Source organism: Carcharodon carcharias, chromosome 34 (assembly GCF_017639515.1).
Source record: "Carcharodon carcharias isolate sCarCar2 chromosome 34, sCarCar2.pri, whole genome shotgun sequence".
NCBI classification, from domain to species: Eukaryota; Metazoa; Chordata; class Chondrichthyes; order Lamniformes; family Lamnidae; genus Carcharodon; species Carcharodon carcharias.
Window position 1 is genome coordinate 3044883 of NC_054500.1, and position 72089 is coordinate 3116971.

The window sequence follows — 72089 nt, forward strand, 5'->3', positions numbered from 1 at the left end:
AGTCAGTAAGTAACTGAGCTGAGAACATGAGCTAAATCATGAGAATTTGGAGAGTTTGAAGAATCATTCACCTGAGATAGAATAATTTGCGGGATCACAAATGACTCTTTGAGAGAACAGCTTTTGAGGGAAGTTAATCTCATGCTGGAGAAAGTAATAAATATCTGCAGAGCGGCAGAGATAATGAAATGCCAGATTAAACAGATGACAGAAGATGATAAGCTGCACATGGTCAAACAATTAGATGCAGTTAAACAGAAACAGCCTCAGGAAAGAACAAATAGACAGCCTGAAGGTAAAAAGAACAAAACTGCTATTAAAACATTTAAATGCAGCCGATGCAGAACAAAGCATTTACCATGTAGTTGTCCAGCCTATGTAAAGCAGTGTAAGAACTGTGATAAACTAAATCACTTTGCTAAGATGTGTAAGTCGAAGGAAGTGCACACGATTGCAGATGTTGACACCGACACTGAAATTGAACTTCTCGTTGGTGCAGTAACAACAAATTCCAAAGAAGATGAATGGAAGGTTGATTTAAAAATTGCCAACATGATGGTGAATTTCAAGCTTGACACAGGTGCACAAGGGAATGTTATTCCCATAAGCCTGGATCGTAAAATAAGCAAAGAAGAACAGCTAACTAAAACAAAAGTGAAGCTGTCAACTTATACAGGTGAAAACATTACTGTAGAAAGCAAGTTCACACTTAAAGTGAACTACAAAAAACAGTCTTAAGCGCTTCCATCCATAGTGGTGAAAACTGATGCAAACCCCATTCTTGGAATCAAAGCTTGTGCAAATCTGAAGCTAATCAAGAGAATAATGATCGTCACCACTGATAACATCCTGAGTGAGTATAAAGATGTGTTCCAGGACAGTCTAAAAGGAGAACATACCAACACCATCAAGATTGACAAAAACAGAAAATGCTGGAGAAACTCAGAATGTCTAGCAGCACCTGTGGAGAGAGAAACAGAGTTAACATTTTGAGTCCATAATAACCCTTCTTCAGAGGTCTGAGGAAGCTGCCGGACCTGCTGAGTTTTTCCAACATTTTCTGTTTTTGTTTCAGATTTCCAGCATGTGCAATATTTTGCTTTTATCAAGATTGAAGAAACTGTGACACCCAAAATACACCCGCCAGGAAAATACCAGTAATGCTGAGAAAGTGACTGAAAGCAGAGTTGGACAGAATGGAGAAACTTCACATCATCAAGAAAATTGAAGAACCGACAAAGTGGGTTAATCCAATTGTAATTGTAGAAAATTCAGATGGGAATCTGCAAGATTGTCTGGATCCCAGAGATCTAAGCCAGGCAGTACAAAGAGAGCATTACCAACAGCCCACAGTAGAAGAGATCACAGGTAAACTAGCTGATGCTAAATACCATTCAATATTGGATGTGAGTTCAGTCTTCTGGCAGGTCAAGCTGGATGAATGCAGCTCCTATCTCTGTACCTTCAACATACCATACAGGCGATACAGGTTTTTACGCTTACCTTTTGGTGTTAATTCAGCTCTGGAGGTGTTCCACAGACAGTAAAGCAGCTGTTTGAAGGGTTAGAGGGCATGGAAACCTACATCGATGATGTGCTGGTCTGGGGAGCCTCACAAGAAGAACAAGACCACAGACTGAGGCAGGTACTGGCCAGAAAGGAACCTCAAGTTGATGAATGAAAAGTGAAAAATAGGTCTTCATGAAATCAAGTACATGGGACGTGAGCTATCAAGCGAGGGACTGAAGTCAGACCCGAGTAAAATCGAATCAGTCGTGAACATGCCTCACCCAGAATGTAAGAAAGACCTGGAGAGGTTTTTGGGAATGGTGACCTTCATTCCAAACATGTCAGAGCTGACAGCATCTCTCAGAGAACTTCTACAAAATGATGTGGAATGGCACTGGGAACAAAGTCACCAGGAAGCTTTGACTAGTCTGAAGAGAACATTGACCCAGGAACCAGTGTTAAAGTATTACAATATCAGTCAGCCGGTCAAGATCTCAGTGGACACCTCAAAGACTGGCCTGGGAGAAAGAGGATAAAGAAACAGAAGCACAGGTTCACACACTGACAAAGAACTTACCTGTGGCTGTAACCAAACTGGGTAAGATCAGGGATGTGACCAAGAACGACCCCACCCTGAGAAAACTGCAGGAGACTGTGCAAACTGACTGACCCACACACCGGAGCGGAGCCCCTACTGCTGTACAAGAGGACTGGAACCTTTATGAGGAACTTCATGTAGCAGGAGGAACACTTTCCAAGGGAGAAAAGATTGTAATTCCTGCAACACTGAGGAAAGCAATACTGCAGCACATACATGAAAATCACCTCGGCACAGAGACATGCAGGAGAGGAGCTCGAGATGTAATGTATTGGCCTGGAATGGGAGCACAAATCAGCGAAATGGTGGATGCCTGTGCAGTGTGCCAAAAGTACAGTAAATCATAACAAAAAGAACTTCAACCATACAGTGTTCCAGAGAGGCCCTGGCAGAAAATTGGAGTGGACTTATTCACATTTGACAACAGTGAGCACCGACTAGCAGGAGATTATTACTCAATGTTTTCTTGAGTCTGTGCTGCTGAGAAATGATCGTAAGAGCATCACTGTAATAAATCATTGAAATCAATGTTTGCTGCCACGACATATCTGAAGATAACGGTCCACAATGCTCAGGTATTGAGTTTCACAAAGTTGCACAGGACTGGGAATTTTGCCACATCACGTCAAGTTCCAAATATCCACAATCCAATGGAATGGTGGATCGCACTGTGCAGACCCTGAAACACCTGTTGAAGAAGGCAAAGGCAGATGGAAGAGACCCCCACCTAGCTCTGCGGATTTCAGGAATACTCCATTACAGGGCATTGGATCATCTCCAGCACAGCTCCTGAGGGGGAGAAGACTAAGAACTCGGCTTCCAACTGCACCCCTACTGTTACTTCCACAGCCAGTGAGCTACAGCATGTAGGACCTGCTCAAACTGAGACAGCAAAAACAGAAACAGGACTTCGATTGAGGTGCCCGACCTCTGCCTGACCTGAACATGGGAGAGACAGTGAGGATTCAGCATGAAGGGATCTGGAATCCTGCTGTTGTCACAGGAATCACAGGAGAACCAAGGTCTTACATAGTGCAGACTCCAAACGGACAACAGCACAGGAGAAGCTGGAAATTCTTACAGAAAACAAATGAACCACAACCCTGCTCTGAACCAGGAAGTGTAGCTGAAGATCAAAATCCAGAATACACCAGTGAAGCAACAGATAACCAGACAAAGCCTGAGAGTCCTGAAAACTTTCCAAGGGCTGATAGTGACACAGAGCTGGAGAAGGCCCCTTGTCCTTCAAAATCACTTCTGTCACCGTTCAGAACATCCAGTGGAGGAATTGTGAAAAAAAGCCACAGAGGTACAGAGATGAGTAAAAGACAAAACACAGAGTGAGAAAGAATAGATAAGAGAGTTTGTGTACTTGAGTTGTATAAAAGTTTTTTTAAAAAGGAAATGTCATGATAATAGCTAACTGTGCTTGTGAACTCCAGTATTAGATAATGTACAGTACTCTGTGCTGCACACTGGGTCACCTGACCTGGGGGTTGAAGGTCAGATAGCTCATGTTGGAACCTGTCTAGATAGAGTTCAGACACTGCAGATATGAGTTTATGTTAGGAAAATGTGTTATCAATAAAGTTAGCTCAGCTACAATGTCAATGGCCTGTATGCATCATTAAAAAAAGAAACCAGAAACAAGACAATGGATAAGAGCAAAAAGTTGCAAAGGGCCATTGATAGATTCAATGAATAGTTGAAACTGTGGCAGGGGTTCAGTGTGGTCATTCACATTAGATCTAAGTAAGATGGTTCAGAGTATTTTTCATATGGCTAAAAGTTAGGAACTGTGGAGGGACAGAGATTTTGGGGTCCATGTACAGGAATCGCTAAAAACTAGTGAAAAGAGGGAAAAAAGAGTTAAAATATTACTGGAATGTTGGCCTTTATCTGATGAGGGATGGAATATAAAAGGGTGAAAATAATGATACAGTTGGATAAAGCCCTGGGGACACATCATCTGGAGTAACTGTGTTCAAATCTGAGCACCATGCCTCAGGGAGGCTGTGGAGGGAGTGCAGTACACATTCACCTGAATGATACGTGGGCTAAAAAAGTTAAATTGTGGGGACACATCTCATTGATTATGCTTGTACCCCAGTGAGTATAGAACATTAAGGGGTGATCTAATTGAAATATTTATTGTATCCCAGTGACTATCGAACGTTAAGGGGTGATCTAATTAAAATATTTAAGATTAAAGGATTTAATGGGGTTGATAAAGAAAAGTCATTCCCCCTATTGGGGGGAGTCCAGAGCAAAGTAGCACTACATTATAATTAGAGCTCAGCTGTTCAGGAAGTATGACTTCACTAAAAGGGTAATGGAAATCTGGAACTCATGTCCCCCAAAACACTGTTCAGTCTGGGTGTAAACTGAAAATGGCAAAATTTAAGATTAATATATTTTTGTTGGTAAGGAATTACCAAAACTCAGTAAATGTAGTTGAGACATGGATCATTCCCGAAGTAACTAAATGGTGGAACAGGCTGGAAGCTCTTGAATGGCCTCCTCACACTTGTGTTCCCTCTATTTTACAGGATCACAGAGACTGATGCTCCAAGATTGTTCTCACAAAACCAGCACCTTCTGTTCCTGATAGTTACGGAGCACGGGTATTCAGGATGGTACAGACAGAGCAACAACATCCGCTTCAAAGACACAGGACCCCGACTGTGAGGTGATATTAGCCCAGTAGAACAACGGGTGGCCACAGTATGTGTTGTCATTTGAACGATAATCTTAGCCTCAAAACTGTGAGGCGATGGTGTCAGGCTATCTAGGGTCATAGAATCACAGAAGCACTCAGTGCAGAAGAGGCCCTTCGGCCCATCGAGTCTGCACCTGACCTACCCACCTAATCCCATTTACCAGCACTTGGCCCATAGCCTTGAATGTTATGACGTGCCAAGTGCTCATCCAGGTACTTTTTCCTCCAGTATATTCAGTAGTGACTTATTAGGATAAGTGCTGAATTAGAAAATGTGTCTGTTTGAATACTGCTACCCTGTAAACCCAAGAATATCTAGACACATGTACATGTTTTATTTTACCTTTCTCTCACCTAAGAGACTTTACTACCTTGTAGGTGTGGATAACATTAGGGAAGTAGGATAACTGGGACAATCAAAATCGAGGTGATGGGTATCATAGCCAATTAACTTCAAAGATTAACAATTAAAAATAGGACAGAGAGTAGAAACTGCTCTGTTCACATGGAACATACACTAGACACGTTAATTAAAATGTAATAAGGAGTAAGGAGACTGATCATAAGATAACAGCATAAGAAATAGGAGCAGGAGTAGGCCATTTGGCCCCTTGAGCCTGCTGCCCCATTCAATAAGATAATAGCTGATCTGATTGTAGCCTTGTCTCCACTTTCCTGCCTGTCCCCATAACTCTTCAATCCTCCGTCGATCAGAATTCGTCTAAATCAGCCTTGAATACATTCAAAGCCTCAGTTTCCACTGCTCTCTGTGGAAGAGAATTCTAAATATTAACGACCTTCTGAGGGAAGAAATTTCTCCTCAGCTCTGTCTTAAATGGGAGACCCCTTATTTTTAAACTGTGCCCCCTAGTCTTACATTCCCCTGTAAGGGAAACATCCTCTGAACATTGACCCTGTCAAGCCCCCTAGAACCCTACGTGTTTCAAAAAGATCTTTAAACTCCAATGAGTAAAGGCTAAACCTCACAGTATGGCAGAATGGTTACAGCACAAGGAGGCCATTCGGCCTGTCATGTCTGTGCTGGCTCTCTTTTCCTTATAAGACAGCTACTTCATCCCAGGAATCAGCCGAGTGAATCTTCTCTAAGCTGCTTCCAAACCAAGTATATCCCTTCTTAAGTAAAGAGACCAAAACTGTACATAGTATTCCAGGTGCAGCCTTACCAATGCCTTGTACACATTGGGTGTTCTTGTACATGAATGCATGCAGGTAGAGGAAGTAATTCGTAAGGCAAATGGAATATTGGCCTTTGTTGTAAGGGGGATGGAGAATAAAAGTAGGGAAGTCTCACCACAATGAATGATACGTGGGCTAAAAGAGTTAAATTGTGGGGACACAATTCATTGATTATGCTTGTATCCCAGTGAGTATAGAACATTAAGGAGTGATCTAACTGTTCTGGACTCCCCCCAATAGAGGGAATGTTTTTTTTTTATCGACCTCATTAAATCCTTTAATCTTAAGTATTTCAATTAGATCACCCCTTAATGTTCTATACTCACTGGGATACAAGCATAGTCAATGAGATGTGTCCCCACAATTTAACTCTTTTAGCCCACGTATCATTCATTGTGGTGAGACTTCCCTACTTTTATTCTCCATCCTCCTTACAATAAAGGCCAATATTACATTTGCCTTCCTAATTACTTCCTCTACCTGCATGCATTCATGTACAAGAACACCCAGATCCCTCCGTACTGTCACATTACGCAGTCTCCCTCCATTTAAGTAAGATTATTGTCAGGACTCACTGGGGATAGTGCGCTGCAACATCAAACTCCACTGCTCCCTGAGCCGAGACAAATGTGAAAAAATTTGATCAACCCACCTAACTGTTTAATTTAGGTTAACAGAATACGAGCACCAGGTTTGTAAACTTAATTTGTTCAATAAGTTAATTACTTATTAACTTTAACCAGTGGCAAAAGAAAGAAATATGAACAGCTCATTTCTAACTCTATAACCTAAACCCTATCCCTCCTTAAATCCCTATACACACATACAAGATACATAAGACACACAAAACCATGGATTTTAAGGGTGGGATAAAACAGTTCAATAGCCCCAATTCCAGAGTACAGGATTCAATGGGTTGATTTTGATTGATGTCTTCCAAATTCCTTTCAGTTCCTTGTTGATGACACAAGGTGGTCTTCCCAGCACTTTCAGTCTTTAGTTCATTGGTTGAGCAGTTGCTTTTTAATGTCTCTAAAAATGATGTTCCTCTTTCTTCTTGACAGGGGTTTTCAAAGAGAAAGCAGGTTACAGAGATATGGGGAGAAAAATCCAGCTAGTTGTTATTGTAGACTTACTGGATTCTTACGCACACAGCTATTCTGCTGCATTGCTCTCACACAAACCCTAGTCACCTGGTCAGGAGCCCATTACAACATTGTTGTCAGGCAGTTCCCCATTAGACCGCACTCCTGTTCGGCACCATCTAGTCTTCCATGGCACATTCTGTTCCAGGACAGCAACATTGTACATATCCCTCACACTGTACCAATGGACATGTCTTTCAAACTGCAGCCATTGTAATTTTGATCCATAGTCCAAAAAAAATAAAAACATGTGTTCTTTACAACAGTCCAACAGAATTAAAAACATATGATCTTTTCATGTCTCCACCCTTAAAAGAGATGAAACGCCATTTCTAAAATGCATTTCATCACAAGGTATGTGACACATGGACAACAAAACACGTGACTTACTTCTATTCACCTTTCCTCCCCCTTATACAACCTTATACAATCATCAGGATTTCTTACCCCTTAAACTTATTTCAGTATTTTACACCCAGGACAATGCAACTGCTGTCACATTATCTTTGCCGGCAATCTTTACATTTTTAAACCCAAATGGCACGACTCAACATTGATACAATCCACTTGGTGTAACAAGGGTGGATATTTCTTTAGCCCTTGATGTTAATGGCACTTGCCAGCACCCCTTCAATAGATCAGTTTTAGAAAGAAATGAGGCACTGCCAATCCTGTCAATGCAATCTTCGAATTGAGGAATTGGGTATGAATCTGTTCTCATTACTGAATTCACTTTCCTGTAGTCTATACAAAATCGAGTTGATCCATTAGCTTAGGAGCCAGCACTACTGGTGAATTCAAGCTGCACTGGCTAGGCTCCATCAATTTGTTTTCCAGCATAAATTGGATCTCTGTTTCTACCTGAGCTTGTTTCTCTGGGCTCAGCTGATAAGCTTGTTATTTTATCAGCACTGAGTCCCCTACGTTCACATCATGTCTAGCTAATATAGTACATCCAGGTGTATCCAAACAAATTCCCTTATACTTCCTAAGTAACCTTATTAGATCTTCCTCTGATCCTTCCTCTAAATGTGAGAGCGCAGTTTCTAACTGTCCCAGTAATGTTGTATTGGCTGGTCGAATTATAGGAGGTTCGCTCTGTGCACTTTCTACTTCTCCATCTACCTTACTCTTACTGTCTCTGTCATCCCCCATTACTCCTACCACCTGGCATACTTGCTCTTTCCCATCATCTTCTCTGCGATGATATTGCTTCAACATGTTTATGTGACATAAACGTTTCTTTTTCCTATACTCAGGAGTATCTATCAGATAAGTCATTTTATTAATACTTCTAACTACCTTGTAGGGACCACTGAATTTCTCTTTCAGGGTTTCACACTGCAAAGGCAATAATACCAATACCTCATTTCCCACTTGGAACGTTCTGGTTGTAGCATGTTTGTCTGCCCATTCTTTCTTTTTGGCTTGGGAAATGTTTTAATACTCTTGTGCTACTTTACATGTTCCTGTGAGTCTTCCTAGAAACAAGGACACAAAATCCAACATGGGGGATTTCTCTTTTTGCTTTGGGAACTTTTCCTTAATCACTTTTAATGGGCCTCTCATTTCACGACCATAGATCAATTCAAATGGACTAAATCCACGTAGATTCATTTAGAGAATCTCTGGGAGCAAATAGTAAGAAGTCCCAGAACCACTGATCCAGACAACAAATCACACTCCAATTGTACTTTGTGCAATGAAACCGGGTTATACCCTCCACTTATCCCCTTTACCAATATTTGAACTTTCATTGAACTCTATGGAGGTAAAACTAGGTCCTTCTCCAGAAAAAGAGTTTGAGTAGTCCCATGTCCCTTAATATAGTTATGGGTTTAGCTGCATCATTTGATGAGAAAGGGGTTATCTTTCCTTTAGACAAAAACCCTTTATATCTCTCATCTAGCTTATTTACTTCACCTGCATTCACAGCAGTGTTTACCCCCAGACCCTTATTTGTAGTTAAAGCTACAATTTGATCCGTGGTATTTTCTTTTTCAGTTTCCTTTTCGGACTCACTCTTATGAACTCCAATAAGTCCCATGGGCTTCCCTCACAACTTCCAGCATTCTGAACGCAATGTGTCCCACTTTATTACAATAGAAACACTTAGGCCTTCGAGTTTCACCTCCATCCTCAGTACCTACCTTCCTGATCTGAGGAGGAGATCTCAAGGTATTCCCAGCTATCCATTCTTTACCCTGGCTACTTGCCTTCCTTTCACTCCCCCCCCTACCTTCCTATCCTTTTTCAAATTTATGGGGACGATGGAAAAAAGATTTAATTTTATGGATCACTTCATAATTGTCAGCCATTACAGAGGGCGGTAGTGAGAAGTGACTGAGAAGCTTTCTGGGAGAAGTCAGCGCAGTCACTGCAACTCGGAAGGGGATCGAGGAGAAGGACTCTTGCACTCAACAGGAGGAAGAGTATCCAACAGATAGCGGTACTGAGGAGTGACTGAGAAGCATTCCGAAGGATGGGTCTGGCCACGCTGCCGCGGAACGCTCCAAGTAGTTGGACCATGCCATACCATCTGTCCCTCGTGGAAAAACTTATTCAGAGAAACATCTTTGACCAGAAGTCCAACAGGCAGTGATCGGCACTTAACGTTTTAGAGGCCCTGCAAGAAAAGGAGAGGGTGGATCCGGTGGGATGGTTCCCTGAGCAGACTGTGAAAGTCATTTAGCAGAATGCCTCATCGCCAGAACTTTCCAACAAGCACCAAGATGTAACTTGGCCGGTGGTGAGAAAGACCCTCCCCATCAGATCCTTCCAACACACCAGGAGTTTCACTCACTCGGCACGTTGCCCTCGAGGTGGCTGTGGTGGGGACGAGACCGTTGTTCACCTCCATGCGGATTGTTCCTTTGCAAAGAAGGTCTGGAGAGAGATGCAGTGGTTTCTGTCGAGGTTCATCCCGAGCAATTCTGTGACACAGGACTCTGTGCTCTACGGGCTGTTCCCAGGGACACTCACCAAGACAAACATCAACTACAGCTGGAGGATCATCAACTTGGTGAAAGATGCTCTTTGGTCTGCCCGAAACTTGTTGGACTTTCAGCGCAAAGAGTTGTCCCCGACCGAGTGTTGCAGACTGGCACATTCCAAGGTCCAGGACTACATGCTGAGGTACGCACTGAAGCTTGGGGCAGCCGCTGCAAAGGCGCAATGGGGAAGGATCGCTGTCTAAGACCTTTCTGCCATAGTGCACCGAGAGGCTGGGAACTGTTTAGAGCCCTCGGGCTGTACAGCTCAAAATGAATGTCTGCAAATGATTGTAATATTCATTTATTGTATTGATGCATTTTGTGATCCATGTTGTAAAAGTTGAACCTGTTTGTATTTTTGTGATGGTGACTTTGAAATGGTTTGAAATGTTGTTGAAGATATTTTATGAATAAGTATATTTTTGCAAAAAAAAAAGCATTCTGGGAGAAGTCATCATCACCCTCATCTACAAGCACAAGGGGGAAAGGGCAGAAATTAGAAATTGGCGACCCATTTCACTGTAGAATGTGGACTATAAGATTCTGTCCAAGGTCATCACCAATCGGGTCAAATCCGCTCTGGAATTGATGATCCACCCTGACCAGACCTGCACTGTGATAGGCAGGAAGATCTTTGACAGCCTCGCATTGCTCAGGAATACGATTGCCTATGTGCAGGACAGGGGTGTGGATACCTGGCTCATCAGCCTGGATCAAGAGGAGGCCTTTGACAGAATATCGCACACCTAGATGGTGGATGTGCTCTCCAAAATGGGGTTTGGGGAGGGAATTCGCAATTGGATCCAACTGCTCTACACTAACATCAGTAGCGCAGTCTCAATCAATGGGTGGGAATCAGATAGCTTGCCTATTAAATCTGGAGTCAGGCATGGCTGCCCTCTCTCCCCTGTCCTTTTTGTGTGTTGCATGGAACCCTTTGCGGAGTCCCTCAGGAAGGATCCGGGCATAAGAGGAGTGACGATCCCAGGTGGTGGAGGCACTCAGGTCAAAGCCTTCCTGTACGTGGACGATGTCGCCGTCTTCTGCTCGGATCCCCTGTCGGTGCGCAGACTGATCCACATCTGCGACCAGTTCGAACTGGCCTCGAGAGCCAAGATAAATCATGGGAAGAGCAAGGCCATGTTCTTTGGGAACTGGGCTGACCGAACCTTTTTCCCCTTCACCATCATAGCTGACGGCCTGAAGGTGCTGGGGATATGGTTCGGAGGGACCGGAGCATGTGTTAGAAACTGCAAGGAGCGAGTGTCTATGGTGAAAAGAAAACTGGACATGTGGGAGCGACACTCCCCCTCCATTGCGGCTAAAAAGCTGGTCATCAGGTGTGAGGCACTCTCACTGTTGCTGTATGTGGCGCAGGTCTGGCCCATTCTATACTCCTGTGTGGTGGCGATCACTCAAGCTATCTTTCACTTTATCTGGAGGTCGAAAATGGATCGTGTCCGCAGGGATGCGATGTACAAGCCTCTAGATAAAGGGGGAAAAAACGTGACCAACATCGCCTTCATACTGATGGCCACCTTTATGTGCAGCTGCATCAAGCTGTGTGTAGACCCTTGGTACGCAAACACCAAGTGTCACTATGTGCTGAGGTTCTACCTGTCCCCGGTGTTGCGAAGGATGGGTCTGGCCACGCTGCCGCGGAACGCTCCAAGTAGTTGGACCGTGCCGTACCACCTGTCCCTCGTGGGAAAATGTATGCAGAGAAACACCTTTGACCACAAGTCCATCAGGCAGTGGTCGGCACGTAATGTCTTAGAGGCCCTGAGGGAAAAGGAGAGGGTGGATCCTGTGGGATGGTTCCCCGAGCAGACTGTCAAAGTCATTTGGCAGAATGCCTCATCGCCAGAACTTTCCAACAAGCACCAAGACGTAGCTTGGCTGGTGGTGATAAAGGCCCCCCCTTCCAACACACCAGGAGTCTCATCCCCCTCTGCATGTTGCCCTCGAGGTGGCTGTGGTGGGGAAGAGACCGTTGTTCACCTTCTTGTGGATTGTGCCTTTGCAAAGAAGGTCTGGAGAGAGATGCAGTGGTTTCTGTCGAGGTTCATCCCGAGCAGTTCTGTGACACAGGACTCTGTGATCTACGGGCTGTTCCCAGGGACACACACCGAGACAAACAAACATCAACTGCAGCTGGAGGATCATCAACTTGGTGAAAGACGCTCTTTGGTCTGCCCGAAACTTGTTGGTCTTCCAGCGCAAAGAGTTGTCCCAGATCGAGTGTTGCAGACTGGCACATTCCAAGGTCCAGGACTACGTGCTGAGGGACACACTAAAGCTTGGGGCAGCTACCACAAAGGCGCAATGGGGAAGGGTCGCTGTCTAAGACCTTTCTGCCATAGTGCACCGAGGGGCTGGGAATTGTTTAGACCCCTTGGGCTGTACAACTCAAAATGAATGTCTGCAAATGATTATAATATTCATTTATTGTATTGATGCATTTTGTGATCCATGTTGTAAAAGTTGAACCTGTTTGTATTTTTGTGATGGTGACTTTGAAATGGTTTGAAATGTTGTTGAAGATATTTTATGAATAAGTATATTTTTGCAAAAAAAAAGCATTCTGGGAGAAGTCATCATCATCCTTATCTACAAGCACAAGGGGGAAAGGGCAGAAATTAGAAATCGATGACCCATTTCACTGTTGAATGTGGACTATAAGATTCTGTCCAAGGTCATCACCCATTGGGTCAAGTCCGCTCTGGAATTGGTGATCCACCCTGACCAGACCTGCACTGTGATAGGCAGGAAGATCTCTGACAGCCTCGCATTGCTCAGGGATACGATTGCCTATGTGCAGGACAGGGGTGTGGATACCTGGCTCATCAGCCTGGATCAGGAGAAGGCCTTTGACAGAATATCGCACACCTAGATGGTGGATGTGCTCTCCAAAATGGGGTTTGGGGAGGGAATTCGCAATTGGATCCAACTGCTCTACACTAACATCAGTAGCGCAGTCTCAATCAACGGGTGGGAATCAGATAGCTTGCCTATTAAATCTGGAGTCAGGCATGGCTGCCCTCTCTCCCCTGTCCTTTTTGTGTGTTGCATAGAACTCTTTGCTGAGTCCCTCAGGAAGGTTCCGGGCATAAGAGGAGTGATGATCCCAGGCAGTGGAGGCACTCAAGTCAAAGCCTCCCTGTACATGGACGATGTCGCCGTCTTCTGCTCGGATCCCCTGTCAGTGCACAGACTGATCTACATCTGTGACCAGTTCAAACTGGCCTCGGGAGCCAAGATAAATCGTGGGAAGACCGAGGCCATGTTCTTTGGGAACTGGGCTGACCGATCCTTTGACCCCTTCACCATCATGGCTGACGGCCTAAAGGTGCTGGGGATATGGTTCGGAGGGACCAGGGCATGTGTTAGAAACTGGAAGGAGCGAGTGTCTATGGTGAAAAGAAAACTGGGCATGTGGGAGCGATGCTCCCTCTCCATTGCGGGTAAGAAGCTGGTCATCAGGTGTGAGGCACTCTCGCTGTTGCTGTACGTGGCGCAGGTCTGGCCCATTCTATACTCCTGTGTGGTGGCGATCACTCGAGCTATCTTTCACTTTATCTGGAGGTCGAAAATGGATCGTGTCCGCAGGGATGCGATGTACAAGCCTCTAGATAAACGGGGAAAAAACATGCCCAACATCGCCCTCAAACTGATGGCCACCTTTATGTGCGGCTACATCAAGCTGTGCGTAGACCCTCGGTACGCAAACACCAAGTGTCACTATGTGCTGAGGTTCTACCTGTCCCCGGTGTTGCGAAGGATGGGTCTGGCCATGCTGCCGCGGAACGCTCCAAGTAGTTGGAATGTGCCGTACCACCTGTCCCTCGTGGGAAAATTTATGCAGAGAAACACCTTTGACCACAAGTCCAGCAGGCAGTGGTCGGCACGTAACGTCCTAGAGGCCCTGAGGGAAAAGGAGAGGGTGGATCCTGTGGGATGGTTCCCCGAGCAGACTGTCAAAGTCATTTGTCAGAATGCCTCATCGCCAGACCTTTCCAACAAGCACCAAGACGTAGCTTGGCTGGTGGTGAGAAAGGCCCTCCCTTCCAACACACCAGGAGTCTCACCCCCCTCTGCATGTTGCCCTCGAGGTGGCTGTGGTGGGGAAGAGACTGTTGTTCACCTCCTTGTGGATTGTGCCTTTGCAAAGAAGGTCTGGAGAGAGATGCAGTGGTTTCTGTCGGGGTTCATCCCGAGCAATTCTGTGACACAGGACTCTGTGCTCTACAGGCTGTTCCCAGACACTCACTGAGACAAACATCAACTGCAGCTGGAGGATCATCAACTCGGTGAAAGACACTCTTTGGTCAGCCCGAAACTTGTTGGTCTTCCAGCGCAAAGAGTTGTCCCTGACCGAGTGTTGCAGACTGGCACATTCCAAGGTCCAGGACTACGTGCTGAGGGACGCACTAAAGCTTGGGGCAGCCGCTACAAAGGCGCAATGGGGAAAGGTCACTGTCTAAGACCTTTCAGCCACAGTGCAGCAAGGGGCTGGGAATTGTTTAGACCCCTTGGGCTGTACAGCTCAAAGTGAATGTATGTAATGAATATTAAATGTATCCTAATTGTATTGAAGCACCTCAGAGTGCAACATGATGTATGTTCAATACCATTGTCTGATTGTCTGTAATGACCATATTGAAATGATTGGAATATTCATTGATTGTATTGATGCACCTTGTGATATATGTTGTAAAAGTTGAATCTGATTGTACTTCTGTTATGTGATGGTGATTTTGAAATGGTTTGGAATGTTCTTCCAGATATTTTATGAATAAAGTATAATTTTAAAAAAAAAACAAGTATTCTGGGAGAAATCAGTGCAGTCACCACAACTCAGAAGGGGATCGGCTGTCAGAGAACAGAATAAGGTGTGAGGCACTCTCGCTGTTGCTGTACGTGGCGCAGGTCTGGCCCATTCCAGACTGCAGCGCAATGGCGATCACTCGAGCTATCTTTCACTTTATCTGGAGGTCAAAAATGGATCGTGTCCGCAGGGATGCGATGTACAAGCCTCTAGATAAACGGGGAAAAAACATGCCCAACATCGCCCTCAAACTGATGGCCACCTTTATGTGCGGCTGCATCAAGCTGTGCGTAGACCCTCGGTACGCAAACACCAAGTGTCAGTACGTACTGAGGTTCTACCTGTCCCCGGTGTTGCGAAGGATGGGTATGGCCACGCTGCCGCGGAACGCTCCAAGTAGTTGGAATGTGCCGTACCACCTGTCCCTCGTGGGAAAATTTATGCAGAGAAACACCTTTGACCACAAGTCCATCAGGCAGTGGTCGGCACGTAATGTCTTAGAGGCCCTGAGGGAAAAGGAGAGGGTGGATCCTGTGGGATGGTTCCCCGAGCAGACTGTCAAAGTCATTTGGCAGAATGCCTCATCGCCAGTACTTTCCAACAAGCACCAAGACGTAGCTTTGCTGGTGGTGAGAAAGGCCCTCCCTTCCAACACACCAGGAGTCTCACCCCCCTCTGCATGTTGCCCTCGAGGTGGCTGTGGTGGGGAAGAGACTGTTGTTCACCTCCTTGTGGATTGTGCCTTTGCAAAGAAGGTCTGGAGAGAGATGCAGTGGTTTCTGTCGAGGTTCATCCCGAGCAATTCTGTGACACAGGACTCTGCTCTATGGGCTGTTCCCAGAGACACACACTGAGACAAACATCAACTGCAGCTGGAGGATCATCAACTTGGTGAAAGACGCTCTTTGGTCTGCCCGAAACTTGTTGGTCTTCCAGCGCAAAGAGTTGTCCCTGACCAAGTGTTGCAGACTGGCACATTCCAAGGTCCAGGACTACGTGCTGAGGGACGCACTAAAGCTTGGGGCAGCCGCCACAAAGGCGCAATGGGGAAAGGTTGCTGTCTAAGACCTTTCAGCCACAGTGCAGCAAGGGGCTGGGAATTGTTTAGACCCCTTGGGCTGTACAGCTCAAAGTGAATGTATGTAATGAATATTAAATGTATCCTAATTGTATTGAAGCACCTCAGAGTGCAACATGATGTATGTTCAATACCATTGTCTAATTGTCTGTAATGACCATATTGAAATGATTGGAATATTCATTGATTGTATTGATGCACCTTGTGATATATGTTGTAAAAGTTGAATCTGATTGTACTTATGTGATAGTGATTTTGAAATGGTTTGGAATGTTCTTCCAGATATTTTATGAATAAAGTATATTTAAAAAAAAACAAGTATTCTGAGTGAAGTCAGTGCAGTCACCACAACTCAGAAGGGGATCGGGGAGGACCCACTGTCAAAGAACAGAATAAGCCCCTAACACTACATTGCTGTAATGTTTCCATCCCTCCCTCCCTCCTGAAACCAAAAAAAAGAGAGGGAGAGGCAGTGCCTTCAGGAATGCACCAGATCTGCGAGGGACACTCTTCTGAAAGTGGATTTTAAAAGAAGCAGCTGATTGGTGAGTAAGTCCTGGTGAGTCTTTTTTTTCAATCTTTTAAAGTAAATCATTGCTTAATACTGAGCTAGGAGCTAAAAAAAAGTATAGAGTAGTGCTGTACAAGTATAATTAGTCAAGACAAAGGTTCCTAGCTAACATAAATAAGGCCCTGAGCTAGCGTATTTTTTAAGGGAATAACAAGCTTAAGCAAGAGGGACATCATGGCAGGAGAACTCAGACCTGTGATATGCTCCTCCTGCAGGATGTGGGGAATGAGGGATGCTGCGGAAGGTGTGTCCAAATGCAGCTTCTAGCTAACTGGATTTCGGAGCTGGAGCTGCGGGTAGACTCATTGAGGAGCATCCGTGATGCTGAGCAAGTCGTGGATAGTACGTTTAGTGAGGTGGTCACACTGCAGGTGAAGATTACACAGGCAGAAAGGGAATGGGTGACCAGCAGGAACAGTAAAAGACTCCGGAAGGTAGTGCAGGAGTCCCCTGAGGTCATCCCCCTCTCTAACAGATAAACCATTTTGGATACTGTTGGGGGGATGGCCTCTCAGGGGAAAGCAGCAACAGCCAAGTTAACGGTACCGTGGGTGGCTCTGCTGCTCAGAGGGGCAGAAGGAAAACAAGTGGCAGGGCTATAGTGATAGGGGATTCAATAGTTAGGGGTACAGACAGACACTTCTGTGGCCGCAAACTTAATCAAGGATGTTGCCTCCCTGGTGCCAGGGTCCAGGCTGTCACGGAGCGGCTGCAGGACATTCTGGGGAGGGAAGGTAAACAGCCAGTGGTCGTGGTACACATTGGTACCAACAACATGGGTAAACTAAGGGATGAGGACCTGCAAGCTCAGTACAGGGAGTTAGGAGATAAATTAAAATGCAGGACCTCAAATGTAGTAATCTCAGGATTATTCCCAGTTCCACGTGCTAGCAAGAGCAGGACTAAGAGGATAGACCAAATATACATGTGACTGGAGAGATGGTGTAGGCGGGAGGGATTCAGATTCTTGAGGCACTGGGACCAGTTCTGGGGAAAGGTGGGACCTGTACAAACCGGATGAGCTGCACCCAGGCAGAGCTGGGACCAGTATCCTTGTGGAGGCTTTTGCTAGTTCTGTTGGGGAGTATTGAAACTAGTGTGGCAGGGGGATGGGATCCTGGGAGTAGGATCAGATAGGTCAGATTCAGATCAGAAAAATGGAGGTAGAACATTAGCTAGTGACTTTGTGATAGACATGGAGTTACAGGAGAAGCAAAGTTTAAAAAGTGTCCAGCAAAGGAAATTGATGGGGTTAAACTGTTTATACTTCAATGCAAGGAGTATTACAAACAAGGTAGATGAGTTAAAGGCACAGGTAGACACATGGCACCAGGATGTCATTGCTATAACGGAGACCTGGCTAAAGAATGGACAAAACTGGCAGCTTAATATCCCTGGTTATAAATTCTTCAGATAGAGTAGGAGATAAAAAAGGAGGGGGGTAGCACTAATAGTTGAAGAATCAATTCTTGTGAGAAGGGATGATATACTAAATGGGTCAACAAACAAGGCTTTATGATTGAGCTTAGAAATAAAAAAGGGGCAGTCACACTACTGGGAATATATTACAGACCAGCAAATAGTGAAAGGGAGATAGAAGAACAAATGTGTAGGCAAATTTCTGCTTGTAAGAACAAGAGGGCAGTAATAGTAGGAGACTCCAACTATCATAATATCAACTTGGATTCAAACAATATAAGGGGCACTGAGGGAGAAAAATTCATGCAGTGTGTCCAGGAAAATTTTTTCAACCAATTTGTGACAAACCAATGAGAGGAGATGCAATTCTAGACCTAGTCTTGGGGAATGAAGAAGGGCAGGTGGGTGGAGTGACAGTCGGTGACCATATCGGGGACAGTGATCACAATTCAGTTAGATTTAGCATTACCATGGAAAAGGACAGAGATAAAAAAAACTCTTGAACTGGGGGAAGGCAAATTTTGCAGAAATGAGAAGGGACTCGGCTGAGGTGGACTGGACAGCACTGCTGGAGGGTAAAACAATGGAAAACCAGTGGGAAGCACTAAAAAGCGAGATCCTAATTATACAAAGTAGACAGGTCCCCTACAAAAATAAGAGTGGTACTGCTAAATCTAGAGCCCCCACCCCCCAGGTTGTCCAGAGGAATACAGGGGGAGATCAAACAGAAAAAGAAAGCGTACGATAGGCACAAAGAACTAAGCACTGCAGACAGCCTAGACGAACATAGGAAGTGCAGGGACGAAGTAAAAAAGGAAATAAGGAAATCAAAGAGAGGGCATGAAAAAAGATTAGCAAGTAAAGTTAAAGATAATCCAAAGATGTTTTACCAATACATTAATGCTAAAAGGTTAAGGAAAAGGTGGGGATTACCAGAGATGAAGAAGAAAACCTGTGTGTAGATGCAGAGGCTGTGGGGAGGGTTTTGAATGAATATTTTGTCTCCGTGTTTACAAAGGAAAGGGAGGATGTAGATATAGTAGTCCAGGAGGAACACTGTGAGATATTGGATGGGATATTCATAAAGAGAGAGGAAGTACTCGAAGGGTTGAAATCCTTGAAAGTTGATAAGTCGCCAGGGCCAGATGGATTGTTTCCGAGGCTGCTGAAGGAAGTTAAGGAGATAGCAGATGTTCTGAGGATGATTTGCCAATCTTCACTAGATACAGGGGAGGTACCGGAGGACTGGAGAAATGCAAACGTAGTTCCATTGTTTAAAAAGGGATCAAAGGAAATGCCAAACAATTATAGGCCAGTTAGTCTTACATCGGTGGTGAGCAAATTAGTAGAATCAATCCTGAGAGATAGGATTAACTGTCATGTGGAAAGGCATGGACTAGTCAGGGATGGTCAGCATGGATTTGTTAAAGGAAGGTCTTGCCTCACAAATTTGATTGAATTCTTTGAGGAAATGACAATAAGGGTTGATGAAGCTAGTGCAGTGGATGTTGTGTACATCGATTTTAGCAAGGCTTTTGACAAGGTCCCACATGGCAGACTGGTCAGGAAAGTAAAAGCCCATGGGATTCAGGGTAATGTGGCAAACTGGATAAAAGGTTGGCTTTGTAACAGGAAACAAAGTGTAATGGTCGATGGATGACCTTACGAATGGAAAGTTGTTTCAAGTGGTGTTCCACAGGGCTCGGTGTTGGGACCCTTGCTGCTTATGTTATATATTAACGATTTGGACGTGAACGTGGGGGGCACAATTGGGAAATTTGCAGATGGCACAAAGATTGGCCGAGTAGTGGATAGTGTAGAGGATTGCCATAATCTCCAAAATGATATGGATGGGTTGGTGGAGTGGGCGGTAAAGTGGCAGATGGATTTTAACATAGAGAAGTGTGAGGTCATACATTTAGGGAGGTCAAATAGTTACAGGGATTACACAATAAATGAGAATATATTAAGAGGGGTAGATGAAGTGAGAGATCTTGGCGTAAAAGCACACAGGTCCCTGAAGGCAGCAGTTCAAGTAGACAAGGTTGTAAAGAAGGCATATGGAATGCTCTCCTTCATTGACAGAGGTATAGAATATAAGAGTAAGGATATAATGTTGGAATTGTGTAGAACACTGGTGAGGCCACAACTGGAGTATTGTGTACAGTTCTGGTCACCACATTACAGGAAGGACATAATAGCTCTGGGGAGAGTGCAGAGGAGGTTTACAAGAATGTTACCAGGGTTAGAAAAGTGTAGCTACGAGGAGAGAATGGATAGGTTGGGGTCATTTTCCTTAGAACAAAGAAGGCTGAGAGGTGACTTGATTGAGGTGTACAAAATTATGAGGGGAATAGATAGAGTGGACAGGATAAAATTGTTTCCCTTGGTGGAGCATTCTAGAACCAGGGGACATAGATTCAAGATAAGTGGCAGAAGGTGTGGGGGGGACATGAGGAAGAACCTTTTTACGCAGAGGGTAGTGGGTGTCTGGAATTCACTGCCCGAGTTGGTAGTAGAGGCAGAAACTCTAAACTCTTTTAAAAAGTACCTGGATCTGCACCTTAAGTGCTGTAAACTGCAGGGCTATGGGCCGGGTGCAGGAAGGTGGGATTAGAAAGGGCACCTGGGTGTCCTCGGGCTGGCATGGACAATATAGGCTGGATGGCTTCTTTCTGTGCTGTAACTGTTCTATGGTTCTATTACTGCTGACTGTCTAGCAGTTGCAACCCTTCGGTTTTCAACATGGGTTCTTATTACAGAAAATAGGGAGTTTTTAAATTCTTTCAAGAGAATGGTCTCTCTGAGAACTTCATAGGTAGCTTCAGCTCCTAATGCTTGTATCTACCTGTCAAAACTACTTTGCTTAATCCTTTCAAATTCAGTGTAAGTTTGCCCAGGCTGTTTCCTTAAATTTTGAAACTTTTGTCTGTGTGCTTTAGGGACCAACTCATATGGACTCAAAATGGCCTTTTTAACCACATCATAATCCCCAGGAGCCTCCTCTGACAGTGAAGCATAAATTTCCTGTGCTGTACCTATCAATTTGTTCTGCATGGGCAATGTCCAGTTTTCCTTTGGCCAGTTTATCTGATTAGCTATCTTCTCAAATGAAATAAAGAATGCTTCAACATCCCTTTCCTCAAACCTTGGAAGAGCGTGTACAAATTTACACATCTCCCCACTGGGTTCTGATCTGGAAATAAGTCCTGCCTCACCTCCTCAGCTACTGAGGTCTCTTTATTAACTGCCAGCACTCTAAGTTGGAATTCTCTCTCTCTTTTTCTCTTTCCTGCCTGTCTAACCTCGCCATTTCTAACTCCCTTTGAAATCCTTCTGTCCTTTCTTATTCTACTGCCTCTAGTTCCATTTTTTATTTGCAACTGAATTTGAACCCATTCCAATGAACCGCCCAGAGAACTTGGTCTTTCGGGTATTCTTTCCAATTTCAAATGCTGTGCCATTCCTTCAATTATCTCTGCCTTCCTAGCTTTGGCAGGCAATCCTACTTTAGTTTACCTGCCAATTCAATTAACCAATTCAATTTTTAGGATCCCTTGTAAAATCATCAGGGACATCTCTTCCACTTGCAGGAAAACTTTAGCAATTTCCAGTGCCATCTTATTTTTGACAGTCCAAATCCTGGTGTTTCTTTTAGCTTTTATTACTTACTAAATCTACACCCAAATCATCATTCTCTTTTGTTTCAAAATATCCGGGACCCGAGCCCCCAAACTTTGTCACGACTCACTGGGGATAGTGCACTGCAACAGCGAGCCCCACTGCTCCCCAGGCCACAAATGTGGAATCAACTCACTTAATTGTTTAATTTAGGTTGTCAGAATATGAGCACCAGTTTTGTAAATTTAATAAGTAAATAACTGTTTATTGAACAAATTGTCTTTAACCAGTGGCAAAAGAAATATGAACTGCTAATTTCTAACTATATAACCTAAACACTACTAAATCCCTATACAAGACACACAAGACACACAATAACATGGATCTTAAGGGTGGGATAAAATAGTTTAATAGAACCAATTTCAGATAATAGGATTCGATGGGTCAATTTTAATCGATGTCTTTCAGTTCCTTGTTGCTGACACGAAGTGGTCTTCCTGGCACTTTCAGTCTTTAGTTCACTGGTTGAGTACTTTCCCTATGCAATGTCTCTAATGGTGATTTTCCCCTCTTCCTCTTGACAGGGGTTTTCAGAGAGAGCAGGTTATAGATATGAGGAGAAATAATAGCTAGCTATTGTAGAATTACTGGAATCATACACACACAGGAGAGAGAGGTTTTAGGTTTTAGAGAGGCTTTTTTCTTTCAGGGTAGGAGCTATTCTGCTGCACTGCTGTCACACAAACCCTGATTACTGGTCAGGAGCCAATTAAAATGTTGTTGCCAGGCAGCTCCCCATTAGACCAGACTCCTCCTCGGCACCATCCTGTCTTTCATGGCACACTCTGTTCCGGGACAGCAACATTGTACATCAAGAATGCAACAAAAGAAATCCTCCACCTTCCACTGCATACAACGGATGGAATACAATACAGCAGCAGCTGGAATGGAGGTCTAGCCATGCCGAGACTTGATGTCCAGATTCCGTCAGCCATTATCCGGAAACTAGAGGCGTTGGAGAGCTCACCGGACACAATGATAAAGGACTCGTTTGAATTCAGTGGCATCGAAAAGAAACAAACAATCGACTCCCTGAGGAACCTCAAAGTGCTCAGGGAAATCGAAGAATCCCTCAAGGATAAAGGAGGTCCAAGAGGGACGCATGAAGGAAATGGCGCGGATGAAGTTGGTATCGCTATGGGGTGGACGGCTACTACCGAAACGTACAGACCGAAACCCATCAATAGATACTTGGCTTGGAGGGAGGTTGAATATTTAAAGTGGACCGACCTCCAATGCCAAGGAACGGGCATCAAGTATTAAGGAAATGACTACTCCTCAAACTCCTGGGTCAAAACTTGTTTTAACATTAAACAGTCCAGACTCATTAACAGCTTATTACTGCGGTGTAATCTCTATCCAACGAGATCCACCTTAAACCGAGGCAGACAACACACAAACAAATCCTGCAGACGATGTGAGACCCCTTACGAATCACCGGCTCACATCTCCGGCAACTGTCCGTTCATTAAAAACGCTCGGATCAAAAGACACAAAATCCTGGACCGCTTGCAACAGTTTATCTCCAGGTACGGCTGGACATCTCGCTTGGAACTGAGACTCTTCAGGAAGGACGGGTCCCTCTGGAAGCCAGACCTGGTTCTCGTCAAGGACAGAGAAGTAGCGGTGGTAGATGTCACAGCTCACACTGTTCCAATGGACATGTCTTTCAAACTGCAGCCATTGTAATTTTAATCCACAGTCCAACAGAAATAAAAAGATATGTTCTTTACATTATGCTTTTCTATTCTTCCTGCCATAAGTAAGAAAAGTAGGCCATTCAGCCCATCAGGTCTGCTCCACCATTCAATGAGATCACAGCTGATTTGAAAATTCTCAACTCCACTTTCCTGCCTTTTCCCTACAACCCTTAATTCCCTTACTGACTAAAAATCTATCTAAGCCTTGAATATGCTTAATGACCCAGCTTCTACAGCCCTCTGCGGTAAAGAATTCCACAGATTCACTACCTTCTAAGAGAAGAAATTCCTCATCATCTCTATCTTAAATGGTTACCCCTTATTCTGAGATTATGCTCTCTGGTCCTAGACTCTCCCATAAGGGGAAACAACCTCTCAGCTTCTACCCTGTCAAGCCCCCTAAGAATCTTATATGTTTCAAAAAGGCATCTCTCATTCTTCTAAATTCCAATGAGTACAGGCCCAACCTACACAACTAAGAAAATCCCTCCATACCAGGATCAACCTAGTGAGCCTTCTCTGGACTGCCTCCAATGCCAGTATATCCTTCCTTAGAAAAGGGGACCAAAACTGTTCACAGGTGTGGTCTAACTAGTGCCTTCTATAGTTTTAGCAAGACTTCCCTATTTTTCTACTCCAGTCCCTTTGAAATAAAGGCCAACCTTCCATTTGACTTCCCTATTACCCGCTGAACTTGTATGTTAGCTTTTTGGGATTCATGCATGAGGACCCCCAAATCCCTCTGTGCTGCAGCTTTCTGCAGTCTTTCTCCATTTAAATAATATTCAGCTCCTCTATTCTTCCTGCCAAAGTGCATACCTCACATTTTCCCACATTATATTCCATCTGCCAAATTTTTGCCCACTCACTTAATCTGTCTATCTCTCTCTGCAGACTCCTTGTGTCACCCTCATCACTTGTCTTCCCATCCCTTTTTGTGTCATCCACAAACTTGGCGATAGTACATTCACTTCCCTCATCCAAGTCACTAATATATATTGTAAATAATTGTGACACCAGCACTGATCCCTGTGGCACTCCACTAGTCACAGGCTGCCATCCTGAAAATGCCCCTCTTATCCCAACTCTGTCTTCTATTAGTTAGCCAATCCTCCATACATGCTAATATACTACCCCCAACACCAGGAGCTCTTATCTTATTAAGTAACCTTATGTGTGGTATCTTATCGAAGCCTTTTGGAAATCCAAATATATTACATCTGTTGGCTCTCCTTTATCTATCCTGCTTCCTGCCTCCTCAATGAATTCTAATAAACTTGTCAGACATGACTTCCCCTTCATGAATCCATGTTGACTCTGCTTGATATTATTCATTTTTAAATGCTCTGCTATTACATCCTTTATAATAGACTCTAATATTTTCCCAATGACGGATGTTTAGCTAACTGGCCTACAGTTACCTGATTTTTGTCCCTCTCCCATTTTGAATAAGGGTGTTACATTGGCCGTTCTCCAATCCTCTGAGACTTTTGCAGAATCTAAGGATTCTTGGAAGATTACTACCAGTGCATCCACCATCTCTGTAGCTACTTCCTTTAATATCCTAGGATGCAACCCATCAGGTCCAGGGATGTATCACCCTTTAGTCCCATTAGTTTCCCTCGTACTTTTTCTCCAGTGATAGTTATTGAATTTATTTCCTCCTCTCCCCCCACTTTTTTTGCCCCTTGGTTATTTAGTATTTTTGGAATGCTATTAGTGTCTTCTACCATGAAGACTGATGCAAAGTATTTATTCAACTCCTCAGCCATTTCTTGGTTCCCTATTATTATGTCCCCAGCCTCATTCACACAGCGAGCAGTTAGAGTTTGGAATGCACTGCCTGGAAGTGTGGTAGAGGTAGGTTCGATTGGGGCATTCAAGACAGCATTGGATGATTATCTAAATAGAAACAATTTGCAAGATTATAGGAAAAAGACAGGAGATTGGCACTAAGTTAAAACGCTCAGGGAGCCAGTGCAGATACGATGGGCTGAATGGCCTCCTTCTACACTGTAACGATTCTGTGATTCTCTAAGGGGCCGATGTTCACTTTGTCCTCTCTCTTCCTTTTTATATATTGAAAGAAGTTCTTACTGTCCGTTTTTATACAACTTGCTAGTATTACAACTCACTGGGGATAGTGCGCTGTAATATCCAGACCCACTGATCCCTGAGCCGCAAATGTGAAAATTTTGACCAAACCACCAGAATGCCCCAATTCTACCTAAATGTTTACTTTAGGTTAACAGAATATGAGCACCAGGTTTGTAAACTTAATAAGTATATAACTTATGACCAATAACATAATAACTTATAACTGTTTATTGAACAAATTGTCTTCAATTAGTGTCAAAAGAAATAACTGCCAATTTCTAACACTTAAACTCTACCCCCTTCTTAAATCCCTATACACACATACAAGACACACAAAACATGGATTTTAAGGGTGGGATAAATAGCATCAATCTGGAGGACAGATTGGGTTGATTTTGATCAATGTCTTCCAAATTCCTTTCAGTTCCTTGATGACACAAGGTGGTCTTCAAGCACTTTCAGTATTTAGTTCACTGGTTGAAAACTTGCCTTTCAATGTCTCTGACAGTGCTTTTCCCCTTTTCCATTTGACAGGGGTTTTCATAGAGAGAGCAGGTTACAGAGATATGAGAAGAAAAGCCAGCCAGCTATTATTGTGGAATTACTGGAATCTTCCACAGGCAGGAGAAAGAGGTTTTAGGTATTTTCCCTCTCAGGCTAGGAGCTATACAGCTGCACTGCCTTCACACAAACCCTGATCACCTGGTTGGGAGCCAATTAAAATGCTGTTGTCAGGCAGCTCCCTTAGTCCAGAATCCTTTCTGGCACCATCCTGTCTTTCATGGTACACTCTGTTTCAGGAATGCAACATTGTATATATATCTGATCCTGGTCCACCGGACATTTCTTTCAACCTGCAGCCATTGTAATTCTAATACACAGTCCAACAGAAAATAAATAGATATGTTCTTTACAACAGTCCAAAAGAAATAAAGATATGTTCCTTACATTAATTTACCCTCAAAGTTTATTTTCCTCCTACTTTTTTGGTCATGTTTTGTTGCTTTTTAAAACTTTCCCAGTCCTCTGGCTTACCATGAATCTTTGCCACATTGTATGTTTTTTTCTTTCAATTTGATACTATCCTTCACCCCCTTGGTTAACCACGGTTAGTTTATCCCCTTCCAAGAATCCTTTTTCCTCACTGGGATATATCTTTGTTGTGAGTCATGATTATCTTAAACATCTGCCATTGCTCATCAGCCGTCTTGTCTGCTAAATTCCTTTCGCTGTTCTCTCCAGCCAACCCTGCCCTCATTCCTTTGAATTTACCAAAGTGGACAACCTCACATTTTCCAAAATTATACCCCACATGCCAAATTTCTGCCCTTTCACTTCTTCTTCTCTGCCCAAAGGCAGGTCCGACCCACAGCACCTCGACCTCCACCACCAAATCCACCCCAACTGGGACAAAGGCTAAACCCAGTGTTGTTGACACCAATCTGATCCACACCGACCATCCAACCAACTAAGCAAACCGGTTGCTATGGCAGCTTGCACTTTCACATGTATGTTCTAATCTGGAGCTATGGATACAGGCTCCAATTTTCTTTCCATCACATGGCTGACCAGGAACCTCTCCCGCTCTTACCGCCTGCCATTGAAGTGTGTTGAAATGATTTACAGGTAGAAACGCAACCTGTTTGGTCACATTATGAACATACCTCCCTTGGCCATCAAGTCCTGGAGTGGGACTTGAACCCTTTGCATCCTCTCAGTTTTCTTTCCTACCTATCTTTGTATCATCAGTAAATTTAGCTACAATACAGTTTGGTTCCTTCATCCAAGTCATTAAGAACGATCATAAATAGTAGAGGCCCCAGCATGAATCCCTGTGGATGCCATTACAGGTTGCCAATTTGAAAATGCCCATTTATCCCAACTCTGTTTCCTGCTAGTTAGCCAATCCTCTATCCATTGCCCCCAACACAATGAGTTCATATGTTATGTAACCTTTTATGTAGCACCTTATCAAATTCCTTTTGGAAACCCAAATACACTACATCTACTGGTTCCCTTTTATCCACCCTGCTTGTTACATGCTCAAAGAACTCCCTCCTTTCTTGAATAGTGGTGTTAAATTTGTGGTTTCCTGATCTGCTGGGATCTTTCCAGAAACTGGGAAATTGTGGAAGATTACAACCAATGCTTCCACTATTTCTATAGCCTCTTCTTTTATGACCTTAGGATGCAGGCCATCAGGTCCAGCGGACTTGTCAATCTTTAGTCCCATTAGTTTTCCTAGTACTGTTACTCTAGTGATTGTGATTGTTTTAATTCCACCCTCCCTTTTGCCTCTTGCTTTATTATTCTTGGGATGCTTTTTGTCTTCTATAGTGAAGATACCAAGAAAATATTTGTTCAAAGCCTCTGCCATTTCCTTATTTCCCATTATTAATTCTCCATTCTCACCCTCTTCCTTTACACATACTTGTAGTAGCTTTTATTATCTGTATATTTCTTACTAGTTTTCACTCATACTCCAATTTCTCTGTCTTTATTATTTTTTGAGCCATCCTTAGCTGGTTTCTAAAATTTTCCTAATCTTCTGGGCTACCAATAACCTTCACAGCATCGCGAACAATTTGATACCATCCTTAACTTCCTTCTCGTACTCTCCTTCTCACTGGAACTTTGTTGAGAGTTATTAAATATCTCCTTAAATGTTTGCCACTGTTTCCCTACCACCTTACCTATTAACCTATTTCCACTTTTGCCCACCCTGTTTTCGTACCCTTGTAATTGCCTTCATTTGAGTTGAAGAAACTAGTGTCAGACCCATATTTCTCACCCTCAAACCAAATGTGAAATTCTATCGTGTTATGATCACTCTTACCTAAAGGATCTTTTATCATGAGGTCATTAATTAATCCTGTCACATTATAAGTCGAACATAGCCTGTTCCCTGGTTGGTTCCAGGATGTATTGTTATAAGAAACTGTCCCAAATATACTCCATGAAATCATCCTCCAGGCTACCTGTGCCAAATTGATTCATCCAATCTGAATGAAGATGAAAAGCTCCCACAATTATTACAGTACAGGAAAAGGAGCGCGAGAGGAGTTGGGAGTTGAAAAGGAGCTGGGAGAACAGAGGTGACTGAGGGATTTTGGTGAGGAGGGAATGAGATGATCCTTTGAATACTGTGAGTATGGTTGGGTGAGTATTTACTACTTTTATTGCTTATAGTTCTTAAGGTCTTATTTTGTTCATCAGTTGTAAGGGCTATATTCTGTAACAACGAGGAGCAGGGAAGAAGGGCCCTAAAATAATTGATATTATTTGATATTAAGTATCTTCCAAAAGGTTTAATTTAATTTAAAGGGGTAAGTCATGGCAGGAGAGCTCAAAGCCATGGTGTGCCCCTCCTGCTCTATGTGGGAAGTCAGGAACATTTCTACTGCCAGGGGCCAGCTTGTGTGCGGGAAGTGTCTCCAGCTGCAGCTCCTGGAAGCCCTGGTTTCGGAGCTGGTGTGGTGGCTGGGGACAATGTGGAGCATCCGTGAGGTGGAGAATATCGTGGATAGTACGTTTAGAGAGGTGGTCACACCGCAGGCTAAGAGTCCACAGGCAGGAAGGGAATGGGTGACCACCAGAGTCAGGGACAGCATAAAAGCTAAAGAGAAAGCATACAATGTGGCGAAGAACAGTGGGAAACCAGGGGATTGGGAAGCCTACAAAGACCAACAGAGGACAACTAAAAAAGAAATAAGGAGGGAGAAGATTAATTATGAGGGTAAACTAGCCAGTAATATAAAAGAAGATTGCAAGAGTTTTTTTTAGATATATAAAGGGTAAGAGAGAGGCAAAAGTGGACATTGGGCCGCTGGAAAATGACGCTGGAGAAGTAGTAGTGGGGAACGAAGACATGGCAGAGGAACTGAATAGGTACTTTGCGTCAGTCTTCACGGTGGAAAACATGAGTAACATCCCCAAAGTTCAAGAGAGTCGGGGGGCAGAGGTGAGTATGGTGGCCATTACCAAGGAAAAGGTGCTAGGAAAACTGAAAGGTCTGAAGGTGGATAAATCACCTGGGCCAGATGGATTACACCCCAGAGTTCTGAAGGAGATAGCTGAAGAGATAGTGGAGGCGTTAGTGGTGATCTTTCAGGAATCACTCAAGTCAGGGAGGGTCCCAGAGGACTGGAAAATCGCTAATGTAATCCCCCTGTTTATGAAGGGAGTGAGGCAAAAGACGGGAAATCACAGGCCGATTAGCCTGACCTCGGTCATTGGTAAGATTTTAGAGTCCATTATTAAGGATGAGATTTCAGAATACTTGGAAGTGCATGGTAAAATCAGGCAAAGTCAGCATGGTTTCATCAAGGGGAGGTCATGCCTGACAAATCTGTTAGAATTCTTTGAGGAGATAACGAGTAGGTTAGACAAAGGAGAGCCAATGGATGTTATCTACTTGGAATTCCAGAAGGCCTTTGACAAGGTGCCGCACAGGAGGCTGCTCGGTAAGATAAGAGCCCATGGTGTTAGAGGCAAGGTACTAGCATGGATAGAAGATTGGCTGTCTGGCAGGAAGCAGAGAGTGGGGATAAGGGGGTCCTTCTCAGGATGGCGGCCAGTGACTAGTGGAGTTCCGCAGGGGTCAGTGTTGGGACCACAACTTTTCACTTTATACATTAATGATCTAGATGAAGGAACTGAGGACATCCTGGCTAGGTTTGCTGATGATACAAAGATAGGTGGAGGGACAGGTAGTATTGAGGAGGCAGGGAGGCTGCAGAAAGGTTTGGACAGGTTAGGAGAATGGGCAAAGGAGTGGCAGATGGAATACAACGTGGGGAAGTGTGAGGTCATGCACTTTGGTAGGAAGAATAGAGGCATAGACTATTTTCTAAATGGGGAGAGAATTCAGAAATCTGGAGTGCAAAGGGACTTGGGAGTCCTAGTCCAGGATTCTCTTAAGGTTAACTTGCAGGTTGAGTCGGTAGTTAGGAAGGCAAATGCAATGTTGGCATTATTTCGAGAGGACCAGAATATAAAAGCAGGGATGTGCTGCTGAGGCTTTATAAGGCTCTGGTCAGATCACATTTAGAATATTGTGAGCAATTTTGAGCCCCATATCTCAGGAAGGATGTGCTGGCCCTGGAGAGGGTCCAGCGGAGGTTCACGAGAACGATCCCAGGAATGAAAGGCTTAACATAGGAGGAACATTTGAGGACTCTGGGTCTATACTCGATGGAGTTTAGAAAGATGACAGGGGATCTGATTGAAACTTACAGAATACTGAAAGGCCTGGAGAGAGTGGACGTGGGGAAGATGCTTCCATTAGTAAGAGAGACTAGGATCCGAGGGCACAGCATCAGAGTAAAGGGAAGACTTTTTAGAACAGAGATGAGGAGAAACTTCTTTAGCCAGAGAGTGGTGAATCTATGGAATTCATTGCCACAGAAGGCTGTGGAGGCCAGGTCATTGAGTGTATTTAAGACTGAGAAAGATAGGTTCTTGATTGGTAAAGAGATCAAAGGTTACGGGGAGAAGGCGGGAGAATGGGGTTGAGAAACTTATCAGCCATGATTGAATGGCGGAGCAGTCTTGATGGGCTGAATGGCCTAATTTCTGCCCCTATGTCTTATGGGTAGTGTATTGAGATGGATAGAAAACTGGTTGGCAGACAGGAAACAAAGAGTACAAATAAACGGGTCTTTTTCCGAATCAAAAACAAAAACAGAATTACCTGGAAAAACTCAGCAGGTCTGGCAGCATCGGCGGAGAAGAAAAGAGTTGACGTTTCGAGTCCTCATGACCCTTCGACAGAACTTGAGTTCGAGTCCAAGAAAGGAATGACTAGTGGGGTACCGCTGGGATCGGTGCTGGGACCCCAGCTATTCACAATGTATATTAATGATTTAGATGAGGGAATTAAATGTAATATCTCCAAATTTGCAGATGACACAAAGCTGGGTGTGAGGGTGAACTGTGAGGAGGATGTAGAAATGCTTCAGCGTGATTTGGACAAGCTGAGTGACTAGGCAAATGCATGGCAGATGCAATAAAATGTTGATAAATGTGAGGTTATCCACTTTGGTAGCAAAAACAGGAAGGTAAGTTATTATCTGACTGGCTGTAACTTGAGAGAGGGGAATGTGCAACAAGACTTGGGTGTCCTTGTACACCAGTTGCTGAACTTAAGCATGCAGGTGCAGCAGGTGGTAAAGAAGGTAAATGGTATGTTGGCCTTCACAGTGAGAGGAATCAAGTACAGGAGCAGGGATGTCTTGCTGCAATTATACAGGACCTTGGCGAGACCACACCTGGAATATTGTGTGCAGTTTTGGTCTCCTTATTTGAGGAAGGATGTTCTTGCTATAGAGGGAGTGCAGCGAAGGTTTACCAGACTGATTCCTGGGATGGCGGGACTGACACATAAGGAGAGATTGACTCAGTTAGGATTATATTCGCTGGAGTTCAGAAGAATGAGGGGGGATCTCATAGAAACTTATAAAATTCTAACAGAACTAGACAGGGTAGATGCAGGAAGGATGTTCCCGATGGTGGGGAATCCAGAACCAGGGGTCACAGTCTGAGGATATGGGGTAGACCATTTAGGACTGAGATGAGGAGAAATTTCTTCACCCAGAGAGTGGTGAACCTATAGAATTCGCTACCACAGAAAGTAGTTGAGGCCAAAACATTGTATGTTTTCAAGGAGGAGTTGGATATAGCTCTTGGGGCAAAAGGGATCAAAGGATATGGGGAGAAAGCGGGAGCAGGCTATTGAGTTGGATGATCAGCCGTGATCATAATGAATGGCGGAGCAGGCTTGACTGGCTGAATGGCCTACTCCTGCTCCTAGTTTCTATGTTTCTATGTACCTGTCTTACATTATTTCTTAATTTACATTGTCCTACTGTCAGAGGTCTGATAAACTACTCCCACAAGTGACTTCTTTCCTTTACCGTTTCTCATCCCCTCCCAAACTGATTCTAAATTTTGATCCTTCAAACAAGATAATTTCTCACTTCTGTACTGAACTCATCCTTTATTAACAGATCCAGCCCACCTCCTTCCCCTTTACTTCCTGTCCTTCCAAAATATCAAATACCCTGGAATATTCAGGTCTCAGCTGTGGTCATTTTGCGACCATGCCTCTGTCATGACTATCACACTCATTTATTTCAATTTTACCTTTCAATTCATCCATCTTGTTACAAATGCTGCATGCATTCAGATAAAGAGCCTTTAATTCAGTCTTTTTCCCTACTCTGACCTTATTTATAGGGGTACTCTTAAGTTTCTGTCTCTTCTTGGCACACTCTGGTTATCATTATCTGCATCACTAACATCACATATACGTTCAAAATACAAATGGCGTACAGGGGCAAAGAGAAACAGCTGAACAGCTGAATAGAATGAGTATCGTAGATCCATCAAACCATTAAACAGGCTAACGAAGCACCAGGTTTGATTTCTAGAGGTACAGTATTTAACGGTCATGAAATTATGGCAAACTTGTATAGGACCATGAGCAGCCTGCAATTGAAGTACTCTACACAGTTCCAGTCTCCATACTATAAAAAGCACATGGAAACACTAGAGAAAGTGCAAGCAGGATTTACAAGGATGGTAACAGAACCGAGCGATTAGAGCTAACGGAGAAGATTGAACACTTTGGAGCTTTTTTCTTCAGAAAAGAGAAGACTTGGAGGAAACTTGATACAAATTTTTCAAATTATTGGACAAGGTACATGTGGAGAGAATGTTTCCACTTGTTAAGAGAATCCAAAATTAGGGCCCATCAATAGTTACTAATAAATCCAATAGAGAAATGAGGGTGAAATTTCTTTACTCCCAAGTGTGGTTAGAGCGTGAAACTCAAAAGCACAAGAAACAGTTGAGATGCTTTCAAAAGGAAACTAGACAGTACATGAGAGAAAAGGGAATGGAAAGATAAGCTGGAAGGCTGAGATCAAACAGATGGAACGGAAGGCGAATATGGTGTCTGAATGCTAGCACAGACTAGTTGGGCTGGTTGGCCTGTTTCTGCTTTGTGTGTTCTATGTCATTCCATGAACAAAGTCAATGAACCATGTACTCTGCGATTGCAGGCCCAGGTTGGGCCACATACATGTTAGTTTCACTACAGCAACACTCAAATACTTTCAGAGTCTGCCAACATTCCAATTTTATACAATGTTTGACAATTAAATATTGAATTGAAATAGTTTATTATCGGGCTGGACAAATTGAGTGGATGGTTAGCATGGGTTAGAAACAGTAAAGTTCGCTCTGCACTGCCCCATCAAACATCTAGGGGCAGGTTCTGCACAGGTAAGATACTGAGTGCACTGACCTGCCAAATACTTACAAGGTTGCTATAGCACAGGTTAGATACAGAATAAAGCTCTGTCTACATTGACCCATTAAACACTGCCAGGGCAGGTACAGCATTGGGTTTGATACAGAATAAAGCTCCCTCGATACTGTACCTCTTCTCACCATACAGTGCTGACTCTGGCTGGGTTCAGTTCTACATTGACTGGTTCTCCTCTCTCTCTCCAGGTTATTCACAGTTTTTGATTTGGGCCTGAGCCACATCGGGTGCTTGTAAAGCCTCCCTGGATTCCAGTCAGGAGAAATGTATTGAGGGATTTGAGGCAAAGTCAGGTATATGGAATTAGGTCACGTCAGCCATGATCTTATCAATTTTTATTAATTCTTTCTTGTGATATGGGCGTTGCCAGGATAATTGCCCTGGATTTCAGTGGCTTGCTAGGCCATTTCAGAGGGCAGTTAAAAGCCAACCACATTACTTTGGAGTCACAGGTAGGCCAGACCAGGTGAGGACAGCAGATTTCCTTCCCTAAAGCACAATAGTGAAACTAGATGGGTTTTTATGACAATCAACGACAGTTTCATAGACTAGCTTTTAATTACAGAGTTATTAATTGAGTTTAAATTCCACCAGCTGCCATGGTGGGCTTTGAACCTGTGTTCCCAAAACATTAGTTTGGGCCTCTGGATTACAAGTCAGTGACATTACCACTACCCCACCATCATGGTGGCACAAAGGGCTGAAGGGCTACTACTGTTCCCATGTTCCTATATCACAATGACATTCACACAATGAACCTGATTCAGTCCAAGCTATGATTAATAACAGTGAGAACAGCAGAATCCAACCCCTGCTGTCACTTGTGAACTCGTTGGTGTTTCAGTAGGGTGAATGATCGGGTAAATCCCTTCCCACACACGGAGCAGATGAACGGTCTCTCCCTAGTGTGAACTGGCTGGTGTCTAAGAAGCTCAGATGAATTGGCGAACCCCTTCCCACACACTGAGCAGCTGAATGGCCTCTCCCCAGTGTGAACTCGCTGGTGTCTCAGAAGGTGCGATAATTGAGTGAATCCCTTTCCACAGAGGGAGCAAGCGAATGGCCTCTCCCCAGTGTGAGTGCGTTGGTGTGTCAGCAGTTCATTTCTGCTCTTAAAGCTCTTCTCACAGTCAGAACATTTAAAAGGTCTCTGATCTGTGTGAATGCGCTGGTGTTTCAGCAAGTTGGATAAGGTAGTGAATCCCTGCCCACATTCTATGCAGGTGAATGGTCTCTCACCAGTATGAACTCTCTGGTGTGTCTGGAGGTTCGACAACAGAGTGAATCCCTTCCCACACACAGGGCAGGTGAACGGTCTCTCCCCAGTGTGACTGCGCCGATGAGTTTCCAGCTTTGATGGATAATTAAATCCCTTCCCACAGTCTCCACATTTCCATGGTTTCTCCATGGTGCGGGTATCCTTGTGTCTCTCCAGGCTGGATGCTCAATTGAAGTCTCATCCACAGACAAAATATGTGTATGGTTTGACCGCACTGCGAATGGTGCAGTGTTTTTTTCAGGCTGAGTAAATATTTAAAAGGCTTTTTCCACAGTCAGTGGACTGGAACTCTCTCTCACCTGAGTGTGTGTGTACCTTGGTGCTTTTCCAGTCGCGCTGATGTTTGAAATCTTTTCCTAGAGACAGAACAGACAAAACATTTTTCCTTCCAGATTTAAAGGCCAACGATATTCAAGTCTTGATAATTCAAGTGACTCTATCAGATCTTGAGACGATGTTAGGTTTGAGTTTCCTGTCTCCAAATGCTCTCCTTCTAATATTCTGTAAAATGAATTTGGAATAGGACAAAGGGAATGAGAGGGAACAAAAATACAAAGGCAGGTTGTGCAGTTGAACTTAATGGAATGGAAATTTGTGGGGCTGGAGTTAGGAAAACGTGACTGAAAGCTGCCAGATTGTTGTAAAAACCACATACAAAAAACTAATTTTTATAGTTGTTTGGTAGCACAGAACTTGAGTATTGCTGAAAAGAGACATGCTGCTAAAGCCTTTTGTCTTGCACTCATCAGGACAGCTCAAAAGAAAGAACCACCAGTAAAAGGAACAACAATTTATATTGCATGAGAAGAGGGTGCTGATTGGTTGGCAAGCAGACTCTGATTGGTAGAGGTATTCCCATGAGGAATGCAGCAGGAAACAGTTAACTGCCAAGCTTTTTGTTCAAATTCAAACCAGGCAGGTTGATTGTGTATGAATACATGTGGCTTCTAGCATGCAAAAGTGAGCCCCACTGCGAGCCCAACTGATAACCTTAAATTGATTTCCAATATAATTATTAGCACAATCAGGATTGTTTAGAAAGTGTTTAACCATAGAAAAGTTTCAGCACAGGAAGAGGTCATTCAGCCCATCATGTCTGCGCCAGTCCAATTGCAGAATCACATCTAATGTTGGACACAATGTTTTGAGTTTTGCAAGCATGGGCTGGTTGGGTACAGTCAATACTGTGCCTGTTGCAAACAGCCAGAGGGGCATGCTGTTCAATGCATCAGTCATTGGCATGCATGGTTTACATACCTGGCATCACAGAGGCACTGAAATTAATATGCCATATTACTCATTTGTGTGATAAGCAGAATGTCTTTTTGGTTTGACGGCAGCATCCTGTTAGTGGAGAATGCCACTCGTGTTGCTGCTGTATTGTAGCAGCATAAAACAGCTAGCTTCATCTGCTGCTCAAATTTTTGAGCACCTTATCCTTCCAGGATAATCTGAGCACTTTTCAGGACCGAACGTGGGGACCTTAGGCCCATTCATGAGTTTGCGCGATATACATCTGACCAGGGTAGTCATTATCCTACAGGATGTCTTTGATGCGCCCTATTTCAGCATCAAGCTTACAGGGCGAGCAAATGGCTTGGGCCCTATCTATGAGGTGGCTGCTAATCTTATAGTATGTGGAACTGTAAGAATCCCAATGCTTATACTGACCAGTGAAGGCTTGCAGCAGACAGTAGTCGAGAACCCATTGGCAGATTTCTCAGCTAGTATGTTGAGGAAAGAGAGCTCATTTGACTGCATTTCAAAGGTGAATTTGAGCATAGGATGGAGCCCATTAAAGTGTGTAAGAAAATTCTTAATACAGCTGCAGGTTCAAATATAGGAAATGTATCATCTACGGTGCGGAGAAAGGAAGGGATAGGAGGCTTGGTGTCATTCCATTGAAGGTGCATTGCTCACGTAAACTGACAAAGATGTTTGTGAGAGCTGGACTATAAGGGATCCCTTGGCAACACCATCTATTTGGGTATACATAGTGTTGTTAAAACTGAACTCAACTGCACGAGTTGCTGAGTTCATAAGTTCAACAAATACAGATTCAGACATTGGCAGTGCATCTAGATCACCATGATATAGTGCTGTGGTGCAAATGTCTATGGCTTCCTTGAGCAGTGCACTGGTGAACAGGCTAGCAATGTCAAAGGAGCACATGTACACGGCATTGCTATCGATATTCAGGGCCGTACGTTCCAATGACTGGCGGATTGTATTCAGTAGCATGTCCCTTTGGCTGTTCACAACAGGCAAAGCATTGAATGTACACAACCAGCCCGTGTTTGCAAAACTCAAAACATAGTGTCTAACAAATAAATGATATTCCGCAATTGAACAACACTTGCTAAACAATCCTGATTGTGCTAAGAATTACACTGACAACCAGTTTAAGATTAGTCATGCTCACAGCATGGCTCACTTTCGCAAGTTAGAAGCCACATATATTCAAGCACAAGGCCAAGTCCTTTTCAGAGAGATGGAGCCCATCCATTCAATTAAATAAAAGCTTGGTGAACAGCCATTCCCTGGTTCTTTTTGCATGGCAACACCTTGACCAGTCAAAGTCAACCTGCCTGGTTTGAATTTGAACAAAAAGCTTGGCAGTTAACTGTTTCCTGCTGCATTCCCCATGACCTCTACCAATCAGAGTCCACTTACCAACAGTAAAAGTTGTTGTTGCCTTTACTGTTGGTATTTACTTTAAGGTGTCCTGAAGAGTACAGGGCAAAAGGATTTGAAAGCATATCTCTTTTTTTCTAAAATATTCAAACTAATTTTTAAAATCTGTATATGTAAAATGGATTAAAAACTTCTTCAAAAATATTTGTACCTAAACCAATACCTTTTTTAGATCACAGGGACAGTGTCTGTTTAGCAACCTAACCTCTCCTAAAAACTATCTCCCTTAAGAATTTCACGTCTGAACATATAGGACACTGCTGGGCTCACAGGTACTTGGGATTATAAACCTAACAACTTCAGTTCGATCTCCATTCCTGTTCAGTCTGTAATAAAAAAAACTTACCGACAGGTGCTGAAAAATGGCGGCCGCAGTTCCCACAATCCTCTCTGCCCCAGAAACCTCTCTATCCAACGCGTTCATTCCCGGCTCTGCCAGTGCGCATGCTCCACAATGTTAGTCGCGAAGCATTCTGGGCCGTTCCTTTGTTGTGAATCGGACTCGGTGAAAACAGAAGAAACTGGGAAGCGGCGGCTCGGATGGGGCATGTGCTGCACCACCGCTTTAATGATGCCCCTCGCTCTCCCGGGACCCTCGCCGCCTGTCTGCCGGGCCCCAGGGCTCTGTTTCGGCTTGTGACAGCCGCTGCCACTGGATCTTGATGAGGCCGCGCTCGCGCTAGCTCAGCGGCGCGCATGCGCTGCGCCGACAGGTGGTTTCTGAGGGGCGGGGTCTTCCTGCGCCTGCGCATTGTGGCTCTTCTCATGTCGCTGGGGTATATTCTAGCCCGCGGAGTAATCTGGGTAGAAAGGTCAGCCATTACCTTCAGGTGGTCAGCTATTCATACCTGTGCCAGCTCTTTAGTGTAGCCATTGAATGAATCCCAATCTCGTGATACATTTCTGGTACATTACTTCCTTTCAACTTCTTATCCAATGCTATCTTGCTGGATCTATGTACAGGTGGCGGATAAAATGCAATGTGGAAAAATGTGAAGAAAGGTGGGAAGAATGGAGAGGCAATATAAAATAAAGGGTAGAATTCTGAAGGGGGGTGCAGGATTAGATGTACCTGGGGTATTCCTTCAAAAAATAATTGGTTCGGGCACAGTCAAGATATATTCCATCGAAAGAGCAAGGTAGGGCAAACAAATCCAGCGCTCCCTGGATGAAAAAGGAGATAGAAAATAAGATAAAAAAGAAAAAGTGTGCTTATGACAGGTGTCAGGTAGAAAATACTATTGAGAACCAAGCGGAATACAGAAGGTTCAGAGGGAAGGTGAAAAAGCGTATCAGAGAAGCGAAGAGCGATTATGAGAAAAGACTGGCAGCCAACATAAAGGGAAATCCCAAAGTCTTCTATCGGCATATAAATAGTAAAAGGGCGGTAAAAGGTGGAGTAGGGCCGATTAGGGATCTAAAAGGGAATTTACACATGGACAAAGGGGCTATGGCTTAGGTATTAAATGAATACTTTGCATCCATTTTTACCAAGGAGGTAAATGCTACCCAGGCCATGGTGACAGATGAGGAAACTCTGTCACTCAAAAGATTCAAAATTGATAAGGAGGAAGTGTTGAATAGACTGTCGGTACGTAAAGTTGACAAGGCACCGGGACCGGACGAGATGCATCCAAGGACATTGAAGGAAATGAGAGTAGAAATTGCAGGGGCACTGGGCATAATTTTTCAGTCTTCCCTAGATCCAGGGGAGGTGCCAGGGGACTGGAGAATTGCAAACATATCCTTGTTCAGAAAAGGTTGTAAGGATAAGCCCAGCTTATTGAGCCCAGCTTAGTAAGGATAGGCCGTCCAGTTTAATTTCAGTGGTAGGCAAGCTTCTAGAAATAATTATTTAGGATAGGATTAGTAGTTACATGGAAAAATATGGGTTGATAAGGAAGAGACAGCATAGATTTCTAAAGGAGAAATAGTGTTTAACTAGCTAGAGTTTTTTGAAGAGGTAACAGAAAAGGTCAATGAGGGTAATGCTGGTGTACACGGACTTTCAAAAGCCATTTAACACAGTGCCACACAACAGACTTGAGAAGTTATTGCTCATGAATAAAAGGGGCAGAAGGAACGTGGATACAAAATTGGCTGAAAAATAGGAAGCAGAGAGTAATGGTCAGTGGATATTTTTCAGGCTGGAGGAATGTTTGAGTGCAGCTCCCCAGGGATCGGTATTGGGACTCTTGCTTTTCCTGATATATATTAATGATCTAGATCTTGGTGTGCAAGGGACAATTTCAAAGTTTGCGGATATACAAAACTTGGGAGTGTTGTAAACTGTGAGGAGGACAATGTAGAACTTCAAAAGGACATAGACTGGTTGTGGAGTGGGCAGAAGGTGGCAGATGAAGTTCAATATAGAGAAGTGTAAGGTGATGCATTTTGGTAGGAAGAACATGGACAATGTAAAATAAGGGGTGAAATTTTGAAGGGGGTGCAGGAGCAGAAAGACCTGGGTGTATATGCCCATAGATCATTAAAGGTGGCAGGACAGGTGGAGAGAGCAGTTAATGAAGCATATAGTATCCTGGCCTTTATTAATAGGGATATAGAGTACAAGAGCAAGGAGGTTACTCTGAATTTATAAAAGACACTTGTTGGACCGCAGCTAGAGTATTGTGTACAGTTTTGGGTGCCACATTATAGGAAGGATGTGAACACATTGGAGAGAGTGCAGAAGAGGTTTACAAGAATGGTTCCAGGGATGAGAAACTTCAGCTATGAGGATAGATTGGAGAGGTTGGGACTGTTCTCCTTGGAGAGAAGAAGGCTAAGAGGAGATTTGGTAGAGATGTTCAAAATCATGAGGGGGCTGGACAGATCTTAAAAGGATCAAGAATGAAAGAGCACAGATTTCAAGTGATTTGCAAAAGAAGCAAATGTGATGTGAGAAAAAATGTTTTCACACAAGTGGTTCAGCTCTAGAATGCACTGACTGGAAGGCTGGTGGAGGCAGGTTCAATTGAGGCATTTAAGAGGGCATTAGATGATTATTTGACTAGAAACAATGGGGAAAAGGCAGGGCAATGGCACTAGGCCATAATGTTCATTTGGAGAGCCGGTGCAGACATGATGGGCCGAATAGCCTCCTTCTGTGCTGTTACGATTCTGTGATATATGTGCACAAATCATTCAAGATTGCAAGACAGGTTGAGATCAAAGTTAATAAAGCATATGGGACCTTTATAAACAGAGGGAGAGCGTACAAAAGCAAGGAACTTATGATAAACCTTATACAAAGCACTGGTTTGGCCTCCTCCAATTCTGGGCACCACACCTTAGGAAAGATGTGATGGCATTAGAAAGGGTGCAGAAAAGAGTCATGAGAATGTTTCCAGGCATGAGGAACTTCAAATACATAGATAGATTGGAGAAGCTGGCACTATTCTTCTTGGAGAAGTGAAAATTGGGAGTAAATTTGATAAGGGGTCTGGACAAATTATATAATGAGAAATTTCCCATTGGTGGAAGGTTCAAAGCTGGATGATGTAGACTTAAGGTGATTGGCAAAAGAAGCATTGGTGACATGAGGAAAACATTTTTTATACAGCAAGTGGTTAGGATCTGGAATTAACTACCTTGAGAGTGTGTTGAAGGCAGATTCAATCATGGCTTTCAAAAAGGAATTGGATAATTAACTGAACAAGAAAGTTTTGCAAGGGTACAGGGAAAGGTGGGGACTGGCATTAGGTGAAATGCTCCTGCAAAGAGCTAGCATGGACATGATGGGCTGAATGGCCTCTTCTTTCTCTGCTGTAAGTATTCTATGATACTATAGTTCCAGGCTGAAAGTCCTTTTTCTGTTCTGGGATTCTATAATTCTGCTTCCACAACCCTTTCGGGCAGTGCATTCCAGATCATAATTCACTGCATTTAAAAAATTTGTTTTGGCAACAATCTTACATCTGTGTCCTCTGGTTACTAATCCTTCTACTACTGGAAACACTTTCTCCTTATTTAATCTGTCAAGAATGTTCATGATTTTGAAAACCTCTATCATACTTCCTTTTAATTCTTTTGGAAAATTTCTTGAGGAAATTCTTCTACAATCTCTTCATTTAAGTGAAGTCTGTCATTTTTTGGTACCATTCCGGTTAAACTTGTATTCACCTTGTCTAAGGCCTTGACATCTTTCCTAAAGAGTGATGCCCAGAATTAAGTATAGTTCTCCAAGTGAAGTCTAACCATTACTTTATAAAGTCAAGCGTTAACTAATTTAACATAGTTTAAAGTCTGCATGGAGGAGTTCACAGCTGAATTGGCACAATTGTACAACAGTCTTGGGGTCTTCAAATAAAGAAGAAAAAGTAACCAAGTACAAAGATAGCAGCTCCTCACTGAGTGCAGCTCAATATAGAGTGTGAGCTTGGGAATTTGGTAAATGAGGGAATTTTAAGGGTTAATTTTAAAGGTTAATCTTTTTCTAAAATCTAGTCTAGTAAAAATTATGTTTTCAGTCTTAAGAGTAAACAAGCTCCCTCCTGGAGAGGCAGCTACAGTTATTAATTAGGTAGCTACTTAGAACTGGCTTCTCTAGCGAACAGTGTTGATTCATCTCTTGAAGAATTTCACTGATATAAATACAGGTGGTCTTGCTGAACAAATAAAGTAAGCAAGCATGCAGATAGCAGCTCGTCACTGAGTGCAGTTCGACACACAGTGTGAGCTTGCAAATTCAGTGCAGTGAGAGAGGAGGTGCTGTTCTAACTTTTTACATAAAAGGATTGGGTCGAGAGAGGGAGCCAGAGACTAGCAGCAGGACATGAGTGCTGAAGCCTAGAAGCATTAATGGGGTGAGCAGGTAGGTGAGTGGTTCGTGAGTTTTTAGTTTTTTTTCTCCAAATGGTGGGTAGTAGTTGAAACTGGTACTGGGGAGATATAAGTATTGCATTAAGTGTAGAGCTAAATGTGTTAAACTATTTGATATAATTGCAGATGATTGTTAAGTGATATTTCTAAACTTAATTAGTTTTAAAAAGGACAATAAAATTGGCAGGATAGGTGATGTGTTACAGCTGTAGCATGTTGGCCCTGGTGGAGACGTGCATGATCTACAGCAACCACATCTGTAGTAGGTGCCTGCAGCTTGAGGAACTTCTGCTCAGAGTTAATGAGTTGGATTCTGAGCTTCAGACACTATGTTCCCAGTCCACTTTAACTCTGTCTTCATGCCCATGTAATCACCTTTATTTAAGTTTAAGACACTGGGCTCAGGCCCAAATTTCTCACCCTCAAACTGAATGTGAAATTCTATCATACTACGATCATTCTTACCTAGAGGATCCTTTACTATTTAATTGATGAATCCTCTTTCATCACACATCACCAGGTCTAAAATAGCCTGTTCCCTGCTTGGTTCCAGACATTGGGCAGAATTTTCCATATGGCAGGGGGAGGGGTGAGGGCAGGCCCATGCCGCCATTTTACATGGGCGGGCCAATTAAGGCCACCCCATGTATCTCCCGAGGATAGCAGGAGCGTGCAGGCGGCAGTGGGTGTGCACAGGCCGCCGGGTCCAATGGTGGCCCAGCAGTCTGTTTAAGAGAAGGCCTGGCAGCCTTTTGTAGGCTGCTCACAGTGGCCAGTGCTAGGCCACAGCAGAGGGGTGAGCAGGCCAGGCTGGAGGGTAGGCCAGCAAGGGTGGGGGGGGGGTGCAAGAGCACCCCTCGTTTTTCTGATGACTGCCTTGCTGCCCTCCTCGAGGAGGTGGCAGCATGACGGGGGCTGTTGGTCCCCCAGGATGGGAGGAGGAGGCCCCCCCACATGATCAGACGTGCCTGGGAGGAGGTGGCGGAGGCGGTGAGCTCCTGCGACGTGGTGCGGCACACCTGGATCCAGTGTCGTAAACGCTTCAATAATTTGTTGCACTCTGGAAGGGTGAGTACCATGTTGGCATTGGGCATTTGACCCAGTGGGTAGCCTTACCCTCTGTGCCATGCCCCCCCTCCCCCAAGTCTGAGTGCAGTAACTGCACTGAAACATTGATGGCCTGTGTCCTTCACTGCGTGGGCCAGCAGATATTGCCCATGCCGAGGTCACCCTGAGAGGGTGAAGAGATGGGTTCTGTCCCTGCAGCATGTGTTACACTGAGACCCACATGACTGTTTTGGGGACAGCCTGGAGGAGCTGCACCTGGGCACAGAGTTGGAACTCCAGGACATGTCAAAGTCAGGGTGATGAGATGCTGGGAGGGGAGCTTCAAGGTGGAGTTGGCACCGATAGATCTGCTCTCTTCTGCGCTCCACGTGCTTGCATGTCCTTGCTATGGAAGTTTAGACTGTGTGGTGCCTAATGTGATGTAGGCAGCATTTGGCCAAGGGGGCGGTGGGGGAGGGGGACAGGTCTAGTATCTTTGTGTGAGTGTTCGACAGCAGCGGGGTGAGGAGGCACTGGAGCCCTGCAATGTCCCACTCTGGTTGGAGTGGGCCGTCCGTGAAGAGGGTCCAGGTACAAGTACCTCTAATCAATGCTCTTCTCTCCTTTTCAGGAGAAGAATGTACATAATGCAGCTGAGCTGGTGAGGACTGGCGGAGGGCTGGCACAGTTAGTGATTCTCAGCCACTTCAAGCAGGAGGCCCTGGATTTGGAGAGACGCCCTGCGCCCAGGTCCACCGGTGTCAGTGAGGCTGGGGTGCCACGGGCAGGTATGTTTGCCCAGCAGTGAGGTCACCATTGTTCTCCCAACAGCCATGGCAGTGCTGAATGTTCAGTGATTTAAGTTTGCAACATGACTTGACCATTGCTTATGGAAGGATGAGCGCATAATGATCCAGGGTACAGGGATGCACATTGACATTGTCTCCATGTTAACTGATCCACTGTCCTTGTTCTTCCTTTCAGCATCAGTGGAGCACGGCCGGGAGGAGGAGCAGCAGAGACCTCCTCTCACACCTGAGGGCCCTGAAGTCTCACCAGTGTCACACCATCTCTGCCAGGCAGGCACCAGAGCAGATACTGGCACCTCGGTGGGAATTAGAACATCGGCTAGTGTCCCAGGGCACAGCAGTGAGGGCACTTCACAGTCGCTGGAGGAGTTGGCAGAAACAGAGAGTGCCCATGGTGCCAGCAGTTGGAGGACTGCAGGAGACCAGGCACATGTTCAATCGGTGCCTGATGATGGGCCCCTGGAGTCGTCCGCGACACAGCAGCTGCAGGAAATGCAGCCGGGTGTGTGGGAGCATCTGGGGGAGATACATGAGGCTATGTTTGGCGTAGTGTCCATGGTGGAGGAGTCTATGCAAATGCTCACCGAAGCAGTGAGCAACATGGAGAGTGGCAATTTTCATGGAGAGCCTAGTCCAGGAGATCCCCCAGGGCTTCCTAGGGATGTGCTCAGACCAGCAAGCCCTCACATTGGCATTGACCTCAGCTGGTCAGTGCCAGTGTGGGAGATGGTCTGGGCACCAAGCTTCCCAGCTCGGTGCCCATCCATCCACGGTGAGCAGGGGGTCCGAAGCGACCTCACATTGGCGCAGCAGCTGCCTGGTGTCTCTGCGGGCTCCTTTCAGGGCAGTCTGGATGAGGGCAGCAGCTCCTCTGCCCCTCTGCCAGTGACTGTGGCATCCAATGAAGCGACTGGGGAGATGCCAGCTGTGGAACTGGCAGCTCCCTCCCAGGCGGGGCCAGCACACGGTCCACGGGCCTGAGGATGGGCACCAAGGTCATCGAGGCCAACAGGACAGCAGAGTCTGCAGGTTGGCTCAGATACCACTCCCAGCGATGGGGCAGCAGCAAGACGTAGCACCCAAAAATGTAAGCATAAGGCACGTTAGGTACACCATGGGTTTCTCACTGGTGCTTTTATGTTGGCCTGAGATGAGGTCCTTATGATTTCTTTTTCATTGTTAACATAAAGAGAAAGCAATAATGTTAAGTTCTTTTGCTTCACACATTAAATGCGGATGTGCGACCATGGCTGAGGGTGCTTCGTTTCTTCGGCATGTGTATGGTTGACAGAAGTGAAATGAGTGATTTGTTGGACATTCAGCTTTATTTACAAGGCCCTTAGTTAGTGCTGCTGACCTGGCAGATTTTGCACTTGGGGTGTCGAGTATCGAGGCGGCAGCCCAGTCTTGTCCTGGTGATCCATATGTGGTGTGCTAGCTGAAGGTTCATTGGATTAAAGCCTCCCGGGTATCCCTGCCTCCCTGGAGTATGCCCAGGTCAGCGTCTACCCCCTCAGCATTTCCCTGTTTGTTCTCATCCTCGGACTCACTGCTGGACTCATCGTGGACAGCCGCAGCCACTACGTCTACATCTTCATCGTCTACTGTGTTTCCCCTTTCCAGCGCAAGATTGTGGACAGTGCAGCATGCAACCACTATCACCGAGACACGATCTCGGGGGTACTGGAGTGCGCCCCCTGAGCGGTCCAGGCATCAGAAGCACATCTTGAGAAGACCGATGGATCTCTCCACCACAACCCTTGTGGAAGCCTGGCTGCTCAGCCTCTGTTCTTGGATGGCGGAGAGGCATCATGAGCCACCTTCTGAGGGGATAGCCCTTGTCACCCAGCATCCATCCATCCAGCCGGGCTGGAGCACTGAAGAGCCCCGGCACCTGGGAGTGTCTGAGGATGTAGATGGCGTGGGAGCTGCCTGGGTACCTTGCACAGACTTGTAGAATTAGCATCCTGTGATCACACACTATCTGCACGTTCATGGAGTGGAAGCCCTTCCTGTTGACAAAGGCACCCAGCTCACCCACTGGCGCCTTTATGGCCACATGTGTACAGTCTATTGACCCTGGACATGGGGGAAGCCAGCAATTGTTGCAAAGCCTCTGGCTCGCTGAGTCTGGCTTGCCTGGTCCCAACTGAAGTGAATGAAGGTCAATGCCCACCAGAACAGAGCATCTGTAACCTGCTTGACACAAGTGAGGGCACTGCAAAGATCACCCACCGACCCCTAGAAGGAACCAGAGGCATAGAAGTTGAGGGCAGCTGTGACCTTCAGAGCCACTGGCATGGGGTGTCCACCCACACAGGGGAGATCTCAGGCCCAATCAGCTGACAGATATAGTTGACTGTTTCCCTTGATAGTCAGAGCCTCCTTCGGCACTGCACCTCAGACATATTGAGGTAGCTGCTTCTCCGCCTGTAAACCCTGGCAGCAGGATAGTGGCGTCTTCCAAGGCCCCTTCCGCCTTGGACTACTTCTTGGCCCTGCGCCCCTTGTGCCTACGCCTGTACTCCCAAAGGGAGCAGGAGTAGGCCACTCAGCCCCTCGAGCCTCCTCTGCCAATCAAAGGATCATGGGTGATCGGATTATAACCTCAATCCTACATTCCTGCCTACTCCCGATAACTTTTCATTCCCTTATTAATCAAGAATCCATCTAGCTCTACCTTAAAAATATTCAAAGACTCTGCTTCCACCACCTTTTGAGGAAGAGAGTTCCAAAGACTCTCAACCCTCAGAGAAAAAAATTCTCCTTATCTGTCTTAAATAAGCGACCCCTTATTTTTAAACAGTGACCCCTAGTTCTAGATTCTGACACAAGAGGAAACATCCTCTCCACATCCACCCTGTAATATAAAGTAAGAGTTCCTATAGATATTTAAATTAAGAGTTAACAAAGTGAGTGTTGTCCTATAGAGAGTGCGTCCGGGGAATTGATAATGGAAAACAGGGAGATGGCGGATGGATTAAACAGGTATTTTGCTTCGGTCTTCACTATAGAGGACACAAGTAACGTCTCAGAAATAGCTGTAAATCGGGAAACGGAAGGGAGGGAGGAACTCGGGAAAATTACAATCACCAGGGAAGTGGTATTGAGCAAATAGTTGGGGCTGTGGGCTGACAAATCCCAGGTCCAAAAGGACTTCACCCTAAGGACATGAAAGAGGTGGCTAGTGAGATAGTTGACGCTTTGTTTTTAATTTTCCAAAATTCCCTAGATTCGGGGAAGGTTCCATTAGATTGGAAAATAGCAAATATAACTCCTTTGTTCAGTAAGGGAGGGAGACAGAAAGCAGGAACCTATAGGCCAGTTAGTCTATCAGCTGGCTTAGGGAAAATGTTAGAAGCTATTATTAAAGATGTTATAGCAGGGCACTTAGAAAAATTCAAGACAATCAGGCAGAGTCAACATGGATCTGTTAAAGGGAAATCATTTCTAACCAATTTATTGGAGCTTTTTGAAGGAGTCACGTGTGCTGTGGATAAAGGGGAACTGGTGGATGTGCTGTACTTAGATTTCTAGAAGGCATTTGATAAAGTGCCACATCAAAGGCTATTGCAGAAAATAAAAGCTCATGGTGTAGGGGGTAACATATTGGCTTGGATAGAAGATTGGTTAGCTACCAGGAAGCAGAGAGTTGGAAGAAATGAGTATTTTTCTGGTTGGCAGGATGTGATGAGTGGTGTGTCACAGGGACCAGTGCTGGAGCCTCAATTTATATAAATGACGTGGATGAAGGGACCGAAGGAATGGTTGCTAAATTTGCTGACAAGCTAAATTTAGGTAGGAAAGTAAAGTGTGAAGAGGACTTAAGGAGGCTACAAAGTGACATAGATAGGTTAGTGAGTGGGCAAAGATCTGACAAATGGAGTAAAGCGTGGGCAAATGTGAAAACGTTCATTTTGCCAGGAAGAATAAAAAAGCTTATTATCTAAATGGTGAGAGGATTCAGAGGGATCTGAGGGTCCTAGTGCATGAAATCACAAAAGATTAGATGCAGGTACAGCAGGTAATTAGGAAAGCTAATAGAATGTTATCATTTATTGCAAAGGGAATTGAATATCAAAGTAGGGAGGTTATGCTTCAGTTGTATAGAGCATTGGTGAGACCACATCTGGAATATTGGGTACAGTGCTGGTTTCCTCATTTAAAGAAAGATGTAAATGCATTAGGAGCAGTTCAGAGAAGGTTTACTGGACTAACACCAGGAATGGGCAGGTTGTCTTATGAGGAAAGGGTGGATAAGTGAGGTTTGTATCCACTGGAATTTAGAAGACACAGCAGCCTCTCCTAAGTTGACGTGCTGGGTTTCCTCATTATCGATAAAGGAAAGATATAATGGCCCTGGAGAGGGAGAAAAACAGATTCAGCACTAAGAAAACAGGGTTAACTTGTGAGGACAGGAGTCATGGATGAGGCCTATATCCCTGTGTAACAAATCCTGTGGAGACCAACATGTGAAAGCTCAAACTTCCCAAATGACCCCAATGGAAAAACCCAATGAACAAGATTCCACGATTTAAAACTTTTACTGTAACAATCAAACCCACCCAACATTGATTAAGTATGAACTAACTGGCAAACTGTATTCATTAGAAGTCATAAATTACACTTCAAATAACTAATACAACAAAAATGGATCTCACAGATATGTTAGGCAGTTATCTCAGCATATATGGCACTAATTTCAGCCACAAAGTCCTTCAAAGCACTGAACTTTCCTCTTTAGAATTCCAGTTCCTTTTCTTCAAGCGTTTAGCCTGACTCCCAGCTGACAGCAACACCCAACCAACCCGGGTTCCACAGGTACAGTATTCACAAAAAAATGGCACACGTTTATTAAACCTCCAGCTCTGCTCTTAACAGTCTGGATGGAGCAGATCCAGCAATATTAATGTCAAGTACTTGTGTATTTGACTATTCCCAGCTCCTGGATCCAGTTGCCATTTTATTCAGCCTGCCTGTACTGCACCACTGGGATTCTTTTTTAATTCATTCACGGGTCGTGGGTTTCGCTGGCTGGGCCAGCATTTATTGCCCATTCCTAGTTGCCCTTGAGAAGGTGGTGGTGAGCTGCCTTTTTGCAGTCCACGTGGTGCAGGTACATCCAGTGCTCATAGGGAGGGAATTCCAGGATTTTGACCCAGCAACAGTGAAGGAACGGTGATATATTTCCAAGTCAGGATGGTGAGTGATTGGAGGGGATCTTCCAGGTGGTGGTGTTCCCATCTATCTGCTGCCTTTGTCCTTCTAGATGGTAGTGGTCGTGAGTTTGTAAGGTGCTGTCAAAGGAGCCTTGGTGAATTCCGGTAGTGCATCTTGTAGATGGTACACACTGCTACTACTGTACGTCGGTGGTGGTGGGAGTGAATGTTTGTGGATGTGGTACCAATCAAGCAGGCTGCTTTGTCCTGGACGCTGTCAAGCTTCTTGGACAAATCTGAGCTCAAATAACTCTGTGTCTTTTTATCTAGTTCCAAACAGTGTCAGTTTCTGTGTCAGTTTTAGTTTTCCTTGAAATCTAAAGATTCAATTTTCCTTTCAGTTAGCTGAAGTTTCAGTTTCAGTAAAGAGTCTGGCTCAAAAAGTACAAACTTTGAAACTAGAGTCCAGCAGGGGAGATGGTGGCATAGTGATAATGTTACTGGGTTAGTGATCCAGAGACCCAGGCGAACCATCTGGGAAATGGGTCTAAATCCTATCAAGGCAGCTGGTGGAATTTAAATTAAATCAATACATCTGGAATATAAGGCTAGTTTTATTAAAGCTATCATTGATTGTTGTAAAAAAGAACCCCATCTGGTTCCCTAATGCCCTTCAGGGAAGGAAATCTGATCAACATGTGACAACGTGGTTGACTCTTAACTACCCTGAAATGGCCACTAGCAAGTCATTCAGTTCAAGGGCAATTAGGGATGGGCAACAAATGCTGGTCTTGCCAGCGATGCCCACAACCCACGAAAGAATAAAGGAAAAAAAAACTCCTGGAATTTAGAGACTAAGTGATGATCTGAATTAGTTTCAACGTAGATCAGTTCTGGGAGTCAGACATCATTCACCGGTAGACCCATGCTGACAGGTTAAACCCCAGTTTATCCAGAATAATAACTCCTCTATCCGGGCTGGAGCTTGTACATCAGAAACAAACCTTAAGTGGCAGAATGAAGAGGGTTCAGTGTTGGCTGTGATTTAGGGGAGACGGTGGTGTAGTAGTGCTACCGCTGAACCAATAATTGACAGGCCCAGGCTAATGCTCTGGGGACATGGGTTCAAATCCCACCATGGCAGCTGGTGGAATTTGAATTCAGTTAAGAAATCTGGAATATAAAGCCAGTCTCAGTGATAGTGACCATGAAACTATCATTGATTGTCGCAAAAACATCTGGTTTACAAATGTCCTTTAGAGAAGGAAGCCTGCCATTCTTGCCTGGTCTGCTCTACATGTGACTCCAGACCCACAGTAATGTTGACTCTTAACTGCCCTCTGAACAAGGGCAATTAGGGATGGGAAACAAATGCTGGCCTTGCCAGTGATGCCCACATCTCATAAAAAGAGTAAAAAGAAAATGGGATCCCTGCAGTTATATATGAACTCGCTGGTGTTTCAGCTGGTCAGATGAACGGGTGAATCTCCTCCCACACACACAGCAGGTGAACGGCCTCTCTCCTGTGTGAATGCGTTGGTGTGTCAGCAGATCCTTCGTGCTTTTAAAGCTCTTCTCACAGTCGGAACATTTAAAAGGTCTCTGATCCGTGTGAACAAGTTGGTGTGTCTGAAGATCCTTTGCAGTTTTAAAGCTCCTCTCGCAGATAGAACATTTAAATGGTCTCTCATCACTGTGAACCAGCTGGTGTCTCAGCAAGTTGGATGCCCAAGAGAATCTTTTCCCACACACGGAGCAAGTGAAAGGCCTCTCTCCAGTGTGAATACGTTGGTGTGTCAGCAGATGCTGTTTGCTTTTATACTTCTTCTCACAGTCAGAGCATTTAAAAGGTCTCTCCTCAGTGTGAACAAGCTGGTGAATCTGGAGTTTGGACAACTCAGTGAATCCCTTCTCACACAAGGAGCAGGTGAATGGCCTCTCCCTGGTGTGAATACGCTGGTGTGTCACAAGGCCAGATGATTTAGTAAATCCCTTTCCACACACAGAGCAGGTGAATGGCCTCTCCCCAGTGTGGCTGCGTCGGTGAGTATCCAGCTGCGATGGATAATTGAATCCCTTCCCACAGTCCCCACATTTCCACGGTTTCTCCGTGGTCCGGATGTCCTTGTGTCTCTCCAGGTTAGATGGTCAGTTAAAGCCTCAACCGCACACAGAACACGTGAAGAGTTTGTCTCTGCTGTGAATGGTGCATTATTTTTTCAGGCTCTGTAACTGGTTAAATCTCTTTCCACACTCAGTGCACTGGAACATCTCACTTGGATGTGTAGATCTCTGTGATTTTGCAGTTACACTGGTGTTTGAAATCTTCTCCTCGTTCCTCCTATGTTCAATGATCGCTGACATTCAGATACCAATGAATCCAGTGGTCTGCAAATCCTCTCCTTATCCCCTGTAAAGGGAGTTTACAAAACTCATAACACTAATTAGGAACATAATAATGTCATTCAGCCCATTCTGGCATTCAATTAGATTATGTTGAACTGTAACTTAACTCCATCTAATCACCTTGGTTCTGTAATCCTTAATAATCTTGCCCAATATGAAGCTAACAATCACAGTTCTGAAATGTTCAATTGACCCACAGTCTTAACGGCTTCCTGGTTGACAGAGTTCCAGATTTCCACTTCCCTTTCTGAGAAAAAGGGCTTCCAGATATCATTGCTGAACAGTTGAGGAAGACAGTAACACAGTGGTAATGTCACTGGGTCAGTAATCCAGAGGCCCAGGCTAATGCTCTGGGGACATGGGTTCAAATCCCACCATGGCAGCTGGTGGAATCATTAATGTCCTTTAGGGAAGGAAACCTACTGTACTTACCTGGTCTGGCCTACATGCAACTCCAGATCCACAGCTATGTGGCTGACTACCAAAGTGCATGACCTCACACTTTCCTATATTAAACACCATCTGCCAACTTTTTGCCCACTCACTCAACCTATCTATATACCCTTGCAGACTCCTTATGTCCTCATCACAATATGCCCTCCCACCTATTTTTGTATCATCAGCAAATTTGGATACATTACGCCCTGCCCCCTCCTCCAAGTCATTAATATAGATAGTAAATAATTGAGAACCTAGGACTGATCCTTGTGGCACTCCACTAGTTACCTCTTTCCAACCTGAAAAAGACCCATTAATTCCGACTTTCTGTCTTCAGTGTGTTAACCAATCCTCAATCCATGCTAATACATTGCCCCTAATACCGTGAGCTCCTATCTTATGCAATAATCTTTTATGTGGCACTTTATTGAATGCCTTCTGGAAATCCAAATACTCTACTTCTACCGGTTCCCCTTTATGAGCTCTGCTTGTTATATCCTCAAAGAACTCTAGAAAATTTGTTCACAAAACCATGTTGACTCTGTTTGATTGCGTTAAGCTTTTCTAAATGCCCTGCTATTTCTTCCTTAATAACGGACTCTAGCATTTTCCCAATGACAGATGTTAGGCTGACTGGCCTGTGTTTTCCTGATTTTTTGTCTCCATCCCTTCTTGAACAGGGACATCACATTAGCAGTTTTCCAATCTGCTGGGACCCTCCCGGAATCTAGTGAGTTCTGGAATATTTCAACTAATGCCTCCACTATCTCTGCAGCCACTTCCTTTAAAACCCTTGGATGCAGGTCTTCAGGTCCTGGTGACTTGTCTGCCTTTAGTCCCATTAGTTTGTCAAATACTTTGTCCCTCGTGATAGAGATTGTTACAAGATCTTTCCTCCCATTAGCTCCTGGTTATCTGATATCTTTGGGATGATTATAGTGCTCTCCACTGTGAAGACTGATGCAAAATATTGGTTTAAATTATCTGCCTTTCCCCTGTTCCCCATTATCAATTCTCCAGTTGCATCTTCCAAGGGTCCCACGCTCACTTTAGCCACTCTCTTTCTTTTTATATACCCTTAAGAACTTTTGCTGTTTGTTTTTAAATTTCTTGCCAATTTACTTTCATAATCAATTTTCTATTTATGAGCTTTTAAGCCATCTGCTGCTGGTTCCTAAAACATTCCCAATCCTTTGGCCTAGCACTAGTTTTCGCTGCTTTGTATGGCTTTGTTTTTGATCGGATACTCTCCTTGACCACCTTTGTTAACCACGGGTGGTTCATCCTTCTCAAGTCCTTCATTTTTACTGGGATAAATTTTTGCTGAGTATTATGAAATAGCTGCTTAAACATTCTGCCAGTGCTCATCCACTGACCTTTCCCAGCCCACCTTAGACAACTCTTTCTTCATCCTGCAACTGCCTTTATTTAAGTTGAGGACACTGGTTTGAGACCCAAGTTGCTCGCCCTCAAACTGAATTTGAAATCCTACCATGTTGTGATCACTACCCCCTCGAGGATCCTTAATTATGAGATCTCTTATTAGTCCCACCTTATTACACATTACTAGATCTGAGATAGCCTGTTCCTGGGTAGGTTCTGCAATGTATTGCTCTAAGAAACAATCCCTGATTCACTCTACAAACTCGTCTTCCATGTGACCCCTGCCAATCTGATTTGATTGGAGAGGAATGAGTTTCTCCATATCTGTCCCATCATCACATCTTAAAAACCTCAATTAAGTCACCTCTTAATCTTCTACATTCAGGGGAATATAAGATAGCCGACAAAACATGTCCTCATATTTTACAAAAGTTACAACTGTAAGGACAGAATAGAAATTCTGAATGGACATGTCCAGTTTCTCTGGAATATTTCCTCCTTTTCCCCCTCTCAAGCTGTAAACCCCAAGCCCACACACACACCCTCCTCACCACATCCCCGCTGTTTGAATTCCAGATTTGGATTTTGCTCCCCTTCTCTCCAGAAGGTGCTGTGTGATGGTGAGGTTTAGTCCCAGTCACTGTTTTCCCTCCAGTACTTTACCAAGTGGTAATTCTTACTACGTGAACCCATACTAGAGAGTAACCAGTCAAAAACTGACACAGAGCAAAAGACATTATGACAGGTGACCAAAGATTGGAGCCTGGTCTTTAGGCCAAGTTAATGAAACGTATGGTCACTCATGGTGCAACAAAATAGATGGGGCAGTGGGGGAGGCACAAGCAGGGCCCACAAGAGGGGAGTGCAGATGGTACTAATGACCGGGGTCCATGCCTCTAGGGGGCCTGGGCTCATTGGCCAAGTAGCCTGTCAATCTGGATGTTTATTGTCCAAAGCAGTCAATCTGATGCATAGACCATCCAGACTGACAGGCTAATCGGCCAATGATTGCTGTTGTTCTGAACAATAGCAATCATTGGTCAAGTAGTAGGACACGCCAGATTCTTTTCTTACCTACCTCGTGGACTTCTGTTTGAGTCTTGCCATCATGAAGTGCTGCTTCCTTAAATCTTCTCTGAGTTGGCTGGGGATACTGGGGGAGGGTTCTGGAAAGGGGATACATAGGCTTAGAAAGCAAAAAGATATGGCAGCCTTGAATAAAAGCTATTTAGGTAATGATAGCCCAGTGAGGAAGAAGGATTCAAGGAAGAGAATAAACCAACCATGGTTAACTAACAGAGTTAAGGACAGTATAAAATTGAAAGAAAATATCATACAATGTGGCAAAAGTTAGTGGTAAGCCAGAGGATTAGGAAAGTTTTTAAAACCAACAAAAGATGACCAAAAATAAAGAGGGAGAAACTAGCAAGTAATATAAAAATGGACAGTAAGAGCTTCTTTAAATATATAGAAAGGAAGAGAGAGGCCAAAGTGAACATAGGCTCCTTAGAGAATGAGGCTGGGGAAATAATAATGGAGAACCAAGAAATGGTGGAGGAGTTGAATAAATACTTTGCTTCAATGTTCACGGTAGAAGATACTAATAGCATTCCAAAAATACTAAATAATCAAGGGCCAAAAGGGGGAAGGAATTAAACACAGTAACTATCACTAGAGAAAAGGTATTAGGAAAACTAAGGGAGCTAAAAGCTGATAAGACCCCTGGACCTGATGGGTTGCATCCTAGGATATTAAAGGAAGTAGCTACAGAGATAGTGGATGCACTGGTAGTAATCTTTCAAGAATCCTAAGATTTTGGAAAAGTCCCAGAGGATTGAAGAATGACCAATGTAATACCCTTATTCAAAAAGGCAGGGAGACAAAAAACAGGTAACTAGGCCAGTTAGCTTAACGTCTGACATTGGGAAAATGTTGGAATCTATAAAGATGTAATAGCAGAACATTTAGAAATACATAATCTAATCAAGCAGAGTCAGCATGGCTTCATGAAGGGAAAATCATACCTGATTTATAGAATTCTTTGAGGAGGTAACAAGCAGGATAGATAATGGGGAACCAGTAGATGTAATATATTTGAATTTCTAGAAGGTGTTTGATAAGGTACTGCACATAAAGCTACATAAGATAAGAGCCCGTGGTGTTGGGGGTAGTATATTAGCATAGATAGAGGATTGGCTAACTAATAGAAGATAGAGAGTTTGGATATGGAGGGCATTTTTGGGATTGGAACCTGTAACTAGTGGAGTGCCGCAGGGATCAGTGCTGGGGCCTCAATTATTTACAATATGTATTAATGACTTAGATGAATGAAGTGAATGTACTATCACCAAGTCTGCAGACAACACAAAAATAGGTGTAAAGGCAAGTGATGAGGATGACACAAAGAGTCTACAAAGAGATATGGTCAGATTAAGTGAGTGGGCAAAAACTTGGCAGATGGAATATAATGTGGGAAAATGTGAGTTTATCTACTTTGGCAGGATTAGAGGAGCTGAATATTATTTAAATGGATAAAGACTGCAGAAAGCTGCAGCACAGAGGGATTTGGGAGTCCCTGTGCATGAATCCCAAAAAGCTAACATACAAGTTCAACAGGTAATAGGGAAGGCAAATGGAAAACAAAAACAGAATTACCTGGAAAAACTCAGCAGGTCTGGCAGCATCAGCGGAGAAGAAAAGAGTTGACGTTTTGAGTCCTCATGACCCTTCGACAGAACTTGAGTTCGAGTCCAAGAAAGAGTTGAAATATAAGCTGGTTTAAGGTGTGTGTGTTGGGTGGGGGGGGGGGGGGTGGGTGGGGGGGAGAGAGAGAGAGAGAGAGAGAAGTGGAGGGGGGGGTGTGGTTGTAGGGACAAACAAGCAGTGATAGAAGCAGATCATCAAAAGATGTCACCAACAACAGAACAAAAGAACACATAGGTATTAAAGTTGGTGATATTATCTAAACGAATGTGCTAATTAAGAATGGATGGTAGGGCACTCAAGGTATAGCTCTAGTGGGGGTGGGGAGAGCATAAAAGATTTTAAAATATTTAAAAATAATGGAAATAGGTGGGAAAAGAAAAATCTATATAATTTATTGGAAAAAAACAAAAGGAAGGGGGAAACAGAAAGGGGGTGGGGATGGGGGAGGGAGCTCACGACCTAAAGTTGTTGAATTCAATATTCAGTCCGGAAGGCTGTAAAGTGCCTAGTCGGAAGATGAGGTGTTGTTCCTCCAGTTTGCGTTGGGCTTCACTGGAACAATGCAGCAAGCCAAGGACAGACATGTGGGCAAGAGAGCAGGGTGGAGTGTTAAAATGGCAAGCAACAGGGAGGTTTGGGTCATTCTTGCGGACAGACCGCAGGTGTTCTGCAAAGCGGTTGCCCAGTTTACGTTTGGTCTCTCCAATGTAGAGGAGACCACATTGGGAGCAACGAATGCAGTGGACTAAGTTGGGGGAAATGCAAGTGAAATGTTGCTTCACTTGAAAGGAGTGTTTGGGTCCTTGGACGGTGAGGAGAGAGGAACTGAAGGGGCAGGTGTTGCATCTTTTGCATGGGCATGGGGTGGTGCCATAGGAGGGCGTTGAGGAGTAGGGGGTGATGGAGGAGTGGACCAGGGTGTCCCGGAGGGAGTGATCCCTATGGAATGCCGATAGGGGGGGTGAAGGGAAGATGTGTTTGGTGGTGGCATCATGCTGGAGTTGGCAGAAATGGTGGAGGATGATCCTTTGAATGCAGAGGCTGGTGGGGTGATAAGTGAGGACAAGGGGGACCCTATCATGTTTCTGAGAGGGAGGAGAAGGTATGAGGGCGGATGCGCGGGTGATGGGCCGGACACGATTGAGGGCCCTGTCAACGACCGTGGGTGGAAAACCTCGGTTAAGGAAGAAGGAGGACATGTCAGAGGAAACTGTTTTTGAAGGTAGCATCATCGGAACAGATGCAACGGAGGCGAAGGAACTGAGAGAATGGGATGGAGTCCTTACAGGAAGCGGGGTGTGAGGAGCTGTAGTCGAGGTAGCTGTGGGAGTCGGTGGGTTTGTAATGGATATTGGTGGACAGTCTATCACCAGAGATTGAGACAGAGAGGTCAAGGAAGGGAAGGGAAGTGTCAGAGATGGACCACGTGAAAATGATGGAGGGGTGGAGATTGGAAGCAAAATTAATAAATTTTTCCAAGTCCCAATGAGAGCATGAAGCAGCACCGAAGTAATCATCGATGTACCGGAGAAAGAGTTGTGGAAGGGGGCTGGAGTAGGACTGGAACTAGGAATGTTAATGGAATGTTGGCCTATATTTCAAAGGGAATGGAGTAAAAAAATAGGGAAGTCTTGCTAAAACTATATAAGACACTAGTTAGACCATACCTAGAATACTGTGAACAGTTTTGGTCCCCTTATCTAAGGAAGGATATATGGCATTGGAGGCAGTCCAGAGAATGTTCACTAGGTTAATCCCGTGTATGGGGGGATTTTCTTATGAGGAGAGGTTGAGTAGGTTGGGCCTGTACTCATTGGAGTTTAGAAGAATGAGAGGCAACCTTATTGAAACATAGAAGATTCTTAGGGGCTTGACAGGGTAGATGCTGAGAGGTTGTTTCCCCTTGTGGGAGAGTCTAGGACCAGAGGGCATCATCTCAAAGTAAGGGATCGCCCACTTAAAACAGAGATGAGGAGGAATTTCTTCTCTCAGAGGGTAGTCAATCAGTGGAATTCTTTACTGCAGAGGGCTGTAGAGGCTGGGTCATTATTCAAGGCTGAGATAGACAGATTTTTAATCAGTAAGGGAATCAAGGGTTATGGGGAAAAGGCAGGAAGAGTGAAGTTGAGGATTATCAGATCAGCCACGATCCCATTGAATGGTTGAGCAGACTCGATGGGCTGAATGGCCTACTTCTGCTCCTACGTCTTTTGGTCTTATGCTGGAGCGCAAGCAGGTTGGTGACAGTTTGTTTTGAGCAGGTTTCCTTCACCCAGACCCATCCCCTATCTCTTACCCTGTAAAGTACAGGTAAGTGGCCTCCTCCTCGGACTTAGCCTCTCCATTTCAATTCACTGGAACTAATTCCTGGACCCCAGACTGACTACAATCCGGCTACTACTGCCTCTCCTTTGCCTGGCTCGGCACATCTGGCCAGTTTCGATGGTAACAATTTTGTTTTTTTCAATTGAATCCTGTAAATTGAAGCTTCCAAGACGATGCATTCTAACTATTTCCTAAGGCCATACTAAACAAACACCACATAAGATAAATTAAAAGGTCAAAATATATCAGAAAATAGGTTTGTCTATTCTGCAAACTCAGGCTGTGTCAAAGTGTTCCTGAGTGGGAGAAACAGCTGTGATGTCTCTGAACAGCTGCAGCCACATCCAAAATGGTGGCACACCATGCATTGCCTAATTTGCTGGTCAAGAGGCCTTGGGGGTGGAATCTGTATTTCTGGTTTTGTCTCCAGTTGAGGCTGTGGTGTCAGGGATTTGACAACATGAGGTAAAATGCCACTGGTGGGGACAATGCCACCTGCGGGCAGATTCTTCCTGTTGCTGAAGCCCAGGAGAACATTCTGGAATCCTCAGCCAGATCAAAGTGCTGGATCGGCAGGTGGGGAAATTCGAGGAGCCTCAGCCCTTGCAACTATCCAATGGTTACCAGGTTCTTACAAGGATGAGAGTGGGGATTGCAGGGAACTGACCACAGTACCATGGAACAGAGAGCCATTCAAGTGAGGGGAAGAAATAGGAATGTAGTGGTAGGGCCAGTATAAGTAGGGGATAGATATCGTTCCCTGCAACTATCACCATGAGTCCCGAAGGCTGTGTTGCCTGCCTGGTGCCAGGGTTAAGGACATCTCCCCACGGCTGGAGAGGAACTTGGAGTGGGAGAGGAGGGATCCAGTTATTATTGTACACGGTGGTACTAACGACATTAATAGGACTAGAATGGAGGTTCTGCTGAAATAATCTGAACAGTTAGGAGCTAAATTAAAAAGCAGAACCTCCAAGATAATAATCTAAGGATTACTACCTGAGCCATGGGCAAACTAGCAAAGGGTAAATAAAGTCAAGGAGTTAAATGCATGGCTCAAAGATTGCTGTGGGAGGAATGGGTTTCGGATCATGGGGCACTGGTGCCCAGTACTGGGGTAGAAGGGAACTGTTCCGGTGGGACGGGCTTCATTTGAACTGTGCTGGGACCAGTGTCCTGGTGAATCAAATAACTAAAGCTGTAGAAAGGGCTTTAAACTAAATAGAGTGGGGGAGGGTTCTGGAGAGGGAATACCTAGGTTTACAAAGCAAAAGGATATGGCAGCATTGCAGGGCAGCTATTTAGGTATTTGATACTCAGAGTGTGATAGGAAGGGACAGAGTGTATAAACATTAAAAAAATTAGCAAATTCGGTCAAAAGGAGAAAAAAAATGGTAAAAAGGCAAAATTAATGGCTCTTAAATGCATGTAGTATTTGGAACACAATAAATGAATTAACAGTACAAATGGAGGTTAATGGGTATGATCTTATAGCCATTACAGAGACATGGTGACGAGATCAAAGCTGGGAACTAAATATTCAGGGGTATGTGACTTTTCGAAAGGACCAGCAGGAAGGAAAAGGTGGTGGGGTAGCTTTGTTAGTAAAAGATGGAATAAGTACGATAGCAAGAAATGATCTTGGATCGGAAGATGTAGAATCCATTTGGGCGGAGGTAAGACATCATAAGGGGAAGCAGACACTGATGGGAGTAGTCTATAGGCCCCCTGACAGTAGCTATTGTGTCGGACAGAGAATAAATCAGGAGATAAGAGGGCCTATGAAAAGGCAGTACATTAATCATCGATGACTATAATCTTCATGTGGATCAGAAAATCAAATGGGCAGGGGTAGACATGAGCACGAATTCATAGAGTGTATTCAGGACAGTTTCCTAGAACAATATGTTGTGGATCCAACCATGCATCAGGCAATTTTGGATCTGGTAATGTGTAATGAGGCAGGTTTAATAAATGATCTGAGTAAAGGATGCCCTAGGAAACAGTGACCATAATATGTAGCATTCAGTTTGAGAGTGAGAAACTTGAGTCAGAAACAACTGTGCTAAAGTTAAATAAGGGTAATTACAAAGGAATGAGAGAAGAGTTGGTTGGAATGGACTGGGATGTTTGATGAACAATGGCAGATGTTTAAGAAAATAGTTCATGACTCACAAACAAAGATATATCCCACTGAGGAAGAAGGATTCAAGGAAGGGGATAAACCAACCATGGTTAACCAAGGAAGTTAAGGATAGTACCAAATTGAAAAAAAAACATACAATGTGACAAAGATTAGTGGTAAGCCAGAGGATTGGGAAAGTTTTAAAAACCTACAGAAGATGACCAAAAAAATAAAGAGGGACAAAACAAAATTTGAGGTTAAACTAGCAAGTAATATAAAAACAGACAGTAAGAACTTCTTTAAAGGAAGAGAGAGGCCAAAGTGAACATAGGCCCCTTAGAGAATGAAGCTGGGGAAATAATGATGGGAAACCAGGAAATGGCTGAGGTGTTGAATAAATACTTTGCTTCAGTCTTCACGGTAGAAGACACTAGTAGCTTTCCAAAAATAGTAAATAATCAAGGGGCAAAAGGGGAGAGGGAGAAAGTAAATACAATAACTATCACTAGAGAAAAAGTACTAGGGAAACTAATGGGGCTAAAGGCCGATAAGTCCCCAGGACCTGATGTGTTCAATCCTGGGATATTAAAGGAAGTACAGGAAACACAGATGCACTAGTAGGAATCTTCCAAGAATTCTTAGATTCTGGAAAACTCTCAGGAGATTGAAAAACTGCCAATGTAATGCCCTTATTCAAAAAGGGAGAGATACAAAAAGCAGGTAACTAAAGGCCAGTTAGCTTAACTTCTGTCATTGGAAAAATGTTGGAGTCTATTATAACGGATGTAATAGCAGAGCATTTAGAAATGCATAATCTAATCAAGCAGAGTCAGCATGGCTTCATGAAGAGGAAATCACGCCTGACAAATTTATTAGAGTTCTTTGAGGTGGTAACAAGCAGGATAGATGTAATATATTTGGGTTTCCAAAAGGCATTCAAGAAGGTACTGCACATAAGGCTACACAATAAGATAAGAGCCCAAGGTGTTGGGGATAGTACATTAGCATGGATAAAAACTGAAGAGTCATACAGACTCGAAACGTTAACTCTGTCTTTCTCTCCACAGACGCTGTCAGACCTGCTGAGTTTTTCCAGCATTTTCTGTTTTTGTTTCAGATTTCCAGCATTTGCAGTATTTTGCTTTCAGCATGGATTGAGGATTGGCCAACTAATAGAAGGCAGAGAGTTGGGATAAGGGGGTCATTTTCAAGGTGGCAACCTGTAACTAGTGGAATGTTTCAGGGATCAGTGCTGGGACAACAATTATTTACACTATATATTAATAACTTGGATGAAGGAAGTGAATGTACCATCGCCAAGTTTGTGGATGACACAAAGAGTCTAAAGAGGGATGTAGACAGGTTAAGTGAGTGGGCAAAAACTTGGCAGATGGAATATAATGTGGGAAAATTTTAGGTTTGGCAGGAAGAATAGAGGAGCTGAATATTATTTAAATGGAGAAAGACTGCAGAAAGCTGCAGCACAGAGGGATTTGGTGGTCCTCGTGCATGAATCACAAAAAGCTAGCATACAAGCTCAGCAAGTAATAGGGAAGGCAAAGGGAAGGTTGGCCTTTATTTCAAAGGGAATGGAGTATAAAAATAAGGAAGTCTTGCGAAAACTATTCAAGGCACCAGTTAGACCACACCTGGAATACTGTGAACAATTTTGGTCCCCTTACCTAAGGAAGGATATACTGGCAGTGGAGGCAGCCCAGGGGTTCAATAGGTTAATCCCAGGTATGGAAGGATTTTCTTATGAGGAGAGGTTGAGTAAGTTGGGCCTCTACTCATTGCAGTTTAGAAGAATAAGATGCTGAGAGATTGTTTCCCCTTGTGGGAGAGTCTAGGACCAGAGGGCATAATCTCAGAGTAAGGGATCACCCATTTAAAACAGAGATGAGGAGGAATTTCTTCTCTCAGAGGGTAGTCAATCTGTGGAATTCTTTACCGCAGAGGGCTGTAGAGGCTGGATCTTAAGTATATTCAAGGCTGAGAAAGACAGGTTTTTAATCAGTAAGGGAATCAAGGGTTATGGGGAAAAGGCAGGAAAGTGGAGTTGAGGATTATCAGATCAGCCATGATCTAATTGAATGGCAGAGCAGACTCGATGGGCCAAATGACCAACTTCTACTCCTATGTCTTATGGGTCTTCAGCAACTTCCTTCTCCAATACAGGCTCAGGCTTTACTTCTTCCACAGGTAGGTCTGGTTCTGAATGTTTTCTTCGAAAGTTTCTATGTTCCCATATTCCCTCCTCCTTTGATAATGAGTGTGAGAGTGAGAACCCTGAGACTGGGAATGAACTGGACACACTCAGCCATATACACATCCTCCCCCTCTCTTCCTTCCCCAAAACCCTATCCACATGGCAGGCAGGGAGAGAATAACCCAGACTGAAAGCCAACCCGCTTCTGACCCCAACTTTCATTTGAGTTCCACCGAGGCTGCCTTGGAATGTGCACAAGCAGAGGCAAATGCAAAGTTGGTGTTAGTTAAACCCAGCTCCTTAGCTCGACACTGTCCCCTTTCCTGGTGATCAAGCCTTGGGGCCTAGTCTGTCTCTCTCTATCTCTGTTTCTTAAGCGAAATGGCAAAAACAGTTTTATTAGTTAGCTCTGCTGCTTGGTACTTTTTAATGGTAATTTTTATTAGTTACATTTTTTTAATTATCAATTTATTGCTTTGACATTGAAATTATTTTTGTTCAGCAAATTTTTTATGTTTTCCTCATACCATAACTATTTTTTTGAATTTCATGTTTAATGATGTGCCAAACCAGATCTCAAGCAGCTGCTGCTGGGTTACTTGCTGAAGGGGAATTAGAAGCTGACAAGAAGTCCGGTTGTTTTTTGGAGGGTTGGCAAAAGGAGTTATTTTGGTCCAATAAAAATGGCAAGTGTTGGAAATGCTCAGCACATCTGGTAACATCTGTGCAAAGAGAAACAGAGGTCAGTGACCCTTTGTCAGAACTAGTGCAGATCAAGGACATGAAGCATTAACTCTATCTCTATCCAAAGATGCTGCCTGGCCTGTGCAGTGGTTAGTTTCAATTTAAAATGAGAAAATATTTATCACTCAATGCAAGGTGTACTTTTTATGTTAACAAAGCCCACTTGTGCAGAAATAGCACGTTATTGGAGGTGAATTGGTTGGTGCTAACTTACTGGAAGGTTTTGCCATTTTTAAACTTGGAAGTGAAACCAGGAGTTATGCACCAATAGAATATGTCACTACAGGTTGAAGATATTCTCATTTGTAAATAGGATTGGTGTTTGTGGTGCTTGTGACGGTGCTTGGATGTTTCTGCCTGTATATTGCATAGGGCCTGGTTCAAAGAAGCAGAGCTGGTTGCCTAATATGAGCAAGTTGTATGAAATTGTCTGACAAAGCCATGGTTGTAAAGTCTGAGCTTTCAATGGGCTTCATAAATAGAAGCATAGAGTACACTGGCCAAGACATTTTGCTAAACCTTTTTAAAACATTTCAACCCCACTGTGACTATAGTTCCCAATTCTGGGCACCCAAAGGATGTGAAAGAGAGGATTAAGAGAGATGGGAGGGGGATAAGGGGCTCAGAATCAGGAGAAGCACTGGGGCCTATGATTTCTCTCCCTGGCCCTAGGCACAAGAGGCCAAATTGGAGGAGTGTAGAGACCTCAGAGGTTTGGAGGGCTGCAGGAGGTAACAGAAATGGGAGGATTTGAACAAATGGATGAGAATTTTAAATGCTGAAGCCACCAGGATTTGACTCTATTAAACAGGAAAGGGTGTTAGCTTAACTACTGAAGGTGCAGAAAGATGAAATGTCACAAATAGATACAGATTGAGGGGGAGATCAATCTCTGTAACTTTAAAAGGAGCAGTAATGTGGAAAGAGGGAAATTAATGACCTTTAAATACCTGGTCCACTTGCCGCTGAAGTGACACAAACTCATAACGTGAACTCTAGGAAAATCAAATACTGATAAATGTTAAACAATTTGGTTGAGAAAACAAATCTCGAGTGAACTTTTAAAAGATGAATTATTTACTAAGGGTTTGCACTGACTCACCTAACTGGCCGGCTCAGGCTCCACCGCTCAAACACCACAATTGGTTGCAGAACACGCTGCTCCTTTGGCCCTCCAGCCTCTGAGTTCTTTCCTGTTGGATCCCAAGACAATGAATCGCTACTGCCAGATGAAGTTGAAAGGCTCAGAGGAAGAGAAAAAATGAGGCCATGAATCTGAGTTGAAAAATACAATAAAAGAAACATGCTTCAGTTTGTCAACTAAAGTATTTAAATTTAAATCGAATAAATGTTTTGTAATTAATATATTCATTTTGCGTAACACCAGTGGGAATGAGTGGATAATGTTCACTGTTTTTGCCAATTTATTTTTCTACGATTATGACTCATGAATTTCTCTTGGTTATATTACATTAAATGGCGGTCCAGCCCAGAATGCTTCGCGCAGTAGAATACGCTCTATCTCCATGAGAAGAGCCGCAGTGCGCAAGCGCAATAAGGCCCCGCCCTTGGAGACGGCCTGTTTGCGTGGCGCATGCGCGCTCCTCAGCAGGAGCGAAAGCGGCCTGAGTGAAGTTGAGTTTCATCGGCTCTAAGAGCCCGAATCAGAGCTGCGGGTCTCGGTGAATGTGCAGCGAGAGTCCCGAGAGGGCGAGGGGCATCATTAAAGCGGTGGTGCAGCGCCATCCCGTTCGAGCCGCCGCTTCCCAGTTTCTTCTCCCGTTTGCACCGAGTCCAACTCACAAGAAAGGAGCCGCCCAGAATGCCCTGCGGCTAGCACTCTGGAGCATGCGCACTGCCAGCGCTGGGGGAATGAACGCATTGGATGGAGCGGTTTCTGGGCGCGGGGGATTGTGGGAATTTCGGCCGCCATTACTCAGTAGCTGTCGGTAAGTGTTTAATTGCAGACTGACGAAAGGTCAGCGACCTGAAAACGTTAATTCAGTTTCTCTCTTCACAGATGCTTCCTGACCTGCCGAGTATTTTTAGCATTTTCATTTTCTAATTTCAGATTTCCAGCAACCGCAGTATTTTACTTTTAGTTGCTTGGTAGTACAGAACTTGACTATTGCTGAAAAAAGAGATGTGCTGCCAAGTATATGAATTTTAGTACCGGTGTGATGCCAGGTATGTAGGCTACACATCCCAATGACTGCACATCCCTTCGGCTGTTCGCAAAAGGCAAAGTACTGACTACCCAACCAGGCCATACTTGCAAAACTCAAAACAAAGTGTCCAATATTAGATGTGATTCCGCGATTGGACAGCACGTGCTAAACAATCCTCATTGTGTGCTAAGAATTACACTGACAACCAATTTAAGATTATCAGTCTGACTCACAGTGTGGCTCACTCACAAGTGCTAGAAGCTACATATATCCACACACAGGGCCCTATCCATTGCAGACAAAAGGATCATGTCCACGAATTGCACCTTTTTCAACTAAATAAAAGCTTGAGATGGCCAGAGACCCAGCCATTCATTCTCCAGGCAATGCCTCTACCAATCAGCACTTTCTTCTCATGCAGTATAATTGGTGTTCACATTACAACTGATATTTTACTTTTGTTTTATTGCCGACTTTACTCAGACTTGAGTGCAGAAACACAGGTGGGTTGATTAAATGCCAGTTTGAATCAGGGTGGGTGTTGAATGCAGAAGTCGGTCCCTGGCCTTCTGCGTAGCTGGGCCACCCTAATTGCCCTTGAACTGACTGGCTTACCAGGCCACTTAAGAGTCCGGAGTCAGGTAAGGATTTTCTTCCCTAAGGGGCATTAGTGAACCTGATGGGGTTTTTTAATGGGCCAGGCAGTCAGCAGCACCTAACATCTCAGGAGAAACGTAAGGTCATTGGTTGGTGAGAAATTGCTGTAAGGGAGTGTCATCAAGTGGCTGAGAATTAGAAAATCACTTTCTTTTTAAAAGAAGGGACTACTAAACACTTAAGTAAGAAACATAACTAATAGGGAAATATTGAGGGCAGGTAAAATAAAGTTGCATAAGTAAACCAAAGAAAAATAAAGTTAATGCAAGGGAAGTAAATTGAAGCCATGGCAGGACAGCTTGGTCGTGTGAAATGCGTGTCCTGTAATATGTGGGAAGTCATGGACGCTACCATTGTCCTAGACGACCACATGTGCAGGAAGTGCCACCAGCTGCAGAACCTTGAGCTCCAGGTTTCAGAGCTCAAGCGGCGGCTGTGTCACTGTGGTGCATCTGCAAGGCTGAGAGCTACATGGATAGCATGTTCAGAGAGGTGGTCATACCACAGCTTAGGAGCCTGCAGGCAAAAAGGGAATGGGTGACCACCAGGCAGTCCAAGAAAATTAGGCAGATAGTGCAGAGCTGCAGCTCACCAATCGGTTTTCCGCTTTGGATACTGGTGAGGGCATTTGTTCCTTGGTGGAGTACAGTCAGAGCCAAGTTTGTGACACCACATGCAGTTCTCCTGTACAGTAGGGGAGAAAGAAAAAGGGAAGAGCAGTAGTGATAGGGGATTCATTCATTAGGGGAACAGACAGGCATTTCTGTGGCCGTAGATGTGACTCCAGGATGGTATGTTGCCTCCTGGTGCCAGGGCCAAGGATATCACAGAATGGCTGTAGGACATTCTTCTGGGGGAGAGTGATCAGCCAGAGATCATGGTCCACGTTGGTACCAATGACTTAGGTAGGAAAGGGAATGGGGTCCTGAAAGCAGACTTTAGGGAGCTTGGAAGGAGATTGAAAAGCAGGACCTCTAATGCAGTAATCTCAGGATTACTCCCAGTCCCACATGCAAGCAAGTATTAGAAATAGGAGAATTGAGCAAATAGACATGTGGCTGGAAAGCTGGTGTAGGAAGAAGGGCATCAGATTTCTGAGGCATTGGGACCGGTTCTGAGGAAGGTGGAAACAGTCTGCACCTGAACAGGACTGGGATGAATATCCTCACAAGGAGATTTGCTAGTGCTGTTTGGGGTGGGGAGGGTGAGTTTAAACTACATTGGCAGGGGAATGGGAACCTGAGGGCAAATTTTGGGCAAGGAGCAGGAGATGGAGAATTAGTGAGTGACTCTGAAAGACAGAAGAAGCACAGGTTAAAAAGTGCACAGCACAGGAATTTGGCAGTGTTAAAAGTTAAATGTGTAAATGCAGGGAGTATAACAACTAAAGCTGATGAGCTGAGGGCACAGATATACACATGGCAGCATGATATCGCTGCTATAACGGAAACCTGGATGAAGGAAGGGCAAAAATGGCAACTCAGCATCCCTGAATATAGAGTTTTCAGGCAGGATAGGGAGAGGGATAAAAAGGTGGGAGTGTAGCATTATTGGTTAAAGAATCAATTACAGCTGTGAGGAGGGATGATATAATAAATGAAGCATCAGATGAAGCCATATGGGCTGAGCTCAAAAATAAAAAAAGGGCAGCCACATTGCTAGGAGTGTATATAGACCCCCAAATAGTGGAAGAGGGTTAGAAGAGCAAATATGTGGACAGATTTATGAGTGCAAATATGGCACTAATCATTGGGGAATTCAGCTACCCGAATATCAATTGGGATACGAACAGTGTGAAGGGCAGAGTGGGCCGAAAATTCTTGAGCTGCATTCAAGAGAACATTTTTAGCCAGCACGTAACAAGCCCGACAAGAGGGGGCGCAATTCTCGATTTAGTCTTAGGAAATGAAGCGGGAAAGTGGATGAAGTAGCTTTGGGGAACCATTTTGTAGATAGTGACCATAATATACTTGGAAACAGTTCTGAGAGACAGGATGAACTGTCACTTAGAAAGGCACAGGTTGATCAGGGACAGTCAGCATGGTTTTGTTAGGGGAAGATCGTGTCTTACTAAATTAATAGAATATTTTGAGGAATTAACAAAGAGGATTGATGAGGGTAGTGCAGTGGATATTGTTCTACATGGATTTCAGTAAGACATTTGATCAGGTCCCACATGGCAGACTGGTCAGAAAAGTGAGATCCCATGTGCTACAGGGGAAGGTGGCGAGTTGGATTCAAAATTGGCTCAGTGACAGAAAACAAAGGGTAATGGTTGATGAATGTTTTTGTGAATAGAAAACAGTTTCCAGTGGTGTTCCACAGGGCTCAGTGTTGGGGCCCTTGCTGTTCGTTCTATATATTAATGATTTGGACATAAATGTGGGAGGTATGATTGGGAGATTTGCAGATGACACAAAAATTAGCCGTGTAGTTGATAGTGAAGAGGATAGCTGTCAACTCCAGAACCATAGAACACTACAGCACAGAAAACAGGCCATTCAGCCCTTCTAGTCTGTGCCAAAATATTATTCCGCTAGTCCCATTGACTACGATTTCACTGGTTTGGTTGTGTGGGTGAAGTGGCAAATGGAATTCAATCAGGAAAAGTGTGAGGTAATGCATTTGGAGAGGGCAAACAAAGCAAGGGAATACTCAATAAAAGGCAAGTTATTGAGTGGGGTTGAGCAAGTGAGAGAGCTTGGAGTGCATGTCCACGTGTCCTTTAAGGTGGCAGGGCAGATGGACAAGGTGGTCAGGAAAGCATATGGAATGCTCCCCTTTATTGGGCGAGGTACTAAATACAAAAGCAGGAATGTAATGATGGAACTGTATAAAATATTGGTGTTAGGCCACAACTGGAACTTTGTGTACAGTTCTGGTCACCACATTACAGGAAGGACATAATTGCTCTGGACAGAGCGCCGAGGAGATTTAGAAGAACATTGCCAGGGCTTGAAAATTGGAGCTATGAGGAGAGATTGGGCAGGCCAGGGTTGTTTCCTTAGAACAGAGGAGGCTGTGGGGTGATCTAATTAAGGTGTACAGAATTATGAGGGGCCTAGATAGGGTGGACAGAAAAGACTTGTTTCTCCTAGCTGAGGGGTCAGTTACCAGGGGGAATAGATTTAAGGCGATTGGTAGAAGGATTAAAGGGGACATGAGGAAAAACCTTTTCACCCAGGGGGTGGTGTGTGTCTGGAATTCACTGCTTAAGTTAGTGGTTGAGGCTGAAATGCTCAACTCATTTATAAGGTACCTGGATCTGCATTTTAAGTGCTGTAACTTGCAAGGCTACTTCTGTAGCAGACCAGGTGCTGGAAAGTGGGATTAAAATGAGCGGCTAGTTTCTTTTTTCTCTTTTTGGCCAGCACAGACATGATGGGCTGAATGGCCTCTTTCTGCACCATAACCTTTCTATGGTTCTATGGTTTCTATTCACCTGCTGCCCTTGTCTTTCCAGATGCTGAAAGCCATGGATTTGGGAAGCTCACTCAAAATTCTGGTTGAGAAAGAAATGTGTTAAGACTTCATACTTAACAAGCTCGACCCACACCTCTCTCTCACTCCTCAAGTCCACAATCTTGTTTCGGCCTAGACTGGGTGACAGGTTCCCTTCCCTGCAGGACATTCGTGAACCAGTTAAATTTTTACAACAATCAAGCAGTTTTCATCGTCACTTTTTCCCAGCGCTGGCTCCACAAATTAGCAGAGAGAATAAGTTCAATTTCAAAACCTGCCTTTGTGTTTTTTTTGTGGATTTCTCTTTCACGCTCCCTTTTCTCTGTTTTTAATTAAATTTTATAGCGTTTTAGAAAGGGAGGAATTGTCGACAGAAAACACAAACCAAATGTCGCGTCAGGATCTGACAGAGTCGCTTGATCCTTCCAGAGCTGAATGTCATTGGCCTTTGGACATGGAAGCTAAGAGCCCTGCCTGCAGCAAGGAGAAACCGTACATGTGTCCTGTGTGTGGACGAGGCTTTAGTCAGTCATCCAGCCTGACAAGGCACGAGCGCAGCCACACTGGAGATAAACCGTGTAAATGTAAGGACTGCGAGAAGGAATTCAATTATCCTTACGAGCTGGAAACTCATCGGCGCATTCATACTGGAGAGAGGCCATTCATCTGCTCTGTATGTGGGAAGGGATTTACTCAGTCATCTGCCCTGTTGACACACCGGCGTGCTCACACTGGGGAAAGGCCGTTTGTCTGCTCCGTGTGTGGGAAGGGATTCACTCAATCACCCCACCTCAGCGAACACAAACTCATTCACTCTGATAAGAGACCATTTCAGTGTCCTGACTGTGAGAAGAGATTTAAAAGCAAAAAGGATCTGTTGACACATCAGCGAGTTCACACTTGGGAGAGGCCGTTCACCTGCTGCGTGTGCGCGAAGGGATTCATTGATTCGTCCCACCTACTGAGACACCAGCAAATTCACACTGGGGAGAGGCCATTCACCTGCTCCAGATGTGGGAAGGGATTTACACAGTCCTCCCACCTGATTGAACATGAACTTGTTCACACTGATAAGAGACCTTTTCAATGTTCGGACTGTGAAAAGAAATTTAAAAGCAAAAGGTATCTCCTGAAACACCAACGCACTCATACTGGGGAGAGGCGCTTCTCCTGCTCCCTGTGTGGGAAGGGATTCACTCAGTCATCTGACCTGCTGAGACACCATCAGCTTCACCTGTAACTCTTTCTCTTTCGAGTACAACCACGTTTCCATCTGTTTCAGATGAAGTTACATTGTTTCATAGTTTGCCATTGTGAGATTTGAACTCTTGATCTTGGGGTTACAAACCCAGTACCATAACCACTTGGCTATTTAGGCCAAGCTTCACCTGTAACTGCAGGGATTGGATCCTCTGTTGATCACATCCAGACTGAACCAAGTTTGTTTCTGCTGATGTTAACGGCCAGTTTAACTGGGCTGGAATTTTAATGTTCTAAATAAATGAGCGAGCTCTGTTTTGAAAACTTTGTTTTAGATTGTTGTAGATTGTTGTACATCTGGGTGCTCAGCGTTACCTGGCTGGAGCTCAGAAAGAACAGCCAGGGGGGGCGGGGGGGTGGAGCTGGGGGGGGTCATACAGCAGAAACAGAACTTCAGCATGGACGCAGTCCCTTAGAGAAACAGCACTTTGGTCTTTCTCCTCTGTCTTGCAGGTTATACTTGAGGCATGTAAGAAATGTGTCCCTGCCGCTCTCTTCCATGTTTCAGAGCTCCCAGACACGTAATAGAAGGC

The 72089-nt window shown here is 44.3% G+C and overlaps 1 protein-coding gene and 1 long non-coding RNA gene across 2 annotated transcripts; one reads left to right on the forward strand and one right to left on the reverse strand.

Annotated features, from left to right (window-relative positions):
• Nucleotides 1–35455: 35455 nt before the first annotated feature.
• On the reverse strand, nt 35456–38534 carry LOC121272632. The gene is made up of 2 exons (XR_005941896.1): nt 38184–38534; nt 35456–35644 (listed from the first exon to the last, which is right to left on the reverse strand). It is a non-coding gene; the product is annotated as an uncharacterized LOC121272632 (long non-coding RNA).
• Nucleotides 38535–65695: 27161 nt separating this feature from the next.
• On the forward strand, nt 65696–71802 carry LOC121272527 (zinc finger protein 239-like). The gene is made up of 2 exons (XM_041179143.1): nt 65696–65958; nt 70642–71802. The coding sequence occupies exons 1-2, from the start codon at nt 65696–65698 to the stop codon at nt 71534–71536; spliced, it is 1158 nt and encodes a 385-aa protein (XP_041035077.1). The 3' UTR covers nt 71537–71802.
• Nucleotides 71803–72089: the final 287 nt, after the last annotated feature.

What these genes read in the sequence shown, in the direction of transcription:
- LOC121272527 (XM_041179143.1), top strand. Translation starts at nt 65,696, where the DNA reads ATGTGCAGCGAGAGTCCCGAGAGGGCGAGGGGCATCATTAAAGCGGTG. An exon ending in CCATTACTCAGTAGCTGTCG is followed by an intron (nt 65,959 to 70,641) that starts GTAAGTGTTTAA and finishes TAAATTTTATAG; the next exon opens with CGTTTTAGAAAGGGAGGAAT.